Consider the following 72,089-nt stretch of genomic DNA (forward strand, 5'->3'; position numbering starts at 1 on the left):
GGTCCTGGCTTTATTTGCCAACTTTCACAATCCTGTTTAAGGTCCTAAGTCTTAAATTCATTGGTTCATAGTCCTACGCCCTCCACTTTAGACCATTTTAGACCTACAGATTAAAACTTCTTCCAACAGATTGCTTCTCGTCCTGTCCTGCTGCCTCAACATTTCTTTACCAGACAGTGTTTGAAGGCAGAGGGGCGGACACCCAGCATGCAGCCCTTTGACAGTTTCCCATCCTGGTCCTTGCACTGCACCGTCCGGCTCTGCCAGCCATTATCGCAAGTCCTGGAGCACATCATCCATGCTCCTGTTACCCACTGGGGCCCTGGGTGTGGGGTTGAGGTACTAGGAGCTGAAGTTGGCCCTGGCACCAGAGTAGAGGGAACAAAGGAAGATGTAGTGGTGCGAGTGGTGGTGGAAGTGGTGGTTCTTGTCGTTGTGGATGTTGCTGTGGTGCTCTGGGAAGAGGTCAACTTCAGAACAGATGGCTGCTGCGGAGCTGTCCACCGAGGCATGAAGAAGCTATAACGGACATCCAGGGGCTTTTTGGCGTCTGTAGCTAGAATCTGGACCACCAAAGGTTCTCGAAGAGCTGCGGGGCCCATGCTGTGAAGCCACTCATCCCGCTGGCTCCAGCCGCTGTAGTTAAGCAAAGAACCGTTGAGAGGGATGATCGTCTCTGAGGTGGAGATCATGAACTTGCCATTCAGGAGGTAGTCGCCGTTGGGCCGTCGGAGGGCCAGGTATGCTGTGTAGCGGGTCTGGTCCTTGGCCTTGTGCTGACGAACCTTGATGTGAGTAGAACCAGCGGGGATCTTCACTACATCAGTGTAGCCTTTGCTATTTGGTAGGAGAAGAAGTAGAGGAGGGGGTCAGATCTGTGCCTGATGTATGACGCTCTCAATCATCACTTGATCTATGTACAGTAAAATAGATAACAGAACTATCCAATAGCACAGAGTCAACTTTTTACAAAAGAGCTGCACCATTTTTTGGATCTCGCATAACTTGTTAGCAAATTAGCAAGATTTTGCTAATTGTAAAAATTTCGTCATCAAAAGTCTCTTCATCTCACCTCTTTTTTGTGAAGTTTCCCACTACCCGTACACATCCCGTGCTGTCGCCTCCACATATCCCACACTTGTCAAACTGGAGCTTGGAGCCAATGATGCCGTCGCAGCCTGTGCGCACACATTTCCCTTTCACACACACCGAACTGCTGTGAGGACGACACTCCGTCCCGTCTGCCACCTGAAAACAGAGAGTACCATCTTCAATCATCCTCCTTTTCACCAAACACAGCTCCACTTTGACGCACGCCTTACTCACCCTCTGGGAAAACACAACATAGTAGCCTGTTCCTTTAGCTCTGCAAGTTAACTTGCACACATCTTTAGGGAGAACTCCTGCATACTTTGGCACCCACTCCACAAAAGTCTTCACCCCTTTAGGATCTGTCTGGGGACCGTTGCGCACATCGCATTGCTCCTGGCGGAAACTCTTATCTGCAGAGAAGTTCCATTGAGAGAAGTTTGAGCTGAAAAACATTGTATTTGTTTTGTCATAACATGACAATAATGTCTTTATTCTCACACTCACTTGATGCCGGGCATGGAGTGACGTAACAGGATCGATAGATGGCTCTCTTGCCCGTGCAGTAGCGCCCGTTGTTCCTTGGTGGCGGGTTGTTGCACAAACGCTGGGCAAACTGCACCCCTCCTCCACAAGTTCTGGAGCATGGACCCCAAGGACCCCAAGAACTCCAGCTGCCATGGTTGGATGCCTGAGAGAGGGAGCACAGGAGTGTAGAGAGGAGAAAGGGTGGTGTAGATGAAAGCCGATATCAGCGTTGGGGAAAATGACAGAAGAAGAAAGATCAGAGGGAAGAAAATAAAGAGGGAAAAATGTAGGAGATGAGAGAGAACAATTAGTGCTTATCAGACATGTTGGAAGTTGGAGTGGCTACCAGCCAAACCACGTGTTGTTGGAAAAAGCCCTTTAGAGACAGATCTGTGAACAAGAAAAATGTGATATTCATTGGAGTGTGGAAAAAGAAGGACACTCGTCATGTGATAATAACTGAAGTCTGATTGTGGCCACTCAGTAGGTCTAAAGCTCACGTGGTTCCCCTGTGGAACAGCCTGAATGAAATACTTGAGGTAGCAAACTTATTTTTGTGTTTTTCCAACCACTGGTATATGACTCATAAGTGATAAAACTGACTGCATAAGTAGTGTTTAACATTTAACGAGACAAAGTTGATTTGTTTTAATCCTCAAATTCTGCAAGCTCTCTTTGGACACATTTTTCCATTTACTTCCACTCACGAGTCTTTATTGTACTCAAACCACTTCTTTCCACCGTACAAGCCTCTTAATCTGCAATCACACTGCAAGAAATATGGAGATTAAAGACTCAAAAGTCTAAAATGGAGGGGGGAGGGGGTTTAATGTTGGAATGAGGGGTACCAAGTAAGGCAGAGAAAAGGAGGCCAGGCAGAACTTGGGCCGGATCCACACAACCAGTCCGCTGCCAAGGAGCGAGTTAGGCTGATCAAACGTCATGTGACATTTAAACATGGAGAAAATATTCTTTCCTTTTTTTTCCTTTTCCATCCTTTTTGACGTTTAATTTCTTTTCCTCTCCGGATACGCAAACAGTGTCGAGAGCCAGCCAAGAACAGATATGGTCCCTTCACTCCTTCAAGCCAACTCTAAATTAGATGTGTATGAATGAAGTTTCAAGAACTAACAGCGCAGTCAGTGGCATAAATAAAGCAGGCCACACAATGAAGCCACATAAAGGATCTCTCTCTTAAAAGCACCTCTGTGTACTGTATGATACGTTTATTCAGTTTTTTACGCAGATCTTAAAATAAGAGTTTGAGCTATAAAAAGAAATCTGTTTTGGATTCTATTCCTTTTCTTCTCCATCTCAATGTCCCCTAAGTTTCTCACATTCTGGTGACATACACCCCTCTTACCGAGTAGTGCTTCTTGCGGGTCTTGTCCACGCACTTTCCCTGCAGGCAGATGCGTCCTTTCCCACAGGGCGTTCCCTCCACTGCTGGCAGCTTCTTGGTCAGACACACCATCTGTCCCTGGCGTATCACGGCGCACCAAAGCCGAGCACATACATCCATGCCCGGGCAGACGGTGTACTCGGGGCCAAAGGCCAGGCGACACTGACGGACGGCGTCGTAGCTTTGTCCTGGGAGTTCTTCTGGGCCAAGAAGGGGCAGGCGAGGAGAGTCGAGGAGACATTCAGCTGTTGGAGCATAAAAGAAAAAGAAGACAATTTTTAACACATTAAATGCTTTCCGAATTTTAAGCAAGGGTCTAAAATGGATTTAAATGCTTACATGTACACAGAAAAATACTATCCAGTCTTACACCTGAACAGTGTAAGACCGAATTGACTTTGTGGGGATGTTTTTGAGGGAAGAAAGAAAAGCTGGACTACAAACAACTTGTTTCAGATCGTTCAGGAGCAGCGGCATCTGTCGGAAAGAACAACTCCCTTTGGTGCATTCTTTGAGCTTCGTAACTTTCTCAGATTTTCTATGAAAATCTAAAAAAGGCAACACTGCAGAAAAGGGAGAAGTCCAAGAGCAGAATGTAGTCTGTGTGAGCTTTTGTTCATTAAATGTGTGAGGAGAGCAGCAGCAGCTGATACTGTCAAGCCTGAAATGATGCTGTTGGTACATGAATTACGCCAAAAGGCATGGAACTGCTGAGAAAAATGTCAAAAGCAGTGTTTTATAGCTGTCATGACTGAAACTCCTTGATGAAACTAGAACACAAAGCATGACTTGGTTTTGGCTGCTCTGTAGCTACACTATTTAAAGAAGTGAAAAGGATTGTGAATATTAATGGATCTTTCCCTCGCAGGTAGAACTTCTCCATTCTGTATTTGTGTCCTAGTGCTTTCGTTGTTATACATTTTTTCCCACACTCACCATTGCCGTCGTCAAAGAAGTCAGTGATGGTTGCTGAGGTGCAGCGGCTCCATGGTTTGGAGGCGTCAATGGAGGTGAGAATGGAGGACATGAGGCGCTTGTCGCTGTTCACCCCAAAGCGCTCCTCGCAGAACTTGGAGTCGTCGTGGGACAGGCCAAGCAGGTGACCTGAGGCACAGGGAAACAGGTGATGTAAAGGATGGAGTGAGGAAAGATGGAGAAAAATATAGAGCAAGTAGTCAACTGAGCACTGAGTGAAAGGTTTGAATCTGAATGTAAATCGTAATATTTTAGTCTGTCATTTCTTTTGAATCAGATGAACGCTTCATAAGTTTCTTTTTTTTTTAAAAGGTGTTGACAACTGTGTGTAGAAAGATGGGGGAAAAAAGAACCAAATCTATTTTAAGATGAGTTGAGACACAACAAAATATGGAAACCTTGAACGGCCTGAAAACTTTCTGTCAGCGCAGCACAGAATGTCAGCAAGGTGAGAAATGACCAGACTTGTCTCGAATACGCACATGCAGGAAAAATGAGAAAAGAAAACATACCGAGGGCTCAGGTTATGAGGTGAATGACGTGGCATTAATCCACGAGAGAGGTGTGCTGACAGAGGTGCGTGCCCTGGCGTGATTGTGTTGTTTAATATACATGTGCATCCATGCCTACCTATCTCATGTGCGACAGTAAACGCGGCGTGAAGCCCGTCGTCCTCGATGACAGCACAGCTTCTCTCAGGGGAGCAGATAGTGCCGACGTCTGCCATGCCCAGGGTGTCGCAGGAGTGGTGGCCACAGAGGTCCTGGAGAAAGGCAACACTGCCATGTTTAAATCAACATCTACATATAAAGTGTTCACAAGGTGTGTTGCCAGATAATCGTCTGTATATCAGCTATGTATTCAAATGCGAAACTGAATGCTGATTAAAAACTTATCAGATCCTGACTTTCTACAAACGTGTCATTGTTTCAGGTCATTAAGTGCAACACCTCAGATTTAAGCTGCATCCTTTTTCTTTTTTCTCAATATGTTTTTGATCAGTATCATTGGGTGCTGATGATGTTGGAGCAAAATCTTTCAGTCTGCCTTTCAGCGAGAACACAGTATCGATCCTTGTTTTGATTCCCACACATGTCCATGTAGACGAGGCCTCGGGCTGCACAGTCGGGCCCCTCTGAGAGCACAGATCAATCAGCTAATCATACCATCACATCAGTGCACATGTTCCTGCACACGAGCCATTGTGAGTGCTTGCACACACACTGCAACAGGCTTGAATGTACATTCAGCCCACGGCTGAGCAGTGGCGTCAAGAGACAGACGTCCATGCATGTGCGCTTGAGATTGCACACACACACACATCCCAGGGAAAGGATGAATCGTCATGTTAAGTGGTGCTGACAGGCCTGCTGGGTCGTGTGTGAGAGGCTCTGTGGGGAGGGTGTTTACCCGTTCTGGGCCGATCGGGTTGGAACAAACTCCCTTGTGTGTGCACTCACACACATGATTGACTGGGTGGAACCATCTCCCACACATCAACACACACACACACTCACACACAAACTCAGACACAAACACACACAGATAACTACATCTTAGTCGCTATAGAATGCTTGCAAATACAAAATATATGTGAATCAGGACATACACATAACTTCACTGGGCACGAACAAAACGCATGCATCAACTGTACAGGAAGACTGTGCATGCTTTTGCCAGCTGACTGCTGGATACACAAGAAGCAAAGAAAGGCCGATTCTGACTGCATGGATGGCTACCGAAAGCCAAACAGAGCTGAAGTTTCTCTTAACACGTCTGTGAGCGGACAAGCACAAAAACTATAGAGGGAAGCCCTTTTTAATCTGATCAGAAAGTGAGCACATATAGAGAAGTCTGCCTTTATATTTTCTCTGTTTCTCCTTTCACTTTTCCCACACTGTTTCACCCCTCTTTAAAACTCACCCAGTATAATTTATTTATTCATTCATCTCCTCCCAGGCTCTTGTGTGAGAGCTGTTTTTGTTTCCCCCTGTCATGCATACACAGCTTTTACTGATACAGCACAATGTAACAGGAAACGTGGGTAAAATTTGGGGATCTCCTGTTAAATTGTGACAAATTAATAATACCTGACAGAACCCCAAAACTCACATCTACTTGTTTACGTCTCCCGTCTGCCAAGTCTCCGCAGAGAGTTGCTTTCATCAAAAGGCCTTGAAAGAGCAAAGATGAAGAAGATGGAGGGAGGGAAACAAAAATAAGTTCAGAATCAGACTCCTCGGGGAAAGGATGGGGTAGTGCCGGAAATTAAATAGAAGTACTGAGAGAACAAGGGGTTACAGTAATATTGGCAGAAACAACAGGAGAACAGGTGGCAAGCTAGCTGCAAAGGTCATGAGACAATCAGAGCCGTGCTTATGTGTGTGAGAGGTACAAGACCACTTGAAACTTAAGCCAACTCTGGTATTAAACAAACAGAGAGCCAGACGCAGACACACACATACACAGAAGTCCCTCGTGCCGAAAGAGGGTAGCTCACTCTGTGAGATCCACGGAAAGCCAATGAAAAGGTTTGGTTTCATTCATACAAAAGCATGCAAGCAGCTAAACTAATGATTTTAATATGCTATATCAATATCTAAACAATGTTGTACTCATACTGCTTTGATAGCATGTTGCAGACTCCTGGATCACATTCAAACTCACTAGAAAAAACACATTTGTGACACAATCTTTTCCTATAACATTTATGTAATTGTAAATACTTTGAAAGGTGACTAAAATTTTCCAATATTGGAAACTATATTGGAAACAAATGTTTCTAAGCTTTGACCATTGCCATGCCATGCCACTGGCAGTCAAATAAGCAGTGTAATCGAATGCTTGGGTTAAGGATCAACTAGTGAAAAATTTTACTCATTCTTTATCAGGCCATCATTACTCTTCTGTAACATAACCAGTGCTAACACACAATGAGGGTAGCAAATGACCAAAGCTTTAAATACTTGCTGGTAATTTTCAATGAGGATTAATCACAGAAGGCAAATCATCTCTATGTATTTCATAGCTGTTTGGTAAAGAAAAGGGACTTTAAAAAAAAAGCAATCGACATCTGAGTGGATGAGCCATCTGTCTAACACAAGCAAACTTCAACTATTCAGTTCAATGAAGTGCTTTCAATGGAAGCAGTTTATAAAATCAAACTCTTTTGGAGGCAACTGAGAGCAGAGCAAAGACTTTTTTGAGGCACTGAGTGTTGTTCTGTACTCTTGTTTCCCAGTTTAGATGCTAACCTCCTCAGGGTCTGCTGTTATTGACTGCAAGTCACATCTGAACTTCACCCACAGCTGCCAGCTTGGTTTAGTAAATGGTAAAGACATCTGTGTTTTTTTATCAGAAACTGATAAGTTGAACCCCGGCAAGATGCACGGTGAACATAACACCAATGCTTTGATGCCCCAAAAACAGTATTCGATATAGGATGTCATGTTCCATGCTGTTCGAAGAAACGTTATTTTTCTTTGAATGGGCACATGAACCAGCCAAAAGTCTGCGTTCAAAAGGAACTTTTGACCATACACTGCAAACAGTTGTCACCCATGCATCTCAGTGTGAAGAGTCAGTGTTGCTACAGGACAGACCGAGTTCTCTGTCCAGCTGCATAAATTCGACAGACGAGGGGCCAAAGTCGAGGGTTTGGGATGCAGGAGCTGTCTGCAGGTTGTCAACATATGCCAGACGAAGTAAAGGACGTGTGAAATATCAAGAGCATTTTAAACAAATAGTGGGACTGGCTGTTATGGGGGCGAGCGCTGGGAAATGTACACTTTAATGTATAGACACAGAGAGGAGAGGGTAAATGACATACAGTAACTATGTGGACAAAACAGATCACAGGTACAGGCTGTGTCTTTATCAACATGTTACTTTCTATGACATTTTTCTCCCCATTTCCTCATTTATCAGGCCATGCACAAAATGTAGCACTCTGTTCTCTGTTCTTGTAGTATCGGCAAGCCCTTCCAGTCCTTTGGTCATGAAAACAATTTGGCTTCATTCCAGTTATACATATTCTGTGTTGCTTTTTTTCTGGTTTCTCTCTGATGTAACCTCTACTATACGACTAACAATGATTAGAGTCAAATGACAGTCCCTTAGCATCAACTTGTGCACAAAAAATCAGCCCTTAAATCAGATTGTATCCTAAAACCCATTATAAGTAAAGTAAATGAAAAAGAAAAGTGATGAGCAGTGAAGACACGCACGTACGTCAGTATCTCCACAGCTCTGGACGACTTATAGTGGCGCTTTGTCTGCCGTCCGAGCTCAAAACGACACAACCATGCGTAACATTCAATGTTCCCACATGCACAGATACACACTCAGAAGTGCCCCGAGTCCCCTCAATGTGCCCGTTGTTTTGTTCCGGTGCTGGCATGTGTGGAACTGGGTGACACTGCCACACGGGTCAGCTCACAGCGAGTACGGGGTGTTGGTGTAATTAGACCCAATCACAAAGAGGCAAGTTCCCTCCAACTCTGTGCCCTTGTGCACTCCCATGTGGGAACAATGGGACGGTCACGATGAGATTTACTTCAGCGCACTACAAAAATTGGGATCCACTTCAAAGTTGCTTCAAATACTTTGCTGAAAGAAGAGCTATTTTTAAATGTAAACTACCATCCAATTATTTTACACCTCTGACATTCATAGACAGCCAAATCTTCACCATTTCCATTTAGGCTGCAAGTTATTTTCCAGAGAAAATTGTTAGCACATTCTCATGCTTTATGTATGTCAAGCTTGTGCAGAAAAGTAGGAGCCAAATTGTGTTATTTCCTTACTGGCACTCTGTCGGTGGAAACAGAAAGGCCTGCATTCTGTTTGTGCAGCTCTGGACATTTTCTGACTTTTTCTGACAGCCACTCACAAAATGATTAGTGGATAAATGTGAGAGTGGGATTCTCGTAAAGATTGGGAGGCTAAATGAACATAGTTTCATGACAACAGCATCTTTACTTCCCACATTTTTCTTTGTAGAACCTGTGGGGTAATAGGGGTGGACAAGAAACCCTGAAGAAAGAGAATCTCACAGGAATGTGGCTTTTCAAAATAAACCCCTGGAGCTGCTACCTTAGCTCTGCCTGTCAAAATGGTCAACAAAGTAGCACACAAGAATCCTGATAATGACCTTTAATAGCCAAAGAGTTCAAAGGTTGAAGGGAGGTGATGGTTTGAGATCACGACCCCAAAGCTTGACTTAATGGTTCTTCTGCATGATTTAGGTGTCTATAGGCAATTATTTTTTTCTTCAGAAATTCCACAGATAAGGATCAAGAAAGCGATGTATGATGTTAATAGTGGTTAGTAGTGTGTTACAGGGGCCATAGCTGATGATTTCCCCATCTGGTGACAGCTTAAATCCACAGCATGCCCTGCACGTTCAGTAGTAACAGTGAGATGTGTGTGATAAAAGGTCTAGAGGCAGGTTTATTCATAATGCAAACACTGAGACAGCTGAGATGTAAATTCAGTGTTTACTGACATGCTACTACAAGGCTGGTATGTGCCATTTATTGGGCACATTATTCTATGGCAAGATTTTAGACACCTTCTGAAACACTTTTATTTGGTGCTGTCCAAAACTGAGCCCTACTAGATCATTCGCACCAATGGAAAAACTGGGTGGATGTGCAACACCAAGGTAAGCATGAGTATTTTCAAAATATCCAAGCTGCAGCAGTAAGAAGGAGAAAAATCATGATACACTGCCCGTCATGTTTTACAAGGGCTTCCTGTCTCTTTTGATTCTTTCTCAGTATCTGAACTGCTGTTTCCATGCCCGCCTGACCCTTTCCAACCCAGCCAAAACCAAACACCCGAGGATCTCACTCCTCTCTGCCTGAGCTCTTTCACTAACACTCCTGCAGGTGTAGTGGCAATAGGGGTTACTAGGAGCCACAAGGTGTTTGGCACACAGAAGCTGTGCCACATGGCCAGCATGCTGACCTCAGGTATGCACTACCGGTGACCTTGCCAACTATGTTCAAGTGTGGGAGATCTGTGGTAATACCACTTGTGCATGCTTTTTTGGCCAAGCCATGACAAGACCTCGCATGACTTAAGCATTCTGCAGTCCAAGGCAAAGCTGGAGTTAACCACCATGAAGCCACACCCGAAGAAGCAAAAAATGCATGCAGATCTGCTGCTGCCCTGTGGCTTTGGACCTGGCAGTTATAGAGGAGGGAGGGAGGAGAGGGAGGGGAGAGAAAGGGATGGTGAAAGAAGCAATGGATGAGTGTGGTCTCAGTAATGGTACAGCTTCTAACAGGGTGGATATTTGTTTTTCTGACAGCTTATACAGGCTATGGACAGTTCCCAGCCCCAGCTGACAGACACTGGAAAAATAACAGGGAAAATATGTACAGATTGGACTGATGAGAGAAAGAATAAAAGAGTTGGAAAGCGAGACTGTGATGTCTACCAAATGAAATGCAGTTTCAGGGGAGTTATGGAGATATTTCTGCAACGCAACCAGCAGCTGATTGGAAATCTCCTGCCCTGGGAAGAATGTGCGTGCGTGGCGGCTGGCACGCGCGAGAGATCACACATACTCCAAGGCTGTCAGGGGACTGGGAGGGGGAGGCTGGAGACAGACGAGCCCGCCTAGAAAATCACCATGCACAGGAAATAGTTATTTTAAAAGGCTGTTTCATCGATGCCGCGTCGCATTAAGCACGCCATATATGTATGTATGCATGTATATATACACAAACATATATGAAGAAGAAAAGAAAAACGTTTTTTTTAGAGGTGGACATAAGCAGTTTGTTCAAGCTACACTTCTGATCAGCTGTAATTCAAATGGGAAGTGCTGACATGAGAAATTACGTGGACTATGACTCGCGCCATGTAAGCTATTTTCATTCCTACGTGTTTATTCGTGTTCCGTGACTCCAAGCAACTGCCACCGCGTGCACCACTGAAACAACAACAGTTTCGTCACTTCACTACCTTGGTATCACACCAGTGCGCAAACTCCATCTCCCTCCCTGCGTGAGAGGACAGGCTGAGCCGGCGCCTCGGCGAGTGCGCGAGTTGTGTAGAGCTGACAGGTGGAGGCGCGTAAAGCGAGGGGGAGTTTGTTTACCTGCCTGGTGAAGAAGATGGCCGCGTCGTGGTGGTGTTGGTGGTCGTCATCCAGAGGGTTTTGCTGGTTCTGCCACTTACAGAAGCTTTTCAGTGTCGCCGCCGCGTTCTTGGACACATCCAGCCCCTTCTCCTTCTCACTGACTGTGGTCACCTTCACCACGGAGAGCCGGATGGGGTTCTCGATGCTGGCATGACCGTACAGTTTAGAGGCAATGGAGGCCAGTGTGAGCAGGTAGTGGTTCAAGTCCTTCCCGTATTTCTTGGTCATGGTATCGTCCGCCACCAAGAGCAGCTCCACATGCCTGGCGCGGGACACTGACCTCTTGCGCCGCGCGCCTGGCTCCAGAACTGCGGCTTTGGCGAGCCGGCTCCACCATCTCCGCCCGCGGGAGTCGTGGTCATCCTCCGTAGCGAGTCCCTCCCTGTTCCGTTTCCCCTTCCCATGACCTCTGTTCCGCTTTTTCCCCAGAGCATCTCTGCGTCCTCTGCGCCCGTCGTGCGTCCCGCAGCTCTCGCGCCCTTCACTCAGTGCCTCGAAGCTGAAACTTTCGCGCGTGAACGCGTGGAGCGCGCTCTCCGCGTCCTTGTCCTGGAGGGCGCGCACGTCCTGCTCGTGTCCCTTTGCCCTAATGATAGGCGTGATGGTATAGCGTGACTGGTTCACGGCGAAGAAGCCCTCGAGACCCCCTCCGCAGAGATTGAAGACGGCCAGGGACTCCGGGTTAGAGTTCACCGTCCCGCGGTACGCGCACTCCCGCTGCATAAGCGCAGGGCTCTGCCCCATCATAGCAAGCACATACTGTGGACTGAAGTGATGCGACAGCACCGACTCATCCCGCTCCATGTCCAGCTGAAAGCGGCTCCCATCCAGGTACACCAGGTAGCCAACCTTCCCTCCTCCGTGGTAAATCCGGTCAATGGTCCGCACCACTCCGTCTGTCCTCCGGGCAGGTGTAAGAAGCGACCCGCTTGCAGGTGGAAGATAGAAACCCTGGAAAGTAGACACCCCGGCTACGAGCTCCAACTCCACGACGAAGAGCAGCAGCTGCAGCCGACACAAGAGCATGCCCCCGGACAGAGCACCAAGGAGCCTCACCATTGTTCATTCCAACCCGAAAAACATTAATGTATCCGCTAAAACAGCATCGGAGCGGCCGAACAGACAACTTTGAGTGTTTGTCCCTCCAAAATGCGCATCCTCCCGGTGTCCAGATCCCCCATGCAAAAACACACAGCAGTAACCAACAGACGAGAAAACAAAACCATTGAGGAAAAATGGGAAAGGAAAAGAGCAGCAGAGAGGAGCTGTGTGCAGGCTGGAGAGGACTGAGCTGAACTTGGAGAACAAAAACAAAGTTTGCTCTTAATAGGACCCGGAGAGAAAAAGTCCTGCCCCCTTTGCGCTCCATCACCAGTCCTCCACCCCCCTCTTCTCTGTCTCTCCCTCTCTTCCTCAAATCAGAGTTAAGTGCTGGAGGAGAGAAACCTGAACAATGCTGTCACTGAAGTGTCTCCCTTTGCCGCGGCAAAGGAAAGGGGATGCTGGTACTGTTCACGAGCCATTTCTGGTTCATAATTCAGATAAACAACCCTTCATGTCCTCACCACTTTCAGCACAGGTTTTTAAATGCTCCCAGGACCATCATCATTTATCTCAACTTGACAATGTCTCTATTAAACACCAGCATGTTCTTTTTTACACTTTTATCCCTTCACCTTCTTTAATAATTGACAGGTAAAAGTGCAACAGGGTTTGACTGGAGAGTTTCAGAAAACAAGAGAGGAATAGATAATTTATGGCTATTCCTGAATAAGAACTCTGGGAGTTCAGTGCTCCCATGTGAAGCGTTTAATGGTGTGGGTGTAAGAACATGGGGAGGAGATGGAGGAAATCTGTGAGTGTGCATACAGTAGGTGCTGTACTGCTCCACTCAGGTAAGTGTGTGTGTGTGTGTGTGTGTGCACCTCTGACTACCCTGGGAGCTGTCGTGATTATTTATTGTGCCTTCAGGGAAGTGTGTGTCGGTGCCAATGGGATGTCATGCTTGTGTGCTAAGAGGGATTTAACCGTGCAGAACTTCGCTTGAAGCTGAAGTCATCATGTCTCACTCATGGACAAACACAGACAAGTTCTCAGAAGGCGGCCGACAGCTGAGGAGAGGAGCGCTTTGAAAAAAAGTCCTCAAAGTTCCTGTTCAGTTGCTGAGTCACCCAACAGCTTTTTACCTCTGCAGACCATTCAGGAGTTTTCAGTCTGTCTGCATGCCAAGAGGTGGATGCCCCCACCCTGCAGAACTTGAGACCAGATATTATGTTTCCACTCGGCAATGCTGAACGGCTCTCCTAAAGCTCCTAATCCAAAAGCCTTTGGATGAGTGAGCAGGCAGTATGGATGCAGCAGGGAGTGGGGGCGTGAGAGTGGGTGTTCGGCGGAAGCGCAGCCAAAAAAGGGAACACGGTGTGCTGCCACCATAAGCCTTGGTACCCCCGTCAAATCCCGCCGTGGTACGGTCCACACATGACACACCCCACACTGAGGATACACTCCAGAGAAATTAGATTTTTTTTTTTGCGGGAAAAGCCTAATAATTAGATATAAATTTTGTGAAAGTGGGAGGAGTTTCATGGAGGAGGGTACTTTAGCTCATGGCCTCTGTGCTCTTAAAATCCTTGCAGCGGCCCTGCTGCACCTGAACACAGACGCTGCTGCACGGTGGCTCCAGTATCAAGCTGAACTTTGTATCCATATCACCCTTCTGTTATGCAATGCATCTCCCACCCCCACTGGCCGTCTCCTTTTTCCTTCCCATCTTCATCTCCACAACCCCCCCACAGACTGCTTCTCCTTTACACCAAACTGTCAAGTGTATTGCCTGGAGGAAGAAACCGCTCATAAAGACAGGGGCAAACCAGCACTGATGTTTGTGAAGACATCTCTAACCTGAAATATGAGAGCAGAAGCTGTGTTTTTCTTTCAAGCATGCGACATGATGCCCAGACATTTGAAATAACGAGACAGATTTCTGGTGAGAAGTGCTGCAGCTGCAAACTAGTGGCAGCCAGCCTGAGCAAAAATTGACTTTCCGCAGCATCTTTTCAAAGCAACAGCATACGGACACAACACACAGATAGGCGCACGCTTTGGCTCCCCTACACGTCCTCCTCTCCCTCCCTCTTCCTTTCTCCTCTTTGAATCACACACACTCAGCTCATTGGATCCTTTTAATCCCCATCATCTGAAATCAGGATGTATGCCAAAGCAACCATATGGACATAAACTGCTCCCCCCGTTATCCACACACACAAATTACACAGTAACCCGGATCACACGTGTAAAGCAGGCTGCTTTACAGTATTGCAAACCAAAACAAGTTGTGTTTGTGTGTGTGTCTGAACCACGCGTGCCGAGCCACGTGCGCGGGGACCGCCTCACTTCCTATGGCAGTTGAGTAGAGAGGGAATCCAATACAATTAATTGACAAGACGAGTCATTTATGTAACCAGCCGCCAAGGGCCCTCCTCCTCTCCCTTCGTCTCCATGACACCCTCTCCTCCTCTTTCTCCATCCCGTCATGGATGTTAAAACCACTAATTCCCATCAGGGTGAGAATGCGTCACACGAAGAGAACGGCAATCGGCACGTCTTCTTTAAGCAGCCAACGGGAGTGAGCGTGTGTGTATATGTCTACCAACTCCTCTTCCTCCATCTCTCTTCGTAGAAACCAGGTGTGTTCTTAGCAGCTGTTACCACGGTTCCAAGTGAGCAGGGGAAATGAGGATGTCTCTTGGGTGTAAGCTTGCCGACCACAGGTATAACTATTTTGTTGGCACACCTGCAAACACACACGTGCGCCTTCACACACAACTTGAAATGAACCCAGCCAGCACAAACCTTTTAATTTAGAAAAGTAAAACCACAGTAAGCATAAAAGAAGCCCATTTTGAAACATGAGACAGATGTATACACCTGTAAATGAGAGATGATGACACCTGGATCATCTGGAGTAAGTGACAGCCTTTCATAGGACACTCGATGGGTTTAGCAGATAAAAGGACTGATCCAGGTCTGAATGACAGCAGGTTCGAATATGAAACATGTTTTAAAAATCACACTTGCTCAAAAAATGTTTCACTTCCACCTTGACATTTACTCAAGCATTCCCAGCGTACAGTGCATTCTGTCCTAGACTCACAGTACAGCAAGCTGATACTGGTCTCGCTTTGCAACCCAAACCCCTGCAAGATGTTGAAAAACTGACCTCATGATGATGAACACGGGCAGAAAGTAAAGTGAATTATTAAAACTGGTTCTTCTCCAACAGTGTAAACCTGCACTGATGGGTAAAAACTGCTTCAAATCAGAGAGTTGACCATGATAAGAGGGAATAACAAGCATTCAGGAACATGTTAAAGAATTTGCTCTTTCTAAATCAGGACAAAGTATATTCATCAAAGTGATACTTAACATTTACTCAATGTATCCCCTCGTTTTCCATCTTTTAAAAAAATATAAATGTCCTTGTATTGCATATTACGATGGCACATTAGGGCTTTTGTTTGATTAAAAGACATTCAATTTCTGGGATTGTAGTTGCTAATTCTGAGAAAATATGTGAAAAAACATTTTTCCTTACATAAATCTGTGTCTTTTGTCTTGGAAATTCAGAGCAATATCGTCCAGATTGTCCAGCCCTGGATCTTTATTTCTCTTCCACATTAGCCCTAATACACCTCTGCAGCACTGAGGTTATTCATCTGTATTTCACTGCATGTTATAGTTTAACCCTACAGTTAAAGGTTCTCAACAAAGATCACCACAGTAATTAAAAATATTGTGGAGTTCTTTTTGTACAGAAAGCAGCAGCGATTTAGTAAATCTGTCTGAACTGGGGTTGCAGCCATATGAGATTTGCGCGGTATGATGACCGCCTCAGAAAATATCAGTTTAACTTTGTAAACCTACACAGCATTACAAAACGTATGATTATCAGTGACATTGAATGAAAATATATAAAAACAAATCTTAGCTGAACTAATTCTTCTTACAACCGAAACTGGAAACTGCTCTTTACTGGGAGTGTGTGTTTGGGTCTGACAGTCGGGGAGGAAAGATGCCCACCATCAGTTCCATTTCTTTTCCACCAACGCCTTTGTTCAGAAAATGCAAATAGTATGATTGTCAATTTTCATTCATCTGCATATCACTATAACCTTAGCGTGAACATCCTGATTCAGACAGTATAACTACATGTTTCCCAGCGTGATGAGTTTTTTTTTTTTTTCAGTAAATAATGCCTTTGACTTTTTCAAAAAGGTCTGCATGAATGCAAAACAGGAGAACTTCACTGCCAACTATTTCTAATGAAAAACTGTCATGAAAACGGATCACCGGACATTCATTTCAGTCATTTGTTACTGATGACATGTTGACATATTGGCAGTAAAAGTGGTATTTGGCTTACACAGCTTGTACATTAACTCCACTTGGTTGTCTGGATGTGAAAGGTGTTTTAAACCATTCAAGCTCTATGAAGTTGCCATCACAAAAGGGTAAACCACGTTCCAAACAAATCAGATAACTCACTTTATAACACCTCTGACTCATGTCATTTCTGCAGACATGCTAACACAAGCAGTGATCTCTCAGTCTCTCATAGAGAGAGTACAGCGGATGACTACAATGCAGGCAAACAGAAGGAACGTTAGCTTTGCTACTGGTAGCATTGTGTGTGTTGAGAGGCTGTGATGAAATGGTCCTACAGTGGACTGGATAGTGTAGTGGTATGATTGCCACCTTTTGTTTGGGAGACCTTGGTTCAAATCCCCTACATGAAAGGTACTGTAGTGGTCCTTAGGCAAGCCCCCCTTACCCTACCTGTAAGTCGCTTTGGATAAAAGTGTCTGCCAAATGTAGAAACATCTACAGTGACAAAACTTTGAAAATAAATAAGCTAGGAAATAAAATGGCTAAGATCCAGGAGTGAGTGCTATTTTTTGAAGAACAGTTCAGGTGGTCAGGAACAAGGGGGTCGGGCTGGTCTTACAGGTGGAACAAGCTGTGTCCCAGTTTAGGGCTGGATCCACTGCTGAAGCCTTAGTAGGGTTACAGAAGGCAAACCAACCAGTACGGTCCACAACAAACAAATGGTGCATTCGGACAGCCCTTTCTTAAACCTTGTAAAGATGGTTTTTTTGCAGTTAACAGGAACCTACTGCTTTTGAGTGTTTCACTGGTAAAAAAACATCTGAATGTAAACGTATGGCAAATAAGACATGATGAAATTAAAAAGATGATCCCCTATAAATACATGAAGACTGGTGAGGATTCCGCCCTTCTACTGTGATCCAGCAGCATTAAGCTCAACCCTCAGCTCTGCACACCTGACTGGCTGAGCAGCATACAGTGTCACATTATGTTGACTTCTGTCAAGTCATCTGGTCGAGTCCTGTGATCTGCTGTTTTGGCTTGTCGGTGAGAGGCAGCACAGGGCTGTAGGCCAGTACTGAGCCGTTGGTGGAGATGTGGTTGAAGGCCAGCGAGGGCTTTTTGGCAGGGGTGCAAAGGCGCTGTAAACGCTGTGGAGCCAAAAAGTTGCAGTTAGTTGGAAGTTTTATCAGTGTGGAATCCATAACTTTTATATATATATAAAAATCAGCTTATGTGCTGGTGTTACCTGTGGCAGAGTTCCAGGGGTGGTGATTAGGGCGTAGATGGCCCAGATGGGAAGCAGGGAGACGGATGAAAGGGTGAGGACCCAGCCCAGCGTGGATGCCCAGACTGGAGCCACCAATCCTTTCCCCAGATTCAGCGGATACCAACGCACCAGGGAGAATATAAAGGTAGCCTTAAGAGGACAGAAGTATATGAAAAGTATATTTGGTGAAACATTACAAAACCTACAGTTTTTATTACAGTGTTTCCCAGAGAATGAGATTATTCACATGTTAATTTACTTTTTGCTGATGCTAATATTCTACAAACTGTTAATTACATCAAAATCTGGCATAGAATAAATAACGACATTGTGTTGTCTGGTTTTTGCCTTTAGGATGTAGGAATTACTGAGTGATGTGACATACAAACCCAAATATCTTGGTGGACCACATGTCATGGGACTAGACAGACAGACAGAGGGTGGAATCTATTTGAAAGCCATACCCCTGTTAACGTACACACTGTTTTCCAGCGAGCTGACACCTCAGAGTGTGAAAGCAGGTCAACTTTGAGGTTACTCACAGTGCACACAGTCGGAGTCAAGTATCTCCAGCACAGTTTGAAGACAGGCAGGGGCCTGTAGCCGGTCATATCCTTGATGTTGGAGCTGAAGCGCTCGGCTCCTGTGGACAAACCAAGAACATGGTGAGGTTTGGTTGCAGTTTGGTCTGATATCATGGTTTGGCGGTGCCGCTTTAGTAGAAAACACAAAACAACTCAAGGGAGAGACAGAAAGCAAACCATTAAACTTGACATAAAGCTTATCTTTAGCTCACGTGCCTACAATATTATTTTTACAGCACGCATGTCTCCTCTCCTCCTCTGCTTGGACCACATAACAGAGGAGTGTTGTAGGGTCCTTACGTTTCTTGCTATAAAAGAGGTGAGAGGGTGCAGTGGAGTCCTGACCGCTGTGTTACCCAAAACCCCATCTCCTCAACTCTCCTGCGGCATTAACCCACTGCTGGGGGAGCTATAAAAACAGACTTACCGAGTATTCAGCCTATTTGTTTTCTCCTACAATTGCGCAACTATTTTCTTTTATAACATTCTGCACCTTAAATCTTACAGTTTATTGATGATATGCTCTTAGCACTAATTGCATTGTCCCGATGTATGTACATTCACTCATCTCACATTTAAACAAACAATGTTTTCTGCATGCCTTAGAGCCTCATTTCTGGCAGGGATAGGGGCTCCCTGGGGCCACAGGGCTGAGACTGAGAGGCGACGTGGCCCAGGGGCTGATTTAGGGCCCGGAGGAGACAGACAGGGGCCTGGCCAGGAGCCAGTCTCCTTGCAGCAGTGGGTAGCTGCAGCCATGTTAATATACTGTCTACTGACTGTAAGTGGAATGCAGAGGGAGGAGAGGAGGTGGACAGCTTGAGTCTGAGAGTCTATCAGGTTCTGGGAATTACATTCATTATTGATAACAACAGAATTTAATTAAATCTGAGTGGGCTGGGCAGGTAGGCCTTTTTTCCACAAAAGCAGTCACCTTTAAAATAAAATTGAATAAATAAGGAGGGAATGCAGTGAAAAGAAGAATAAATGAGAATGGAGGAATGCAAGAAAAGGCAAGAGTGAAAAAGAGAGGAGGGATGGAAAGGGAACAAGAGAATAAAACCAAGTGGGACAGAGTACAGAAAAGAAAAGAAATCAAAGGGGAAGGGAGGAGAATAAAAAGTAGAGGAAGAACTGAAATACTAAGTGATGAACATGGGACAGATGGAAAGAGAAAAGAAGTACAGAATTCGAAAAGAAAAAAAGGAGGAAATTAAGTGAAATGCCAGGTGAAGACAGAAGTTTGGAAAGGAGAGGAGAGAAGAAAATGAGTGGAAAAGATAAGGAAATTAAATGATCGCAGAATGGCAATGTGATGGAAAGTTAAGATGCAAGGAATAAGAACATTTGAGTGGGTGGGAGTGTGAAAAGGAAAGAAAAAGGAGTGAAGAGGAGAAAGGGAACAGGAAATGGCAGAGAGAGTGAAAAAAGGGAAAGAAAACAAAAGAAGAAAAGGTGAGTAGAGCTAAGATACATACCATAGACCCAGCCAATGGCCAGAGACTGGAAGATGGACAGAAGCAGCAGGCTGGCTCCACTGCAGGAGAAATGGTCATAGATCTGGAACACATACAGACCACCCTGCACCACCATGGAGACATACGTAAATACTCCTTAGATGCATATCATCACAAGCACACAGGCTACAGGATCACATACACCTCAGACACATATCTTAAGTGTGACGTACCGGTGTGACCATGACCAGTCCGATCAGGAAGCAGACAACGCACACCAACAGCAGCAGCAGCTCTCTGCGGCGGCCTCGTCGGATCAGGTGTGGGTACAGGTCAGTCACTGATGTCATCAGGGCCTCTAGACTCACAAACTGGGTGAAAGATGAGGTCGGAGCATGTGTTGTCAGCTTGATATGATGCTACAATCACTGATGCCATCAAACTACAACATGAGAGCCTGCTCGTACCTGTGTGTCCAGTCCCAGCATGATGATCATCAGGAAGAAGCAGACAGCCCAAAGCTGAGGTAGAGGCATCATGGCGACAGCTCTGGGGTAGGCGATGAAGGCAAGGCCAGGGCCTGATGATACCCACCATCACAACACAAGTATGACAACAAATACAAAGCAAATGTACCAGCAACGGAAAACTTAATTGAATAAAGCTAAATACCGGCCACTACTCAGACCAAAAAGCTTTTTCTTCCTTTTAAACTTTTTCTCTATATAAAAAGAGACGATGGGTCAGTTGTCACAAAACAAAGTTGTCCAAAGTTATTCAGAGACTCGGCTGATCTTATTTTGTTATTATGTCAATTTGTATAGGTTCAAAAAGCCAATAGCTGCTACGAAAGCTTTGAAGGATTTGTACGAAAGCCAGTTGACACGCTGTTTGGTGATAACTCAACTGATAAGTAAAAGTGGGCAATGATTGTTTTATTTAAGTAAGAGTGGCTTAGATAAAAAAAAAATTCATTTAACTTTTAAACAATATTGAGTAACTTTCTTAAAAGAGTTGGGATTTTTAGCTAACGTTACCCAGACAGGAACAAGCAGGGGTAACTATATTCAGAGGAGGACATTTGGTATGATGGGATGTACAGAAGAGAGCTGATTACAGTCATGTTACCATCTGAAAAAAACTAACAACTTTCACCTGACTGGGCCACAGAGGCTATATCCACGCCCTGTTCTTCAGCCATGAAGCCGAGCACTGAGAAGATGGCAAAACCTGCCAGGAAGCTGGTGCCGCTGTTCAGGAGGCACAGCATGAAAGAGTCCCTGAAAACACACAAACACAAATCAATCTGTGATAAGAACACTCTTTGCAAAACTAGAAACAGAAGAGGTCTCAAGAGTCAAGCACTTGGCCCTTTGTGTGTATGTGTGGGGGAGTCTGAGACTGTGGGAAACATGGCACTGAGGGCTTTTCTTTAAGGTGTGGCTGTATCAGTGTGTTTTCTCTGTCCATTCCAGCCATTCCTTCTGGAAGCCATCTGACCAGTGGGAGCTTACATCTTACATTTCTGTGAATACGGTTTGTCTGAAGTGGAGGGGAATGAGCTGCTGTGGTTGAAATTGCTTTTGTGTAGTTGTGGGTGTGTAACAAAGTGTCTCACTTATAGCAGTCATTGTTGTATTTATTGTAACTCCCCAGTGCTGTGAGGCTTCCCAAGCAGATTCCATAAGAGAAAAATATCTGGGTGCCTGCATCCATCCATACCTATGGAGAGAAAGAGTAACGGAGAGCAGGAGGGAGAAATGAAAGAAGTGATGAGTGGCGACAGGAGCCAACCGATATCCTTCATCTGTCTGCTCTTTGGCAGATAATAGATAATCCATCCAAGTTGTCTGTATTTACACAGTGAAGAGAAAACCACTATCTAATCACTATCTTTAGATTATAAAAGCTGATTTCAACGTAAACTATGTTCCATATAAGCAGCGTTGCCCCTTTAATCCAAATTTTAACACTTAATTCCAGATATGTGTCATAGCAAAGCAAAGCGTCTACAACTTCCATCTGAACATCAGTCTAATACTTCAATTCCTGTCCTAACTACTGTACTGCTGATACACCTACTCACCTGAGAGTGTGCCCACCTACCTATAGCAGCTGTCATATCTGAAAGAGCGACTAGAAGACTATCTGCATCGTCTGAAGATGTATAAAGAGTGTGTGTTTGTGTATTTGTACCTGTGGGTCTGCCAGGCGGGTGTGGTTAGGTTTGAGGTAGTAGATGATGCCCTGTGTCGCTCCGGGTAGGGTGGCACCTCGCACCAGCAGCACAAACAGCATCACATATGGGAAGGTGGCCGTCAGGTACACCACCTAAAATGTACACAACGCACGCAGGGATGTGGTCAGGAGGGCACGGAGAATGCAGGAAGGGACGTGACGATTATGTCCTCAAACAGAGTGGAATACTGAACAAGGGAGCCCTGGAAAGTCTTAAAACCTGTTGACGGATGGTGGTAGTGACACAGCAAACAAGTCTGCGAAGTTTCTGCAGTGCACAGTCCTTTATTTCATCTGCTACACCGAAGATTTATGATGGCTTCTGCCTTTATCACACCTCAGGGCTTTGTGGTTTCAGAATACATTTTGTAAAAAAAACAAAAAACAATCCACTGCCTTAAGACATAGCTTGAATTTTACACAAGTATATTGACATCTCTATTTACTTTAAGATAAATTATGATCTCAATGAATGAGAGCAACTAATTAAACAATACAAGCCTTGGCACCTGAACCTATTCTGTTGAGAACAAATTGCAAACAATTAAGAAAGCATCTCCTCTGCTGGTATTCCCTTCAGCAAGAAAAGCTTGTTCAGCAAAATGTTTCTGGAGCCGCCCTGTTCTCCGATAATAATAAATGCCAAATACATTCTGAAGGGAAGCTGCATCAAGTCACACTGAGCAGCTGAGGAACGAAGTCAGACACTGACTTACCACAGAAATGTGGTCAGTTTTCAAAACAAAAACAGCCATGCAGACTCCCAAGCCTTAATTTCACCTCAGTCCATCAGTATAACTGGCAAGACTGGGGATAGAAATCATCTGTTCAGAGGACAACAGCATAGAGGATTAAAAGAGGAGTTTTAGCAGTGTAAGGTGAGCATCCTGGTAATGAGATTACACTGAAATCTGCAAATTCTGCCCAACTGAAAATGATTTGTAAAGCTGGGCAGGAAAATTTCTGTGGGGAGGAAGCAACACAACTCTGTTAGCCAACATGGTGGCAAACTTTAGCTTGTTGATGGTCACAGTCGAGAAAATATTAGTCTGCTGTTCATCATGCTTAATATAAAGAATTTAAACTTTGCTCTGAGTTTAGCCAATCAGCACCGAACCCTGAAATAGATCCTCGTGGAAAAAAGCATGCTGCTGAACACATTAAAAAGCCGATGGTCAGCTGTTTGCTACACATACCAGCAGAAATCTCAGATCCTTGTGATCTGATACGCTGCCACAGTCTTTCACAGATTCTCCCGCCCATCTTTATTTTGCATGTAAACATTCTTGATATGGTCAAATACAGCCAGCATCCTCCGATTTTTTAAGACATCTCTTTTAAAACAATATGAGCTTTTATGTCATGTTCACAGGCTACAACACTGTATACCGCTAGACATTTCAGGACCATTTTACTGGAATAGGAAGGGACTAGAACAGCTTGTGAGCTCATGTGGTGGAAAACTGCCCTCAGTTAGAAACAGTGGGTCAGAAGGTGGAAAGCATAGATTGACACTTAAATAAGTGCGCCTCAAGAAAGACACTTACACTGCTATCAAGCTTCTTGACTACGTTTGTACGTTTTCTGCTCACCTTTCCCGTGGACTTCACTCCCTTCCAGACACAGAAGTAGCAGATGAGCCAGACGGCGGCCAGACACAGAGCCAGCTTCCAACTGACTGGACCCAGCTCGTCCAAAGTGTCTGACAGGCGGAGCACCTCCCGCCTAGAACACACGTGCAGCTGTCAATGCCAAACACCGAGTGGTATCCCAAAATACCCTGAAAATACCCTCTGAAGTTTCTCTACTCACTCCCAGAACTCCATAACAGGGGAAGTGGCGTTCTCAGGCAGGCCGCTCGCGTTCGCTGTCTGGTTGTGATGATTAAACAAGACACACGAATCTGAAAAACACGCATATTTACATATACACAACAGACTTTAGCTGTTTTTTTCCACATCTGCCTAAAACTGCACCCACAGCAGCTTCTTGCTTCATGTTTTTACTGACTTGTGTTCCATGTGTTGTTACAGTGCGACCACGGCAACTCCGCCTGGAAGCTGTAGGACAGGTAGAAGAGAGCCCAGGCCAGGATGACTATGTAGTACACGCAGCCATGCAGGATCATCACCTGACTGGCGTAGCCCAGACCTGCAGTTAGATAAGAAGATGTGTGCAGACAGATATAGGGTGTGATGAGCAAGACAAGCAAATCAAATCTGATATATGGAGAGTTGCGTAAACAGACACACACAAAAGAGCTTCAACTAGCTCCATAAAGATGCACTATTATCACTTCCAAGTCACTTGAGTTTCAGATGAAAGCATCCTTTTACAGAGACACTCGACTTGCAGCCCACACCTAGTACATCTTCATTCGGAGTGAATGATTGTCTTATGAGGTCTTGAGTGGGTTACAAAGAGGAGGCTGTCTGCCTCGACAAACAAGCGTTTGTGGTGTCTGCTAATGAAATTCAGGCCTTTAATCTGATGATGCTAGACTAAATGTGCAAACCAGGGAGAAATTTCTACAGAAGCTTCTTTGTTTGTGTAAGAGCAAGCTCACGTGGCTGATGATGCACCAGATATTCAGAATGTGGTGCAAAGAGCAGACGTTTAGATTCCTTGACAGAACATATCCATAATTGACCAATGACCAATCAAGCTGACTCAGCTGACTCTCGTACAGTATCTGCCACATGTGTAATGTAACGTGGGCATTGACTTTAACTGATATTTAACTGCTGCACCTATAAACAAAGACAGCCTTGCAGACGGATGGCTCAAAGTTCTCTATGGTGCCTTTACTGTTTGGGCAGATCAGGCTTATATCCAGAACTGTGAACAGATGGAGTCTATTCAGGTATCTATTGCAGGTCTACTTGCCATAATGCTTAAATGTACTCCTTCTACCCCAGTGTTTGATTACAAACCAGCCTCTATTGCTGAAGGGGTTTGATTATCCAGGTACACATGTGCAAGTTAAATAACTAGACAGTGTTTAAAATCTCATGAAGAACATCACACTGACCACATTCCCTTCTGTTCATTTGTGCGGGCTAATTATAGATCAAATTTATGCCCAACCATGACCTTTTTGTTTGACCAGGTAGATAAGATGCCGTCGGTGTCTCTCAGCAGTCAGAGACCATGCTGCCCTTTGCACTCTCTAACTGCAGGCACTGCAGGCACAGAGTTTACATGGATTCAGTATTGACGGGGAACACAGGATGGCTCTGAATGCTTGCGTCAGCGTGGGAAAGTAAAGGAGAAAGTGGAAGAAGGGAAAAGTCAGTGAAAAAAATGGTGAAAATGAGATGCTGCGTGACATAAAACCCCCATCAAACTACAAGCCCTTCTTACTTTTCGGGGAGGATTCATCACTCCATAAGACCTGTTGCCACTGATTTTCAGTCCTTGTCATTTGGCAAACCTCAGCCTTTCTCCCCTGTTTCCCCTCCTTAAGAATGGCTTCTTTGCCAAGTTGTCTGTTATGTATGGACACATAACTGGTTGATCCCTGGAGTTGGGTGCCTTTTTTAGGCTTGAATGATTCATAGGTCAGTGCTAAGTGATTCCACAAAAAAAAAACCAAAAAAAAACCCCACATTCCTCTGAAAATGTTCAGGAACGAGGACCGGACAGAAAATGAGTGAAAAAGCTGCCAATGTCTAAAGAAAAACTTGGAAATACCCTAAAACCTCTGGAGAACTATCACTCAAATCCCCTTTAAAACATTACAAGAAAGTCTGGCTCCTTTGAAGCAGAATATAAAGAAATGAGGGGTGGCTCAAGACTTTTGCACAGAACTGTATGCTTGACTTTTTCCAGAGCAGTAAGTTAGTCTGCTGTGTGTAAGTCAATGTTCAACAACAGCAGAGGTTTTCATCACCACCACTGAGCAAAAGCTGGCATCGAGCGCCCCCCACGCTTCACTAATGCTGACTAAAAAGAGGCAGCATGGCAGCACATCAATGTGTGCATGACAGGGTCAGAGTTTGGAGCGCTGTGTGCCGCCATGTTGTTTCTCTCTTTCACACATATGTCAATTTGGCTCTGTGACCCCCTCAACTGGCAGTTTAATGGCCACCAGTCATAATTGGGAAATCATGATGGATTGTGTCATTGGCTTTTACATTTCAGAGTAAAATCATTTGGAAATTAAATTGGCTCAAAAATGTCATTAATCATTCCATTCTAAACCACACTTTATGCAACACCACGTGGCATCAGAGAAAACGTTAGTCTAAGATAGTCTACTGAAGACAGATTACCTCCAAATAATGGGCAAATGGTCCTCCAAGCGCTGACCCCTCCCAGGCTGGTGTACTGTCCCAGCGAGGTCTCCAGGAGGAATAAAGGAATGCCACAGAGTACCAGGAACAACAGGTAGGGTACAAAGAAAACACCTGGACACAAATACAGATGTTGCTCGTGAGGACCTTCAGTAATTAACTTCAACAATTTTAAAAAGAATCATCACCTCAAACATAAGTAAACATAAAAACAACAAACATCTGCAGTGGGCATCCAGATAATGGCATCTATTTTTGGGCATGGGGACACAATTCACAGACGGAAAGTTTTCTCAAACTTATTAGATAAGACTCCCTGTCTTTACCTCCTCCGTTTTTGTAGCAAAGGTAGGGAAACCTCCAGACGTTGCCCAGTCCGATGATCTGTCCAGCCACCGCCAGGAGGAACTCAGCTTTGCTGGCCCACTGGCCTCTGGCATGCAGGCCATCTCCCATGGCTTCTTTCCCACTGGGAAGGCCTCCTTGGTGGAACTTATTGAGCGGCTGGTCAGCCTGGTGTGAAGGCAGTTGGTCGGCCATCACTGGTTCTGGCAGGGACATGCACACACCCCTGAGGAAGATAAATACAATCGGTTAGGGGCTTTAAAAACACTTAAAAAAGGAGAAAAAAAACATATAACACACTCACATGTTCACATCTGTGTCTGAATAAGAAGAAGCGCGGTGTATTTTCTGACTGTTGGTTTGGCTGCCTCACTTATCTCAGATGTGTGTCTTAATGACAACTAAAGTGGGCGCGCATCCTTTATCAGTTGTTGACAGGACGCTCGGTGTCTAAATCTGTCAATTTCAGCCCGTGCATCTGGGTGGGAAACCATTTCCGCACTCTTTCACAACAATACAAATGCAAAGCCACATTTAAAACCATCTAACTATGTTTTTAATAATTTCATACAGTCTGTATGACATGTTTGTTTTTAACTACTGACTTTTGAAATAATTTTGATATGACTTTTATCCAGTGAATATATCTATATATGAATAATTGTGTTCTTTGTTATGATAGTCTGTTTTAATGTTGTTTCATGTGGATTTTTTAAACATCAACTGCATCTTCAGCTGTGTTTTGGTGTCTATCAAATTCGCAGCCTCACAAACAGGTTCTGTCACTTTTTATTTGTAAATTCCCTGTTTTGGTCTTAGAAACGTGGTGGGGGAGATCTGCATTAGAATTTCTGGGGGAAGTCGTCCTTTTCTTGTCATTGTCGCGTGACCTCAGTTCGCTCCTCTCTTCATCCACGCCGAACCATGTGACTACGTAGTACTGACATAACGGCTACTCACCATCTTTTATAACTGACATCACTGGCTGTCCGCCAGTCAAAGTAAAACGACAGATAATAACCATGTAGCAACATGCGCACCTTTAGGTTGGAGGTCCGACTGTTCCGGTACAGTCAGGACACACATGTAACTGACATACGGTACGATGTTGGAGCGAAACTGAGCAGCAGAGGCGTGTTTAACTCATGGGATGTTCTTCTAATGCCGTCTCACATTACTTCGCTGAGATCGCATGGTGATATTCTCTTTGCACATCGTATGTATGAATAAATAACAGTGAATTCAACATGCCATTTCCTACCTCTGCGTTTCCCGTAGGTCTCCGCACCGCGACCACCCCCCTATTTGCGCGGTGAAATGGTCTATTCCAGGCATGAGCAGCTGTGTGCGCGCGGCTGCAAGCCAGTGCAAATACCCAAATTTATATAGCGGCTCTGTTTGGGGAAGCCTGAGGAATGGATGCTAACCAGCAATAAACAGGTTACAAAGTGAACCGCATGGCATCATGGGTACTGTGTGTGATTTAAATTATTATTTTTTTATATACCGTTATAAAACATTAAAACTGCCAAACATTCACCCCATTTTCGCCAACACATTATTCCCCTACACTTGTTGTCATGTTTGAGTCCCGTACCCTGTTGCCTGTGCAAAAAATAAACTTAAAAACAAACAATAAAAGTAACATTACTGTCATATTCATGATAAAATTAACTTTATGTTTCGGTATGAAGGAGAAATGAGCAGCTGAGCCTCTATTATTTAATTTGACTAGGTAGTTTAGAATAGAAGAATGAAGACTTAATTTGTAATGCACGATAACCATCAAGTCAGTCACAATTAGCGGACATGACCCTTGTCCACTGACTTTTATTATAAAATCTTTATTATCTCTAATATTCTTTAAATCTTTTGTTAAAACAGAATAAAACAAAACCAATCCAGCTACTTTTCCACGTGTTATAGCACGTGGAAGCACTTTATACTAAGAGTTTATACTAATTTATACTATGAGTGTGACTGTATGGAAACATTGTTTGACTGGATTCTAAATGCTCTTTATCCACAGACCATTAGAGTCTGGTTGTTGAAATTTGAAGGAAAACACCAGCATTCAGCTCTTTATTGTGAATTCTTGTCCAGCAAATGGTCCTAACAATTAAGGCCACCTCAAGCAGCTTGAAGCAGTTTTAATGGACTGTGTCACTGCCTGTGCTCATTTATAGCCCCAGTAAAAAAAGAAAAAGACAAAAAAAATCCAGTCTCCTGCTAACCTCCAGCTCTATGGACTTCATTCAGAAAATTGCATTCCAGTGCTAGGACATATTAGGTTACATTACCAAGTGTATAAATCACGAGGGACAATGTACTTTAACCACTGGATAAGTGCACTAATGCATACCTGGACTCAGGCTTGAAGGATTATTCAGCCACTTGGCAGGAGTTACGCATTTATTTTCGCAATGTGTAATTAATTATACCACTCAAACTTTATGAATAAGTAAGTTTTATGAAAACAAACTTTGGTTTGAAGTTCAAAGGCTCAGTTTTATCCAATTTTAACTTAAAGGAAATTAAACTGCTCCCAAACTAATCATCCAGTTTTATCTGTACTCATTTATAAAGCATTTTTATTTCCTGAACCTAAGGAATGGATGCTAACCAGCAATGAACAGGTTAAAAAATTAACCGCTATGCATGATGTGCAATGTGTCGTTGTTTTTAAAAAAAATAAAAAATGAGATCCTCCCACCTCAACCTGCATATATGGTTTTATTGGTTTCCTGGTTGGGTTCTCCACTCTGTAAACATATTCTCTGCAGTTATAAATGTGTTTAATTTAACACTACAGTCAAGATTTTTACACTCTCTTGTTTTACTCAATCTTAAGTGTAAGAAGTGCAAAGTTTGAAGAAATTCACTTTGCAAACAGTAACTGCTTAATATATCATAAGATTAGCCTTTATGCAGATGATGTCTGCATTACATACAATCTTGTTTTTTTAAATCAGCTTATCCTGAATCTTATGAACAAATAAAATGACAATGGAACACAAAATCTTCTCCTTCTCTACAAGCACAGACCTAAGATTTCTCCCACACTAACGTGTTCCCTCTCATTTTAACTGTCCAACTTGTTGCTCTCCAAAGGCAGAAGTCCAGAGAAGAGGTATATCTTTTCAGTTCTGTTTTAGTCCCTGTTCATAAATGTCTAGTTTGAGTCATAATCCCTTGATTGTTGCTGCACATGGTTCATTCAAGAACAACAAATGCAAGACACCTTGTGCGGTTTATCATTTCTGGCACACATTTATGGTTACGTTGATAAAGGTTTAAGATTAGATACGAACGTCTCATCATGATATCAAAGGCACACGTTACAGGAGAAGCAAACAAAGAACAAGTCAGATTTTATCCTTTTAAAGCCCCTTTAAATACATACAAAAATGATTGTATATGTTTAGAAAAATACACTTTCAGAACAGCAAACGTCACAGACACATATGATTAAACACATATGAATATTACATCCTTGGATCCAAATCCAAACCTCCAAACTGGGAGAAGTGGTAACTCTACGGAGCACAACTCAAGCCGACTTCATCTAGTCTCTAAAATAAATGCAGACAATTTGTAGCATTCACTGAAAGAATAAGCAATTAACTTTAAAGAATTTCAACAACAGGTACTTGGAGTCACCTCTGTGTGTAACATCACTTTAATGACCTCTGTTGAGTCATTCTTAGTTCTTAGTAATTAATTCTTAGTAAAATAAATCTAAACTATATTGATTTTGCTCCACTTAAAAGTATTCAACCTTATAAATCAGTGTACTTTCAGCTTGAGTTGTGAAAAGTTCCAAAAGCACACAATCCACAATAGAACCTTTTAAGGGGAACCCTGACATCCATCAAGCTAAAGAGAGGATTTACTGTATTGTGAAAAGAGTATAATACCGATGTACAGTTCAAGTCTGCATTTAAGTACGGATGCTAATTTATGTGACACTTTATTTCAGTCTTGTTCATTAGTTGGGGACATTCCACAATCAAGAAGTCAAGGGTTAATAGTCAGGAAGCAGTAAAAAGTACTGTGATTATATACAATGCACAGATTTCACAGCTACAAGTGCGTTTCTCCACATGCGACCTCTCCAAATGCAAATGCTTTACTTCCCAGGGGTCAAATAAAAAGCCAACAGTAAGAGTCTGTCAATACAGCCACTATTGTTCTGCCCTGAAAAACCTGTAACCTCAGTAAATGTGCTGCCATGGCATGTAACTCAGACCAGGCATAGCCATGCACAGTTACTTGATGATTTATGGCTACTTTTTATTGGTGTCTGGTACCCAGGGCAGTGGGTTACTGATATACAGTGGCAGGCATTGTGAAACTACCCTAGCTTGCTTCTGCACCGTGTGACAACTGAAAGTTTTCAAAACAGGAAGAGTCACGCACAGCTTGAAGAGTTACAGAAGTGCAGGAGTGATTGAGTCACAGAATAGATGTTAAAAGCCTACTGATGGTTTACAAATCCCAGAACGGTTTTGGCCGGTTTTATCTGTGATATGTTCAGAGAATATAAACCAAGCAGAGCTCTTAGATCCAAGGACTCAGGTCAGCTGGTCCAGTCCAGAGTCCAGACTAAACACGGAGAAGCAGCATTTAGCTGTTCTGCTGCAAACAAGTGGAACAAACTGCCAGTGGACATTAAACTGTCACCAGGTTAAAAAATTTCTTTTTTCATGTGTCTATGCATGAAATCTGCATTAATTTATCTAGACTGTTGCCTGTTTTAAATCATTTTAATTATTTAATTGGTTTCTCTTTATGTTGTTTTATGTATTTTTAATGCTTCTTCCACTCCCCGCTGCAATGCTTTTATTTTATGTAAAGCACTTTGAGTTGTTTTGTACATGAAATGTGCTACAAATAAACTTGGCTAAACTTGATGTCCTGTTTAGTCATTTTCCAAGAAAACAATCCGTGCACTTATATGAACCAACTTACTGTACAAAATGCACACATAGCACAAACAAAAGGCTTCAGTACACACAAACACACAGATCAAAAAGCTCAAATTAAGTTCTAGTGCTATATATGGAAGCTCCAAGTTCAAATTTTAGATGAAGCTGCAGTAGCCAGAGTTATCCACTTATATAAATCATACACTACCTTAATATGTCTATCAAAGTTTCAGTTGTGGACATGCAACAGCGGCGTGTCTAAATTTGAGGAGCACTGATCATCCGATAAGCAAAAGGTGTCATGCTCACAACCGAGTCTGCAGTGACATCCTCTGATGTAGCTCGAACAGGAAAGATACTCAAGACATGTCAACTTCCGCAGTGAGGGCCAATCTGGCTTTCTGCCATGAGCCAACAGGCCTGTACAAACACTCTTAGAGGAGAGGTCATTGTGGATACAGAGAAATATTGCGGGGTGTGATTCAAAATGCTGATGAAACTGGACTTACTCAAGAGAGATGAAGCATCTTCAAGAATAGAAAGAGGAGTTAGCACATTAGCTTTTATTATCAGGGCAAAAAATAGCTACACAAGAATGCAATGAGTAATAAAAATTTCAGTACAGCAGCTCAGGATCAGATAATAATGTGGTGGGTTTGGTAAGTTTGATAAAGTATTTACTGTTTGACTTGTACAAACTGCAAGAACCACAAAATTGCAGTGTTTTTATTATAGGGTTAAATCTTGATTTATGTGTCTGCAAGGGTCCACGTGATGTATATTTTTACCAACAGCGTCAACTCCTCCTAAACATCCACCTGTTTTAAAAGCTGTGTTAGAGCCAACTGTAGGCACTACCAAGTCCCAGCTGTGCAGTTCGTGATCTACTTGACGGAGTTTCTTCTGTTTTAGCAATGCTAATGGTTGACCACCCAAGGCCATCCATTTAATTCCAGTCTTCAAACTATCAGATCGAAAGATGAACGTAACTTAATATTCTGGGGGGGGGGGGGGGGGGATCTTTCCTGGACATTTTATGTGAATGTTTTGAGGGGACGGTTCATTACATGAGTTTTTCACCCACAGCGGGCAGTCATGTGATTTGTTAGGCTGCTCTAGAGATTAGTGGAGCTTTTTTGTAGTCCCTTTTGACGCAGTAAACCAAGGTGTCGGTCACACTCAGGAGTGCTTGATTCATGAACCACTCAAAAAAAAATCAATGACAGGAGACAGAAGGGGTGATGATGGATCATCGAGGCATAGGCCCTTTGTCCTGAAGACTTCAAAGTATTTCAGCATCCAGTGAGTCAAACCAAATCCCATTCAAAATGTAGGAGCCACAAAAAAATGTTGTTGCTGAGTAATAACTCCAAATGAATAAAGTCATCGAAAAACCACAACATGGATAGGCTCACAGGGTTTAGATGCTGTCCTGGGATCATTCAACTTGAATAAAACCCCTGTTCATGAGCCAGCAGACATTTAGCTTAGCTTAGCTGCTCAGATGCTGAGGTTTTTGGGATATTTGTTTCGTGTAAATATACAAAAACAAAAACTTAAGGACAGACAGTAACAGTAGACACACAAGAGTCCAATAGGCACACTTTCCGAAATGTCGATTTCTGGCTTTTATGATTGAGCAAACACATCTTTCACTCGTCTCAGAGAGCCTGAAAGCTATAATAAATATTAATATTTATGCTTGTACTCAACATGAACCCTTTTATTCTGGTTTACCATTGAACTTATGAGATGCATTCTTGGAATTCCCAGAGTCTCGAAAGGTCAAACAATTTCCCATCAACCGAAAACATTCTCAGCAGCAAGTTATTGTGATCACACGTTACTATTCAGTCAAAAAGTAGATGAAATCACTGAGATAATGACAATGTCAACATGTTGTTGAAATTTGATTCTCAGCAGAGCATCACTTGTCTACAGAATGAACTTACCTCTGTTTGTAGACTTGGATTCTCACTGAGCCCTGGAGGTCGTGCCTTAATGAGCTGGATTAATAACGACCCTGTTTGTCCCGATCATCTCAGAGAAAAGTGAGTCTGAGCATGTCTCACCCTCTTCCATCCAGCCTTTGCCCTTGTTTCAGTCGAATATGGGAGAGCTAAGCAGAACCCAGATTCCTCTTGTTCACTGAACCTAAAGCTAAGGGCTGGAAGATCAAATCACGGGACTTGTTTGAGTCTGGATGGTGGACTCATGAGGTCTACTTTTTCTTTATATGGCTTCAACCTTGAAGCAAAACGAACAGTAGGCTTTCTGTGTAATTTCTACTGTTACAGCCAGAAAGCTCAGTTCACCACTGTGGTAACAATTTCATAATATACTATTCAAGTTATTAGCTTAGAGTGTGATGTGTTGAAACTTGAAAGGGAAAGAGAAAATAGATCCATCAGTGAAAATCAAGCCTTTAGCCAGCAAGTCATCTGTACAGTAATTAAACCATCTGATCTGTCTGAGTCTCCCAGACCTTCACACTCTGGCCTGAGGTTGCAGGGAGGAATGCAGCCACGGATTATCTTAAAACTTCCACTAATAAGCCCCTTGTCAACCACACCTGACGGTGAACAGAAAGACCTGTTTTTCATTTTTGTGAAGACATGAAGAAGAACTCTGTGGGAATCAAACTTTGAAGGTAAACTAATAAATCAACTGGATGGAGGCTTCTATTTTCAGCTTAGTGGAGCAATAATTTGATTAATTCTCAGTGACTTATACCCCACATACTTCCATTGCTGTGCACATGACAAAGTCGTGGGGTACCTGCAAAGTAATTATATCATTACAGGCCACCGCTTCCATTCTAACTTGATTAGATTATTTCATTACTGTATGCTTTGTTGACTTGGCAGCTCAGGTTGGCGAGATTTTCATGGATGCAGCCTCCGGTGCTAACACTCAATTTAATCAAATACTGATTGTTTAAAAGGTAACTAGAGCTGGTTGGAACTGAGAGATGCCGCAAACAACCGATTTCACAACAAAAGAGGATAAAGTGCCATAAACCATGAAAGCATGGGTGAAAAACTTAGACAACAGCTGCTGCACTGGACAATCTTCATTATCTTACGCACATTATCTTAGTCTGACTCAGTCCAAAAGCAGATCTTTGACTGTTGTGTTTTCCATAGTACAAATAAGGCTTTGGGGCTTTGTAAGGTAATAGCAGGTTTACCTCTTAGCTTTCAGTGTCACAAAGGTGTTTTTTTTCACTTGTGGATACATCTGCAGGCAGTTATGCCACACACCTTACACAGCTGAAACCCAGTGACCCATGGTTTCGGCTGCAAAACTGTGATGTTTGTAACCATGGATTCATCCTTTTTGTCAAGGATTGCAGCTGGATATGCAATTGTTGATTTGTTCACATTAATAATGCAAACTCGTGACAGGCTATCTGGTGCCAAAGCCACCCTCTTTACACACAAATGCATACATAACGTGACTCAAGCCTCGTACTGTTTTGCTCAGTACTTTGTCTACTGGTGCTCTGAAGTAAAGAGGTATCTCGTGTATTTCAGGTTCACTCACATCCAGCCTGTAATTCTGGTTTTACGTTTTACTTAGGTTCTTACTTAGGGCCATCATTCTTTGCTGTTAGGTCCGTCTGCCTCTCCCTCTTTTATCCACCCAGCCATCTTCACACTATCACTTGTACCATAGATACCCATTGGCTACATCACTGTTATTCCTAACTGACACCACAGAAAGTCTGTTTATCATGCTAATAACTCACCAGAATGGTAAACAAACTAAAAGCACTGATGACTAAAGCTAACTACAATAGATGACTTTGACACATGCTTCCCATTAGATGGCACAGAGGCAGCCCACCTCCTACAGCTAGTATTATTACATTTTTAAACAGGCAAGGCTCACAAACGCACAGCTAGCCCCCACCCATGTCACTGGTTTCATTTATTCTCTTTAATTTTCCTGCCAACAGCCCATCAAAGGGGGCAGACTGCTTAACACAAGCTAAAGTCCCACCACACGGTGATGACAGAAAGCTGCATTTGCCAAATCCAAGAAGCTGCCTCAGCACTGTGGTTAAATCACAAGAAATGCTTGGAAACATCCGCGGTCACCTTTGGCAGTCATTACAAAGTCCTCGCAGCTAAACAGGGTCTGAAAATAAAACTTACGTAACTGCTGTGACACAAATTATATCAGTCTGCTTTAACACAAAGAGGTGAAGCAGGTCTTTAGGTGAATACATGACTTAATGTCATATATATTCATATGTAGCAACCATGTTGTTGGGCAAACAGAGTGGTTGCTGTGTGTGTCTGCACACTTGATTTTCAACATTCCAATCATTCATCTTTATCAACTCCATAATCATCTTAACTTTTGCTGGTAATTTGACCCCTAATAGCTTCATATGAGTGTGGGGTTGTAGTCATGGAGCAGACGGAAGTTGCACAACCGGCACAATAGAAGGTTCAAAACATAGAGTAAACAGAGGCTGCACATTATCTAAAAGCTTTGTGTCAAAGATCATCATCTCAAGAGGATGTGTAGGCACACAAAATAATGTGGAGATAATTGTATGAAGGACCAGCATGCCACTGTACTCATCATGACTCAGCAGTTTGCATAAACCAGGCTGTGTCACAAGTCTCGCATCAAAAATAGATTAGCTTTAATTTATGATAAACATAAGGATCATTTACTTTAATTGTCACACCGAGATTGTTAATCATGGCTGCGATGCTTTGTCAAAACATTTAATTTCTTTTTTCTCAGGTGAGAAACAGGCGTAAAGAGTCACGAACATGATTTATAACAACTGTGTTAGTAGGAAGACAATAAATACACTTCAAAGTGTAAGCAGATGGAACTAGTTTTGTGGTTCAATTCTTCGGTTCTTAAGTGAGTCACTAACATGATTTATAACCAACACAGTTATAATTTCCTCATCTTTTGAAATCCTAGACATTTTTAACAAACACAGTTTTAGACTTAATATCGACACTCACAGACAGGTGCACGCTTGTATCTTGCACCTGCCAGTAGTAACCCGACACGGCTCTCTTTGTAGTCCTCTCAGGCTTTGCACAAAAGGCAGTCAGAGGAAGAGAAGCAATAAAAACCTACACACAGGTCATGTGGGACGAGCAGGTAAGCTCCAAACATTCACGTGAGCTGCATTTTCATTTGTTTCTTAACACTGATTTTGGTCCAGAGGCTAACTTTAGCTGATAATAGGTGTTTCACTTGACTCACCTTTTAGGCTTGCAGGCTCCTTGTGACACTTCAACTCAAGTCCTGTGTTGATAGACAAATAAACTGAGGCTACGCAGGACATCATAGGTATACTGAACAGAGGAGGAGGAGCTACTGTCAAGAAGCTGGTGAGGCGATTGACTGTTCCCAAAGGATGATCAAATGCTTTTTTTCCCGTCCCTCAGACATACATATCAGAAAAACTACTTCTATAAGCTTCGATTCATTATTTTTACCTCACCACAATGTTTTACAGAACTTCTACAGCACATTTAGTCTGTCCATGACTGATAAAGATGTTTTCAGAGGCCTTTATCAGCTTCCTTGTTTTTTTTCATTTAAACAAATCTGTGATGGTGTTTCCTCAAGTTAACAGAAAAATCCAACAGCACGTTACCTTCTAAACTTACTTGCTCCTGTGAATTAACTCTTTTTACTAAGTTAATTGTCACTGAAATTCTGAATACTAACTGGTCGTTAGCTGGTCGTGAGTCACCTCATTTACATTTTACAGAATCGGGCCGAGATGAGAAAATGGGGATAACTTGCTCAATGTGATCTAATAGACTTCACTTGTGTACAGTGAAGACATAGAAGTGAAGACACCCTCGTGAAACATCACCTGAATATCAAATGATTCAAGATTATATCATCTCTCAAAAGCTGCATTATTTTACAATGACGGCTACATTTTTTCCCCCTGTGGTCTTCAATTAAAACTACAGCGTGAACTTTAATATGAACAGACCAGAACCCACTCAGGCTTGGACCCATGGGCTGGTGATTTAAGGAAGCGAGGTTGATAACATTAACATTTAAGAAATACATTTACATCATTAGACATGAGTTCCTGATTGAGCCATAGTGCCACAAAGAAGAGCTGCAGTGGCTCTCTCCCTAAAAGGACCCAGATTTGATGCAAAGCAAACTATCCCAATATGTGTTCTGTGTGCCGCACATGCTATTTAGCTCTAAAGTTGCAAACTGTGTCGCAAAGATTAGCTCAAGATATTTATTTTCTTTACCTTTCTATTATGCGTCTCTTCACCTTTCTTACTTCCTTCCTCACACAGGATCAAATTCCCTGGTGCTCAACTGTGCAAAAATATGATTATACTGAATCATTTTTTTCTTTCTTTCTAAACTGTACACAAGCATATGTCCAGGTAATAAATGTTGAACTTTTGGTGTGGAAATGTTTCCTGGAATCATTTGAATAGACTGTATCATTAAAATAAATGTGCTCAGACAAGCGTAGACTTATAAAGGATTTGCTTTCAACAAAAAACATGCACACTGAAATCTTGTTAAAAGCATCATAAGTACTGCCTCTTAAACTTCCTTATCAATTGCAACTGTATTCCCTCAAAAACAAAAGGAACCAAATTATTAAAAAAAACCCTGTGTTGAGCAGTTTTTTTAAGCTCAGTGAAGGTCTTGGCCCGGTTTTTTCCTGGTATATTTCCTCAGTTTTGTCTCGCCTCGTCCTTGTCCTGGTTTCATTCCATGGGTGGGGAGATCCACTCTGCGCCAGCTTACATCAGCCACGACTCCGCTCACCTGGTGCAGATGCATGCGGTGTTTGATCAACTTTTTGTTTCCTTCATTCTTTGTTGCGTCTTTGCTTGAGCTTAAAACTTTCATTGTCGACACTCATTGATCTGATCTATATTTCTATGCCATGTGATTCTATCCTCTATAGCTCCCATTATATCATGACGGGATCATTACTTGTGTGATAGCCACATGTAACTGGTTCAAACAGGTGAGGGAGGTTCTCGTATGTACTTGAGGAACTACTGATGATGACACCACCGGCATGTTTCCACAAACACCCACATTACCATACTGGATGTATTTTATTGCCCTCTTTCACTCTTGTTTTCTTGATGTTGTAACATATATTCTTACTTTTAATTAAGTGTCCTCTTATTGAATTTAGTCTATGAGCCGTGACTTTGTTTGTAGGTAGATACAGACACTTCAAAGTGTAAGCAGATGGAGCTAGTTTTGTGGTTAAATTATTCGGTGCTTAACTGAGGATGTGCAGTAGGGTAGCATAAGGACCAATAAAATATCCAAGAGGATAAGGAACCCGGCCATGACTTGAGTTTAAGCAGTGATATCTCAGTCAGTAAGCTCAAATAGACTTTTAATGATTGTTAAATCCAAGGATAAAACAGAAATACAAATACATTGGCCTCCTGTTTAGCCTCACTTAAAGCTTAAAAGTGAAGAGATAGCCAAGTCTGGGTATGAATTCACCACTACCCAACAGTAGTTCACTTAATAGTGCTTCTGCAAAATGTAGCGAATTCCAGAGTGGCCTGTTGGCAGAAAGCACCATACATGCCATGGGTGCTGTTTTTTGGTCTTTATCACTAAATTGGGGGATATGTTTTATGTCTTCACTCTTTAAGTCATATCAGCCATGGGTCGTATTGGTAATGCATTGCTGTGTTTAAAACTGATTGTGCTGGCAGTAGCTACACTGCAGCAGTGCTCGGGCCACACCCCAGGTGTGCAGAGTAGTGCGCATTTGGTAACCATCTAAGACTTAGTTCCCCATTAAAATGTGCTTTTGTTTGTGTGACCTTTATACAGAGCTTTAGGCACTGTGTTTACTTCTTTGGGGTTGGCCAGGGTTTAGTTTACTTCGTACACACTACAAACACATTAGTTTGTTTCTCTGTTTAGACATTTACGTCTTGCATTTTGGTTTGGTTGGAAAGTGTGATGAATGAGTCCTTTTCTACTTTCACCAAAACTTTTAGTGGTACAAAACTCTCGACTGAAGTCTAGTTTTGTTCTGATAATTTTTTCAAGGCAAGGCACTCTTTACATTTTATTTTTCTAAAATGTTGTTGAAACCGCTCTTTAAAGAATATTCTAATCACAGCTTTGCACCTAGATTCCTTTTGTTCTTTTTGTTGGAGGGACAAGGTATTAGAGCTGGGGTATTATTGAGATATTTTACTGAAACAGTCATAAGAATGCTAGAGAAAAAGTTAAGGGCAAGTGACCTCCACTACAGACCTCCAAGTCTGTATGTAACCAGGCAAACTTGCACCAAAGGTAATGTTCTGCTGTGTGGCACTCAGCAGGAAAACCTGCCATTTCAGGACAGGCAAGATATGTCACAGCTCATGTTTAGTTAAATCTTGTTTTCAGGTCATTTGTTAAGTTTTCAGGTTTTTGTCATGTTTTTAGATTCAGTTCTTGTCATGTTTCTCCCCTGCCATCAGCTTCACTCACATCACCTGTTTCATTGTCATCAGCTGCACGTCATTCACTAATCACTCCCTCCACAGCATTGAGTCTCCTGGTTTCCTTTCACTCATCGCAGATTCCTCACCTACCCTTCATGTCTTGTTCACAGAAGCTAAGTCTGGTTTCCTGCCTCATAGTCTTGCCATAGTCTTATTTCAAAGTTATTTATTCATAGTCTGGTCTCGTTTTCATAGTCTTGTTTATCGTTAATTCACAGTTTAAGTATTTTTGAATCCGACTCTGCCGCGCTTTATGTTTTTGCCTTGCTCCCTGTTTTGTGTTTGTTTTTTGGAATAAACCTTTTTGTATTGAAAGAGCTGCATCTGGGTCCTATCTCACCACCGATCCTGACAAGATAGAACCATGATGAACTCTGTACTGCAGCATGTCATGGAGTAATGGCTCAAAATACTGTTTAAAAAGACTGGTCGTGCAGGCAGTGAAAAGAGGGAGCTAGTCGGAGCTACGCACAACATTCCACACTGTTTACGAAGACACCCACAGTAGCCTTCGCGGCTGGTTCTCTGTTATTTATTGGCCTGTCATCTCACACTATTGTGTTTATGATCTCCATGCAGCTTTATAATTTCAGCACACACAGGTTGTTGAAGCTCATGTATACACAAGTTTGTTAAACAACTGTGTGTCACTACATTATTCTTATTGTGAGGTAAAGATGGACTGATCTTAGGGTTGTGGTGGTCTTGGCAGCACACGCAGTATTTGAACACGATCATCAAGTGTTGGCGAACTAACCGTCTGTTTGGCTTTTCTAAGCTGGTGTGGGATGTGTGCAAACTGCGTCCCACACAGTGTGTACGTGACTCTAAAACCCCAATTAAGCCTGTATCTCTTTCACCTCGGTGGTTTTCTGAGAACACCAGAGGACGAGATACTAGTTGATAGAAGCCAAAGCAGTGTTTTGTTAGGAGTTCACGGCCCCATCAAAACAGCTCTAATAATCAGCTTTCACTGTGCACTCTGCCTCTGTATGTGGTTATGCAGCGTGAATGACTCTGATCTGGTGTTTTATTTAGTTTTACATTGATGGTTATTTTCAGAATGTCATAAATTTGACATCAAACTTCTCTGGTTTTGGCCATGGGGACCTTACTTGTTTAATTGAAAAGCACAATAAAGGCTGAAAACATCACCACATATTGCTCCTGATCAGTCTCCAGATCAAGTCTTTTTCTCATTTTCTAGTTTTACGTCCTCTTGATCACATTACAAACACTCTATACAGGCACTTTGCAATCTTCAGTCATTTCTGTTTTGCCTTTGATATTGTTTTGTGTGCTGATGGCAGCATTTTCAAGTGGTCTCTTTATTTGGTAAAAAACACTGGAAACCCTCAGTCATTTCATTTCAGTTTTTCAGTATGACAAGACATCTCATCATCAATAATGTAATAATATAAATTTGGTTATTTTGTGTTTTTATCTGCAGATATTCTAAATTCTGTGCTTACAGGACATTGGGGACCATTTATTTGGGGGCCGTTTAAAGTTTGGGAGTCATATAAATACATTCCACTCTGAACCAAGGTGGTGGACTGACTGACTGGCATGAAAATGCCTGAAATTACACTGCATGCATGGCTGAAACTGGCAAAGCAACCGACAATCATTTTCAGCTGTTTTCAGCTCCGCTTCTGAAATACTTCTACTGGAGCTTGGTGCCACAACAGAGATGGAACAGAACGATGTTTCAACACCCAAAAGCACACCTAAAAACTCTGTGTGCCACTTCCTACAATAGGAGTTCCGCTCTGCCTCTTCTTCCTGTAACCTCCCCATATCTCTGCGTCGCTCCTGTCTGGCCACACTGTGTGACCTCTTCTCAGAGTTATTATCTTGTGTAGTCTGGGTATTTTGTCTCACCAAAAAATTATTTGGAACATTCCAGAAGGGAACAAGAGGTTAGATTTTTGTGCAACACAGACACTTAGTCTTGAGGAAAGAATTTTCAAAATTTGAGCAGAGATCTTTAAGTTTTCACATGACGATAGTTTCTTCCACGAGTTCTTCGGCTGGAATTACCTGTCACCTAAGTAATGGAGAATTGTGCTAATCTGCTTACAATGTGATACTTGAAACTGTAATTTGAGGTTGTGTTAGACTGTATTATTAAAAAGCTGTTATTCTGAACACCCACTCTGTGTTAGTAGCAAAAACATATTTTTTCTTATTTTTTTCTAATTGGGCAGAGGGGCTTGAATGAGGATGGACGGATGGCCTAATAGGCACAACTTTGTGGTCGCAGAGCCATGCATAAGGGGAAAATATGCCGAGAAAGAGCGCTGATTAATAAAAAGCCAAAGAGCGGACCAAAAAAAAAGGGAAAATGCGGCAATTATTGTGCGCTTTTAATAGTTTGTACAGCAGTAACAAAAGGTTTCCTTGTCAAATATATAATGTCTGTTTAAAAGTAAATGATTTCTACACTTGGAACTTAAAGTTATAGATAATTTTCTGGTAAAGCTCAAAGAAATTATACAGTATCAACAGGTCAAGTGCAGAGTGTAGTGAGCAACACAGTCAGTGCAGATCTGAGGTGAGTGTGCCACTTTGGTATGCTTTAATAATGTTGCTCACCAGGTTTGTCTAAATATAGAAAGGATAATTACAGTGAAATAAAAAACATTTAAATTTCAGTCTGGTCATTGGTGTTGGTAATAAAGGCGCTAGAGTATAATGGCATTATTTTTTTCTTTTTACTTTTCCCATCGTTGCAACACCGTTTCCCTTACTGAGAATGTGAAGTGGCGCATTACTGTTTGGTTGAATGAAAGCTTGGTTATCAGTTTGGCCACACATCAGCTGCCTGGAGAGAGCAGGGGTGGGGATGATGACACTATTGCAAATGCTATGATTATTGTCTCGGTGGGTGGCTCATGCCCTGCTCTTGCTGTCTCACTGCACGCGCTGACTGCCAAACACAACAAGACAGCGACAATGGTGGTGAGCCAGGGGAATTCAAAGGTAGCATCCTCAAACTGGAAGTACCGCTATTACATACTCTAACGACACTCACATCAACACATGCTAAAATGGCAGGCTTCGATCAGTTAATATAAACATCTTTGACGTTAAAGATGTTATAGAAAGTAATAGCGTATAGAACATGAAAAATAACGTCACAGTTACTTTGCTGAGTAACTAATTCCTCTTACAATGAGGTAACTGAGTTACTAACTAAATTATTTTTTGGTAGAAGTAATTTGTAACTGTAACTAATTACTTTCTAAAAGTAAGATGACCAATACGGCTCATACCTGTTAACACTTGACTTATATACATGCCATGTTTAGCAGTAAATTATAAAGAATGATATCAGTGAGGGTGCTGATGAGTAACTGATATGTATGCAGCAATACAAGGAATACATGCAATGTAATCAGACTTGACTGGACTTGGGTTCCGGCCTTTTTTTTGCTGTTGAGTGTTAAAAAAGAGAGCTGGCTCGATGGCTCTGGACTGTTTGATCGGTGTAAAATCACAGAAATCAGGACCAAAATCCATATGAACGGCTGTTGTGCTATAAACTGTATCAACAGATTCAGAAAGAAGTTCTTTTTTCTGTGTCTTATTTATTTATTTTTTTTAAGTATTTAGAATCCTGAGAAAATTACGGTAGAGTATGCAAGAAGGTATTTAGGATCGGAGTCTTTCCATTCGAGAGGAAAAAGAATTGTAACAACATGGTTTTTGGTCCATATTTTGGATGAGTATTAGATGTCAGCTAGTCAAGACAAATTCTTCAATGTAGCACTTTAATATGCTTTCAATATTTTCCCGGTGTAGAAAGGAGGAACATATAAACATCAGAATACCTGATTTCTCTGGTAGGTCGCAGAGATCCCAGTTTAGTCCGAAGGCCTTTAATTTACGATACTATTCACTTGTTATACTGCCATGGAAAGACGACAACTCATCCACATTCCTCTCCATAGTTTCACAGTAAATTGCTCTTTGTTTTCTGTTTTCACTTTGTCAAATTGTGATAAAAAAAGGGTGGATGAGAAGAAGAGACACAAGACAATGAAATCCCCCCCAAAAGCCCGTGTCTGCTCCACTGTCGGCTGTAATTTCTCTATTATTAAAGTGAGATACAGTCGTCTTTGGTGTAATTATACACCCCCCCCCCCCCCCCAGGCATCTTTGCCCCGAGCGTTTACTACAGACTGACATGCTGTCACATTTCTCTTTTATCTCAGGGTTTGGTCTGACAGTGTCAGCCATACAGCCATACTTAAAAAGTGGCAAACACAGACCTCAGGGCATCGGGAGATAAAGTAAAACCTGCATGCCTGCAAACAAACGTCAAACAAACACGATGACAGAGTGGATCAAGCGAAGACGACAGAACAAAATGCGGTGTATGACATTAGGGCACATTTTTGAAAGATATAGGTATATCTTCTGCCTCTGACTCCACAGATTAAGGTGTTGTCATGATAGCTGTTCAGGTTCTAAACCACGCAACACAATTCTCACAAGTTCTCACGCGTAAACCGGGTGAGAAATAATTTGCTCATGGTGAAATATTTGCAAGCAATCATCTGAAGAAATACGAGCTGAGATTCTTTTGTCACAGCCTCCGCCTTTCAACAAGCAATTATTTATTAAGGATGGTGGGGGAGAGGAATCTGACAGCATGTGGGGTGCCTGAGAGGAGTAGATCCTTCTCTCGTAATGACAGATTTGGATTCCCGAGCAGTAAACAAAAGGAAAAAAACAACTGCAGTCCTTCTGCCAGAACACGACTCCACAGTGTTAACATTCTTCTGGAAAAATCTGCGGATCGTAAGAGGAGCTGAGGGGAGAGGGGCGGGTGGTGGTGTAATGGACTGAGGCATGTGTTTATGGTTTTTGAGATGACTTTTTAAAGCCTTGTGTGAATTTAATCCCTTGCATATTTTACTAACTTTGTAGTGTTTTCCAGAGAAAAATCAGGATTTGTCACCCCCAATGCGTCCATAGTGCGTCAATGCAGCAAAGAGTCAGAGAAGACGTTACAGATAGCTGAAGGGAGGGCCCACTCTTTTGGTCCAAATCTAGGCACAAAACCTCAAAATCCTCTGCTGGGGCTTTAATTAAAGAACCTCTTTGTGGTTTCTGGCCTCCTGCCTCAATCTGAGCGACAGTTGTGACTCATGAAACGATTCACAGAGTGCTTCTTCTCAAAAGAAATGTTGTCACCTCCTGCCTTTTGTCAATATTCTAAAGCTTTTCACTGCAGCAATGACATCTCACTGCATGAAAGAAAGAAAAAAGAACGAGTCAGGCATACAACGTGACATCAAGAGTGCAATGGAAACACCTGAGCAAATACACTATTACTTAAAGGATCAATCCTAATCACCACAGGGTAAAATCATTCAGTCTGGAGGTAATGCACGAGTAATTGTTATAAGCTGAGGCTAGGAAAGGCTTTGAGATTGAGTTGCCCAAGTGCAGCTTTTCTTTACTGCACTGAGGGGAGGTTATTTTGGTGACTTGGGCAACCCCCCTTTGAGTTACAGCTGATTCACAGCTTCTGGTCATAGCGTTTCCATTCAACACTGGAACGAATTCTAAACTTATATGTTCCTGTTAATAATCTAAATCCTAAAAGATAGAGAAATAGGGTCTACATTTAAAATCAGTGGAATCGTCCTTTAAAGATTCCCACAAACCCACTGCTTTAAAGGGGACATATAATGGAAATATCACTTTTTTTCTGTGCTTGAGATGATATATTTAGGTGTCTGAAGTTACTGCCAACTCAAAAACTGGCAATTGGTTTTACATCTGAAAACGTGTCACAGGCCTCTTTTTTCGTCCTCTTCTCCTTGCTTTCACATCAGACTACGCAGCATTCTCTATATTTTGGACTTTACCAAGTCACGTTTATGAAGTCAAGTTTACTGACTTAGTATTTCATGACAGAAGTTAATGTTTTTTGAAAGGGAGTCTGTTTGAAATGGCGCTGTTTTACAGCCTGTGCCCAGGGGCATCTGAAGCATTACCCTTTAATGCTGTTAGATAACTTCATCCAGCTTTTATCTTGGTTTACAGTGACATCATCAAATCTATATATTATACAGTATACAGTTGTGGATCGTTGCAAATATATGGATTGCCTTTAAGATTAAAACAGTAAGTTATGTCTTCGTAACACATAAGAGTAGAAAATATGCTTTTAGCATATATGAGTTATCATAATGTAATCAAGTTTTTTTAATTTGTGCGTGTCCTTCACACAACTGAGGTATGGTCCTTTCTGTTCAGTCTGCCTCAAGGCATAAAGGAAAACTTTATAACATTCTACCACAACACATAATATTGATTAAACGACATGGACAGAGCACACATCATTTTCCTGAAAATAACTCATGAAGACACAAGGGGAAGGAACTCTTTCACATACCTAAACTAATGGAGATAGACTTTTGAGATGTGGACCTTTCTCTCATACACACACACACACTTTCAGAGACTTTGACAGGCAGCCACATCCGTGTTGAGTTAATGCTCGGGCCTACAGGTCATCACAGCACAGAGCTAGATTTACAGTCACCCGTTGTGTTCCCTTCCAGGTTTTTCATTACTGTCCCCTGGTGATGAATTATCTCCAGACACAATAAGCTCCTGCTGTCCCCTGACGTGTTTCTCACAACAAAGTGAAGGTTCTTCACAAGGCCAGGAAAACTAGAACTTTTGGGAATTCAATGTTCAGTTTATATTTGGCAGCATCGTTCTCAGATTCGTCTTTCGGATTCCTCTTTGATGCCGTCCCCATAAATGTATCAAAGAGGGGTGAAAAGTGTCCAAAGTCAGATGCTGTTCCTTTGTTTATCACCGTGCTGAATGTGCCACCCAAAAGGAATGAACGCCTCAGGGGAATTACCTCAACCCATATAGCTCGCTCACTGACCTTCAACTTGTCCCCAAGTTTCATATAAGATTGTTATCTTTTTTTTCTTATCATGAAGTTAAGGGCTTCTTTTCTATCCAAGCTCTTAATAGCCAATCTAACAGCATTCCTCAACATTTGCACATCGTAAAATCAAAAAAGGCTTTCCTTTTGAATCTATGGTTCCCTTGTGCTCGCCTACATGAGAAGGGTTTGCCTCCAACTGGAGCGTCTCATCACAGAGGTCATGTTGTGATTAGAGGCTTAGAACATTTGAAATCATAGATGATTATTTGGTGTTTTTAAGTATCACCCTACAAAGCCACTGCACAGCTACTTTAAACAGGAACGTTTTCTTTATTTAGAGCCTGAAACAAGCTACTCTGTCTATATGTTGCAGCCTGTGCTTTTTTCCATATGCTGACATAAAAAGAAAGAACAGAGGGGTAGAGGCAGGAGAAAAATGACAAAATGTTTGGATGTAAGGAGATCTGTCTGGAATGCTGCATGAAAGAATGCATGACCCTGAACTGTGGAGGCAAACTCTGCCCTGCATCTCGCCCCCACCCAAAAGCACATGAACAGTGGAGACAGAGAGCTAGACAGTGGTGGGAGATGGTGGATACATACCCCACAAAAATGCTGCTTAACCCTGGCAGAAGCGGGCACAGCTTCCATACCTGCCCGCCAAACATCCAAAGACTCCTCAAGTTATCAGCATTTAGAGGTTGTGGTGTAACGTTATACGATTAAAATAAAGAATTCTTCCTTGTGGATATGTGAGGTACAATAGCATGAAAATGCCTAAAGGAACTTTAACTTTTAGAAAAACAAACAAACACTAACTTAAACTGATATCTGCCTCATTTTGGCTTTAAATTCTAGATTCTGAGTCTGAATCTCATCTGTGTCATAAAGTACATCTATTTCAGTAAAAACCAATGTCTTACTTTTTAAACAAGCAGTTTTTAAAGAGTCACTTAAACCAAATTACAAAAAACAACTCCACACTCTATCCCTGACAGTGGAAACATGATAGTTTTGGTCTCTCATTAATCTTTTTTAAAATGTCTTCACAGAGATTTTTTCATCTCACTGCCATCCAAAAAATCCATTAGGTCAGTTCAAATTAATCAGTTCCCTCTTTGTAGTGATAGTTGGAAAAATAAACTTCTTTTTACCAACAAGAAACCTTCAGTAAAGGTTCAGGATGCTTCGACTAATAACTAATAAATTCCTGATCTTGTTATTTTTTTAGCAGATCTACTTTGTATGAATAAAACATATATATGAAATATTACAGTCTGCTTTTAATGTATTTGTCACAGAAAATCTTTGGAGGTTTGCACTGAGGGAGCCGAGTCAAAGTTTGGGATTTGCTGATGTAAAGAGGAAAGTTCAAGAGAAGTTTTAGTCAGTCCAGTTGCTCCCACTGAGGGTTTTGTCTCTAATGTCCTGGCGCTCCTTTCCTCTGGGAGGATGTTTGACAGGAAGTGGAACTGGCCTGAATCCCTTGCGGAGTTCAGGCAGCCACTTCCTGTACCAACCCATGCCAAAACCATGCCAGCTTACGGCTCAGTCCAGACCACCGTGAGAAAAACATTCTTAAACATTCCCTGAGAGAGACTAAGACTGGGCCTTTCTGTTACCTGATGGGACAAAAAAAGACAGAAAATCATCTCTTCAAATCAAAAACATGCTGTCCATGGTATGTGTGTTAGATGAAAAGCATTTGGAGAACTTTATAGAGGCAGACTGCAAGCCAGGTGAGGAAGTGAAGTCTTCAACTGGGAGTTTAAAAGGAAAAGTGATAGTGTTGGAGCAAAGGGAGACAGATGAAAGATCACAAGGAAAAACAGAAAACTGGAAAACCGAGTGGTTGAGGAGGAGGAAGACAGGAGGTTTGGCGGAAAGGGTTTCCCTGATGAAGCATAGCTGACGGTGCGAACCTTCAGAGCTCTCATGACAGGCCTCACCACATCAACCCGTTGACATTATTTTTCAGCCGTCCGTGCCTGGGCCCACACACACACTCCCGACCTGCTGCACCGCTCTGCTCTGCGCCACCACAGCGTGTGATCTATGATTCAAAGGCACACACAAGGCGGAACACATGCACGAGATGTTTACTCATGCTCCTCCAAACAGGTACACACACATATGCGTGCTCACGCACAGTCTTGTTACCATGTTCGGTGGCTGTTGACTCAGCTTCTTTTTGGGCTTAAGTGTCACCTGGAGCAGCCAAATGATTCATGTGCAGTTCTAAACATGTGCGTGAAGGTGCGTGTGTGTGCATCCACACAGTTATGCTTGTTGTTGCCATTATCTTGGTTTACAGGTCACATAAGCTCAGTTCCCCTCTCCAGAATGAACTGAAAAACACACTGACTTGCTAGTTTTCTTTGGGTCAACTTGCTGTTTATGAGGGAACCACACAGCATCAGAAACAGAAACGCCTTTTTATGGCTTGTCACTTCATATTTAGCCATCAAGATGCTTGTACACTCCCAGAATGTTCAGATATAAATTCACACTGATGAACTTCTAAATTACTTTACCTCCCACAACTAAAGAATATATCTTATAGTTTCATGATGAATATGGTTTTCAAACAGACACTTTAATTTGAAGGTACTTTTACAACACTCTCATTACCTTCTCGTTACGCCTTATGAAAGAGTGTTCATCTGCACCACAGCTTACCAGGTATCTATCACTAGTTATTATGTTTAGGACACAAGTCACGCACTGTCATACTTATGTTTTTGTCATGTCATGTTTCGTGTTTTAGTTTAGCCATGTTATGCCACTTTTTTCCTGCCCTGCCATCAGCTCCACTCACTTCACCTGTGTTTCTTCCCTCAGCTGCATTCAATCACTAATCACCCTCCTCAGTATTTAGTCTCCAAGTCTGTTCATGCTCATTGCCAGATCCTCACCCTAACTGATGTTTTCCCAAGTTGGCGCGCATGTTTGTCTTTGTCAAGTTTCGTTCATAGTCATAGTCAGGTTTTGGTTTTATTCAAGTTTCAAATTTTTTTGTAGTCTGGCTCAGCCACGCTTTTTGTTGGATTATTTAAATAAATCAAGTTTACCTCCTTCACCACCACGCTGCACTCGTTCTGACATGCACTAGTTGTCCCAACGCTAAACAACATGATCATTTCAGCCTCTAGTGGCTGCTCATTAGCAAGTAAATCTGAGTAAATGGTTTTGAGATCCAAATGCGCAAACCGAGTGGGACCCTGTAGATGCGCCCGTGGTCCTAAACATACAACCTTTTGGGTCAGCAGGATATTGCAGATGTGTGGATTATAAGGCTCAGAGTCAGTTAAAAAGTTTAATCTCGCAGCAAGGAGACAGGTCTGCGCAACATATCACAAAGCTGACACAGGATTGTCAGTTCTAAAATGATACTTCTGCTATTTATGCTTTCTACTACAAATTCATTAGCCACACAAGGTCATGAGACAATCCTGTCGTTCCCTCTTATCACTATCTTTGTTAGATGAGTACAGTGTAGCTAATATCATTTCTTTGTTCAGTAAATCAAGGTTCATATAGAAGCTGGAACTAGCAAAAGTAGGAGGCCTTCTTCAGCATCCAAGGTTAAACAAACAAGATAGGATGAGGCCTGCTTTTACATCTGCTGTTCTGTTTCCTTTTGAGACAGGGTCAGTTTTTTTTAGTCTGTGCTCCACATTTACAACTTGCTACTTTAGCTGGCAGTTGAATAGCATCTAATAATGCTAAAATCAAGTCTTTGTGGTTTACTGATTTGCCTGTGGATGTCACCACACCTCTGTTCTTTCCATTGATGTGCAAACACATGTACATTTGAGAAAGCATACTGACTGTCAGTGTAAATGTTAACCTTTTTGTTCCCTAATTTGCAAGCTTCAGTTAGAGATACCAATTTAGCTGCTTGAGCACATGGTAATGGTCGTTTTAAGAGACCTTCAGTTTCTGTTACTACAGCAAATCCTGTAGCGTTTGTGTCATCAGGGTTTTTCCTGCGTGACCCGTCTCCAAACATAGATATTTCTGCATTTTCAATAGGTGTGATAGTTATTTCTAATATGCAATCATGAGGCTCTCCATCTTGTAGAGTTGGCAGCAGTGAGGATGGATTAAGTGTAGCACATCTTTCTATAGCGAGATGTGGCTGTGAAAGGAGAACAGTCATGCAGGAGAGATGTCTGATATTTTGTTCTGTAACAATATCACAGCCACAGCATGAGGTACCTTAAGTGTTAATGGGTCAAATAACAACATAGTTGCTGATGCCTGCACTGCCATAGGTGCTGCTACTACTGCTTGAACACAACCTTTTGGTGTGGACTTAGCCCCATGTGCTTGAGTTAACACTGAACAAATGGTTTTGAAGAACAGCTGAACTGACCAGTAGTTGTTTTATCCTTACAAATGCCTTGTCAGCTTCTAGTGTCCACACTAAGGGATCTGTAGCAGCCAAAGGGGCGTCATAGATCAATGCAGACATGGGGGCTGTAAGGGGGGAGTAGTCAGATATCCAACTCCTGCAAAAGTTGATCATTCCCAGAAAAGAAATCATCTGTCGCTTATTTCTTGATTTTAGTGCTTGTGAGATTGCTGTCTTTTTGTCTTCATCTAAGTGTCTGCCCTCCTGCAAGAGATGGTAGCCTATGTACTTAGCAGTGGTTTTCCACAGTTGTAGCTTGTCTTTACTGACCGTGTTCAGCTACGCAAGGCAAGATTGCTAAGGTATCATCCACATATAACAATATCTGGCTGTCATTTGGAGGATTGAACTTGACCTGGCTGACATTACTTCTGAGAAAATAGTTGGTGATTCACAATATCCTTGTGGAAGCCTGGCAAAAGTGTACCTTTTCATTTTGTAGGTAAAAGCAAACCAAAATTGACCATGTGGATGCACAGGTGCTGAGAAGAAGGCATTACTAATATCTACAACAGAGACGTACTTGTTCTTTGGTGACAAATCATTTAACAGAGGGTGTGGATTTGGTACTGTGGGGGCACGTGGTACAACAGCTCAGTTAACTGCCTGCAGATCTTGCACCATCCTCCATTCAGTGGAGGATTAATTCCCAGTTTGCTTCACAATAAGTATTCCCCATTTTCTATCCCTTCAGTAGCCAACCAGTTTGTATGGAGTACATCCGAACAACTGGTCTTAGCAAAATCTGTTCTCAAAACAGGCCTCCACATTACTCTTGTTCTCCTTTCTTCTTTGTCTGGTATGTAGTTTTTCTGAATGGAAACTGATCCAGTTGCATGCATATTTAAACATGCACAGTCTGCATGGTCACGTATATTTAGGCTACATGAGGTCAGCTGATGGATGGACCTTCGTGGACTTGTGAGACTTGTGGAGTTTATCGTCACACAGGCCTTGGGATCAAGCAGACACAGAAGACTTAAATTGCCTTCAACACAGATGGTGTAAGGAGGTCAGAGGGGAGTGGAGCGGGGTGAACACCCGGCTCTGATATTCCTGTATTCATTTTGACCTCTGATCTTTAAGTTGGCTTCCTTTGTTCTACTAGTGTACAACTTTGTTACAGAATAAAAATATTTGATTAGGGCAAGGAAAACATCATCGTAAGGTGTTAAAAGAAGCTTCTGAAACTGCGATCCTTAGGCTATACTCAGGGAGCGACACATGCTAGTCACTGGAAACTCAACACGAAGAGAAGCACTGATTGGAAAAATACTGCAATGTCCATTACACATATTTTCAATTCAACTCTAAAAGCTCAAGGCTAGAGATCTTATACCATATTCAGAGGCAACAATTAAACCATCTGTCTCCTCTGTCTTTGGTTCAATGAGATAGTTTCCCAATCAAAATATTTTTTTAAATTGTGGGTTTTGGTGGTGCACCTAAAAGAAAGAGTTAGGTGCACTGCTGCAACAAATGTAAATAGTTTTGGAACCGTGCGTCCAAAAGTGACACTTAAAGTGGCAGTCATGACTGGACAAGCTGCATCTTGCTTGGTCTTAGATTTAAGCCATGAAAATGTGTGGTCAAGATCAGTGTTTCTGGTGCTTTAAGCTGCCTTAACAAAACTACATGACATCAATCATACTTCTGTTGCCAGGACTGGATAAAGTATGGAAACAAAATAAATATGTCTGCAGATAGGTTTGACTTAAGCATTTCATTATGTTTCATATGTGACGTATTTTCCATTGCGGATCCCTCATGACTCACTCGTGTATCTCAGTGACTGAACAATCTATGCAGGAGGTAAGATAAAGAATAATGTCTTTGAAATAGAGCGACAAGAAAACAAGTGACTTTGAGGTCCCATGGAATGCTTTTTGGCAGTGTTAAAAAGATCTATTATCACCTTAAACATCATCCAAAGCTAAAAAAGAGAGCAAAGAAAATGTTGGTTCTCAGGGTTGACCCTTTTCAGCTTCCTCAAAGACCCAGAAATCTTGATTGGTTTGTTTTTCCTGGCCAGCAACACAGATGCTGAAAGTTGAGGCTGTTCGAACAATAAAATGGCACGAGTCTTGCAAGCGCTAAGTAAAGTGCTTCAAATGTCTGCGTTGTGTTGGCATTAGACTTGGGATTACGATTTTATTACAAACATCTTACACTGACACACTGACTAAAAAGGCAGCTAACGGTACTTTGTGTTGATACATCTATATAAGACAACTGAACGTATCCATTTGTTGTTTCCACAACTGCTCAGAAACAGAAGTTACAAACACAATGAGGTCCTGAGCATATTTAGACATCCAGCTGTGACGGTTCATTATGTTCACTTTGATATTCGGGATCCAATTCTGTCTCAAACACGTACGACTGGATTCTCAAAGTTTGCTTTTGTTTATGTGTTATAGCTTCCTAGCTGGCAAGTGTAGTAGTGTGTGTTCATGAGACACCGTTGATGAAATGATAAGATCCTTAAAGACAAATGCTAAAAGTACCTTCTACGTCAGCTGAAAATAGCAGAAAATGACATCTGTATTTATTCTATTTATCAGCTGTAGAAAAACTAATTTTCAACTGATGTCTCTTACCCTGCAAATATTGTGTATCTAAAATACAATTCTTATGATGTTTCTGAATGCAAAGTGGTTTTAACAACAGTTAACGGGTCTGCAGCTGCACTGCATGCACCGGCAACATACATCACCTGATGGGCCACGAGAACAGTCAGCCCCCACGGAGACGCGCACAGACTGTTCATCAATTGTGTTATCAAAAGACAAGATGGTTAGGGGGGAACTTTTGTCTGAAATCTGCAGGGGATTTATCTTGTTTCACTGCCCACTGTTGTTATTATGGATGAAAAGTGCTGGTGTGTGATGAAGTGTGCGTGCTTAAACTTTAACCTCAGCTGGTCTTTGTGTATAGAACTCAGCAGACTGTTGGGCTGGAGGGCTGATAGACAGAAAGATAAAGGGGCCTGGTGTAATGAAACACAGATGCACTTACACTTGATGAAATGTATCGCATGAAGAAGATTATGACGTATGTGTGCTAGAAAATGACACTGGCGGTGAAATACGGAATTAACTAGCGCAACACAAACTTAAATTTATCACAGTCTGTCTCCCTTTGAAAGGTTGTTACTAAACTTTAACCACATAAAGTGTCCTGTTGTGTGTGGTGTACATATAACAAAGAAAACAAAGCTTTTTTTTCTTGGTTGCCATGGGAGTGAGAGAGGGAATGTTAAGCGGCTGTATTTCCCACTGCCTGGAACACATACAAAAGCAGCAAGTTCAACATATTGAAAACTAGTGAGTAATCATACATTAACACACTAAATGAGGTCACATGCATGTGCAGAGTCTTTAAAGGAAACAGTTATGTCTGTGTATGTTGGACTATAAAGGTGAACAATACTTAAGGGAAAGAGATGTGCACACTGAGAAACAAAAATGACTTCCTTACTTTTCTGTCAGTGCCCCAATAAGACACGGGGCCACACATGTACATTAACATATACAAACACACACCAGTGGTATATACAGTATAATGCTTGACTTGGCAAGGCCATCGTAGAGAAAGAACTGTGACGGAATAACATAGGGGAATAATCAGGGAGCTCTGCCCAGGAAGAGCTACCCATCTCTGGACGACAGAACCAGCGAGGCCTGGGTGGAGGTCCAGAGGGTGTGAGGTGAGGAAACGGAAAGCTTGGAAGGGAGGCTCCCTCCTCTGAATGTTCCTTTTAGCTCCAGCCAGGGTGATCTTTCTAGGGTCTCACACACACACACAGATAGAAATGCGCATACTGTACGCATCATTCTTCACCCCTGGTGACAGGAGCAGCTTCCTCTTTCACACACACAACAAGCCAATATCAATACGCCCACATTGTTTGATCTGCGTTAGGTCTGCGAGGGGAGTCATGGAAGCTCGGGCTCTTTAGTCGTTCAGTGGAATAAAGAAGCTGTGCGCACGTCATCCCTCATGAAAAATGACTCCCCTTGCTCCAGAGCTCCTGAAATCATCAAGTTCGTTTTTTTTTACATTTCATCTCAACCTTTGAATGTAAATAAACGCATAACCTGACCTGAGAACGTAATGTGAACAAAACCATTTGGAGAAAGAGACCGCTTAGTCACAGAATTGGTGTAGAGTTACTTCTAAAATAATATGCCATTCGACATCAGTATTTCTAAAGGTTGGCAGGGCTCATCCATGTGATATGGAGAACCAGAACCACTCTCAAGCTGACATTTCACCCTAACACTGTGTCAATAAACGCTACGCTGCACCTACATACTTTAAAAGCTTAATCACAGAGCAGATGACAATGAAAAATGAAGGTGTTTTTGGAAGATTGTTCCAAAACTTCCACAGTCCAACTCCGTAGAAAAAAAACCTGCCATGTGGTTCTGATTTTGTCTTCTGGGAAGTTGCTGAAAAATATGTCGTGGAGGGTGTTCACTTGTCCTGACTGCTGGATGGCCTTAGATGACAAAAAATGTCTCTGCTTAAGGTGCCAGAAAGGATGATTACGTCCAAGCAGATGTCACTAAAACTAGTATACCTGTTCGGTTTATTTAAGAAAATTTAAGATTTAAAAAGGGATGTCGATGGGTTTAGCTTGATAAATAAACTCTTACACGAGTCGTAAGATTTCATTCTTCAGAACATTCACACTTGTTAAAGACTTTTTGTGGCTCAGTACCAAACAGCACACACAAGAGAGAAAGAGTCATTAAACTTAGAGGGCTGTCAGTTGTTTTCTACGCAGCTTCACTAGGAACACAAGTACTGTGTAGAAGTGGTTTCATTTGCAACACGTGTCTGCAAAGCTCTGATTTTTTTTATTTAAATAATGCAAGTATTTCGTGATACAGAGACCAGAGCAATAACTGTACAATAAAGTAATAAAAGAAACAAGATTACATTTATTACATTGAAGCTATAAAGCCTTCTAGTAATCTGCTGATCAATAATTGTCAAAAGTATGAACAAAAACTGTCTTTTTTACTGAGACAAAAGTCCTGAAAATTCACACAAACTGCATCATTTTTATCAAATTTTTAAAAGAAATATTATAACCCTCGTAAGTTTGCTGGTTTCAAAATATGGTTATATGTCCAAATACACAAGCTTCCACCAGCACAATAGCCAATGTGTTCTTGTTGCCAGAAGGTGCATAAGCTGTTGTTGAAGAGGGCCTGGATGTAACTTTAGAAAAAGCAGCGTAAATCATTCACTTTTTGTGCTATTGTTTATCATACTTAGATTAGACTTGGTGAGGCATCAGGCTGTGGTCTGATTTCCAGCTAACAGCTAAAACACCATAGTCATGTACAGACGTACAAAACACATGCCTGATTTGGCAACAATATGTACTTTCTCCACTCGGGACAATGATGACAAAAAAATGTAAATTGGGGATGATGATGATGTACATGCAGCAGTCCCATTCTGTTCCTTAAAACAAAACTGCCTAAGATAAATAAAGTGAAGAGCCAAAGTGGGCTAACTGCGAGACTCAATATGACCATGAAACGTCTTTGTGTCATATACTGAGCTAAATATAAAAGCACGGATGTGAAAATGTAACAATAGTAATAATATTTTTTTAAAAGTAATGTGGTGTACAAAGGGAGTAATGCAACTCTACACTCATACCTCTGCGTTTCTCCAACACGCAGATACACACAGAAAATAGCCTCAGACAACACACTCAAATGCCAGTACATGGAAATACACAAGGTTTGTATGCATTTGCATGCAAACATATCAATGATTTTTGCTGAGTTTTCTGCTTATAGCTGCAACAATACAGTATGTACAATGACTGAATTCATCTTAACTAGCTTAAAAGCTGGCATTGAACATCTGTTGTGAAAACGGCCGCAATTTCGAACTTCCAGAGACCACGCAACAGCAGGGTCAGCTGTGAATGTTTCAAACAAGGATGGCAAAGACTCTGGAACATGGCATCATTGGATGTAATTTTCTTCATGTGCAAAGTCCATGTTTTGGTACAGAGAGACAGCTGGAGAAAGCCTGTGTTACTATATCCAGCTACAGGCCAGAACATGTAAGGGAATCTCTTTCTGCAGCAAAGTTTACAGTTTAAAGAGCAAAGTTTAAAGAGCAAAGATTACATTTAAACAATGACCATTTAGGGAACCATAGTGACAACTCACTGCACTATATAAGTTGGTATGTATGTTGGTGTATTAGATTTCACAGTGATGTTGCTACACTAACAGCTACAGTATTCGAGGTCAGAGAGTAAAATGATGTAGACCGGAGGTCAGTGAGGACGGTCAGGTTGACAACTGATGGATTCATCTTAAAATGATAGAATCGTAACATAAGGGTTTTGAATTGTTGGTCTCACATTTCATAACAACTCTGATTAACCGGCAACAGATCGGCTGGAGTCTTTCAGAAATAAACATAAAAATGCCCCCCGTTCCAACTTTTTGAGAATTTCCCCAAGTTTTTTTCCTCTCCGCTCCAAATCGGACTCGCAAACTGCACCACATCTGTCAAGGAGGAGACAAAATGTTTTCCAGATGACATTCAGCTGGCAGGTTGTCTGTCCTCTCGCGCGTTCTCCATTTGCCTCGCCACGTCAGAAACAAAGGACGTAGTCAATCTATATCTGTCACCAGCCTCTGTCTTTGTTCTGCTCTCCATCTGCCTGCCTGAAACATCCGGCACCGATTACCCTTGTGTCTCTTCTTCATTTTATCCAGTCAAAACATTTTTTTGCCAACTTCATGTCCCTGTCAGCTCTCCTGTCTGTTTTCCACGATGACTGACATTCATTAGCAGCACTGCGTGTTGTTGAGTGTCATATGAAAAAACTGTAGTGAGAATTGTTGATTCGCCTGTGTAAACTCAATTCTACCTTTACATTGTGATACACTGATACATAAATGTAGAGTTAAATCTTTAATCAGATCGTGTGAGTTAAACTTTCATCACTTTCGTAAGATCAATGAAAGAACTGATCTGATAGCCACAAACAAATGGCCACTGGTGTAAGGTAGCACCTCTCTGTGCTATTGTCTCCCTCAGCCAGCTGGCATTCCTGCTCTACTATGTTTGCATGTTGTTAAGAGGTAGTTTGACACATCCCTTTCTTCTCTTTCTATGCTTCGTCTTGGTTTTAACATCTGATCCTCTGACCTTATGCTGAAGTTTCAGCTGGGTTGCGTGCTGTACAGAAGACCTGTACAGACCAGAAAGAGGGCAAACATTTCACTTCAAAATGTCTTTCAGATTGTTAATTGTGACTTTAGCTAATTTGTATTTACAAAAACTTTAAAAAATGCTTCTGAAATGTTACACATTAAAACGAAATGTGATTTAAAGTGCTGGGAATTAGTAGGACTATCTTGTTTGGCACTAAAATCTACTTAGATTCCAGAAATACAGCTGAATAATAAGACAAAGGAGTTGTACCGTTGAAAAGGTGCAGTTGTGCAGCACCACGTTCGCGTCTCAAATCCACCTTCGGTTTGTCTGGCTGTCTTCTGACTGTCTTTGCAGAAATTTAAATGGGGTGACGAGGTGTCTGGAAGTCTGTGAGAGCGCCGACCATTTACATTTAATAGGAGGGAGTCTGACAGGAGTAACGATGCTGATCTTAGCTGCAGAGCTATGGGAGAGTTTATTGTCTCCCACCAAGATACGATCTTTGAGAACCTCCCTGCAACGTTAGTCGCCTGGTTGCAATGATAACCCTTTCACTGACCCCTGCATGTTGTTCATGAGATACACTGTCTGGCCTATAAACTACAAAGTTTCGAAGGAATAATAGTTGCTCAGTCTGGGAACAAATCCAGAATTAACGTAAGAGTCCTATACAAATGTAAACTTTGTGTATATAAATCTTAATGGTAGAAGGCATTAAAACAGTCAACAGTTTGTCAGAGACAGGCTTTAAATCAGAGATAATAACTGTCATTGCCACACATAAAATCCCTCCTATTTGCATATATATAAAGACTTTGAAATATACCAGATATATTTTATCTGTAAGAGCCCTGAAAACACTTTTCCTAACAAGTGTCGTACGATGAATGATGGGCTCACATTTGGGCTAGAAGAATATGCAAGCCAAGTGGAAAAGTTATCTTCATTAAGTGCTTAAAGCATAGAGAGCAGGATGTCTATTTAGTTCTGGCTGTGGAGCATTTATGTGTGCTCTTCCCATTGGTTTGAAGTAGACAAGGTGAAGTTTGAAGAAAGGTCGCGTCGCAGGAGCCAGCTCTCAAAAACTGATCAGGAGTGACAACATTTGAAGTGCAGTTTCTGGGGTGTAGGACCCACACAGCTCGGGTAAAGCAGAGAGGCTGATCTTAAGTGCTTACTGTCTATCCTAATCAACCACTTTCCCCAAAACTAGTAATTTAGCAATTCCTATTTGGGCAAAAAGAAACTTTTAAGTAAAAAACTCTAACCTTTTCTAAAATTAGATTACATTAATGTAAATTCTATAACTCATGCAGGCAGCCACGAGTTCCTCACCTGACTCATCTTTACCCTGCAATCCGCTTCGCCATTGTTACCCTATTTATGTCTCTCCCCAATTAGACATCTGGAAACAATCTGAACTCGGCGTGTTCCTGTGTGTGTGTTTGCATCCTGAGGTGCTGACGGAGGAGTTTTCAGTGAGGGCAGACAGGGTTGAAGAGGAGCTCAGCAGCTCCAGGATGAGTCAGAATGGTTACTCTGGTCGTGTTTGAATACAATAATGAAAGAGGGTTACGTGACTTTTATAGTTAGTGATTGATTAAAGGTGATTTACACTGGTTTTCCCATAATAGCCTCCACTTCTTGAGGTGCGTGCACACTAGTTCACAGTGCACTTGATTAATCACACACAAACACATTCTTTTCTTTTTTCACTGCATTAGCGTGTGGCAACGTTAGCAGCACGAGCCAAACCAGCGTTCTCACAACTGGGAATGTGTAAGCACTGCTTCAGCAGCGAGGGCCAGGGGACGAGGTCAGTGGTTGCAGCTGTTCGGATGTCCTCATCCTTTAAGAAACCATGACCTCACCATGAGCGTTAGTTCCGCCTCGCTTCAAGAATGAACTCTGAACTTCGCGGTTTAACACGCAGTCGTCCTGAGAGATGTGTTTCAAGTTATGGCCTTCTTTTATTTGAATGCTGTTTCGCTGGCACTGGAAGGCCTGGACAAGCTCTTAATGGTGTGTTGAATTATTTAAATTGTGTCAATGAGTTGGACCACTTGCTTCTCTTGCTCTGCCAGATGAATGGTTCCAATCCTCCATGTTAAATGGGCCTAAAAATGTTAGTGAATTCTTTCTTTACCAGTAGCCTGGTCTGTAGAGCTTTTACAATTTCTTATCATAGGTCTTCTCCATTGCATATCGTTAAAGACACGCACACAATCCTTAGAGTTCACAAGCATTACCTCAATCATTCCTCCTTTCCTTTCTCTTCCTCTGCCTAGTGATACCGTCCAGGAGCTGCTCTCTGTTTTTCATCATCCCTTTAATGGCTTCTGACGCTGCGCAGCCTCCAGGATAATGTTCCGACCCCATTAATACCTCCCACCCCACCGGATGAACGGCAGAAATATATAAACACACCCGTCCGGATCATTTATCAATACCACACCAAGTCGTAATGCATAAACATTCTAATTAAATTAAGCACGCTAAATTTTCCCTTCTTACAGCATTGAAATTCAATACATATTTTGGAAAATGTTACATCTTCACACGAGGATGTTTCTCATGGCTGGATAGGTCCATTGAGTCCTCTCCAGCACTGTGCCAACCCTTGACTCTGGCTATTTATTTTATGTCAAGAGGGAATTCCTTTTAGGGATTTGGCCTCTCTTCTTAAAAAAAAAAACATTTTTGGACTGCAGGTCAAAAGTCAGTTCTGTGCTTTAGACGTTGGCTATCTGCAGTTGAGCGCTATGAGGAGCCCTCTGAAAAGGGTAACAACATGATACTGATACAGATAAGCATGTGGGCGATGTTAAATTTGATAATGGGATCCTCAGAGTGGACTGAGAAGATAATTTTCTTGCAGCCAGCTGGCCGCTAAAAGGTTGTGTGTCTCTGTCACTATGTCTTGCTGAAGGGTGTGCGGGATCAGCATCTGCTGGCCTGATTTAGTTGAGAGAAAAAAAGCCCTTCCTGTTTTTGCGTCTGGGTCTCACGGTCAATGACCCCGCTGGTCATAGGTCGACAAAGTGAGAGCAATGTCTGGCTGAATTACAATACAGTAGAGTGTGGGGGCTGGGGGGTGGGGGGTGACAGAGGACGTTTGTAGCATGTACTTGAACAGAGATATTACTCTGTTGCATCTGTTAACACTAGCTTTAAGTGTGTATGGTTGATGAAAGGAAATCAGCAAACTGTGTCACTCGTTCCTGTGAAACGGCCTCTGACACACTGACAGACTGACACTCGGTTATAAAACTCACCAAACCACGAGCTCCGCCACACTCTGCTCACAGATAAATCATTGCGAGAGGCGGAATAGCTGACTGTCCAGCCATTGGAGAAGTGGGTCAGCACCCTGGGGCGGTGACCAGTTTGCCAGCATACCACAGTTAACAAAACAGCCTGAAATCCTATTTGTTCAATCTTGCTGTAAATTTAAACGAAAAAATCGCCCAAAAGTGTGATGCAAGAATACTCTAAGAGAAGGAAATTGCAATTTATAGAGCCCATATGAAAAGTAAATCCCAGCACATCTTCAAAAAGGATCTGTGACAGCCATTAACCTCGAACACATAAGCATACCATCTTCAGCTAAACAGGTTTGGAGCTGCTGTCGGCTGTTATGACTGTTAGCTGTATTCAGCATTGTCCTCCGGCCTTAAATTAGCAGCCGTTTGACTGAAAACACTCCACACACACAATTTCTGACTCAGGTGGTAGCATGCTCATAATCATGACCCAGAACTGTAATCACTTTCTTCTTACATACAGCTCAAACCAAACATCATGGTTCATGTCAGCAAGACAGTTAACATAAACAAAACTGCTGCCTGAATATGCACACGTCTGTATCAGCTTTGACGTGCCACAGCATTTCAGCTGAGTGTCTCTTACACACTTAAACATGTCAGAATTAATCTCTGGATCTAGCAAGCAGCATTGCAACTCCTTAGCCAAAACGGGATGTCAAATAATGGTAACCTAAAGGGTTTTTTCATAAAACAGGTTCCAGACAGGAGATTCTTGATGCAGCATTACAGCCCACAGGGCAAATATCAACTTAATTGTCCTTGAAACAGATTAAAACATTTGAGTGTCAGTTCAGGACCCAAATACAGAACTTAAATTAGAGTTTTAAATTCAAAAGGAAAGCTTTAGTTCCAAGCTGCCAAAGCAATACACGAGTCAAAGCATGCAGTTCTGTCACTGTAGCAAACTTAAGGAGAAACCAACTTAGGAAATCAGGCCAAAAACTAATCAAGATGCATAATGAAAAAAGACAGACAATGACACATGTGACAGGGAGGAAAGCAGACCTCTGAGAAAAGGAGAGAAGGGAAACAGCTGACCAACCACACAAGGGCTGGGAAATTCATATGAACGTGAAAAGAACAAAGATGAGGAGTAAAACAAAATGTGAAACACAATGTAAGCCCTCAATACTTCTAAGTATTGGGCTTTTATAGCCTCCAAGGCTGGAAGTTTCTTTTTAGCATCACTTACTTTCCATCCTTTTGTTGCCCCATCCAAACTACTTGAGCAGTATCACCGTCATCAAATTTAAGATGAACAAATAGTTTTGACAAAAAGGAAAATGTCTAAAATTTCAACATTTGATATGCTTTCAATGTTCTATTGTGAGCAGGCGTTGTACCTTTGACTCTGCTGAGATGTGGCCAAGTCTTCTATATGTTTTGATCTTGTGAGATGTCGTTATTCCTTTGTATTAGCATCCAGGCATTCATCGTGATGTCACACCAGTAAGCGTTCAGATTTATTGTGCTACCAATGTCAAAGCAAATCACTGCTCCACAGACTTTTGTCCAATTTTCCATCAGTCTTGAATACATTTTTTAAAAATCCAGTCAATAGACACGCTAGACATGCATGTCAGCGTTGCTAAATGTGCACGCTGTATATCTTTTTACCACACGTATACACCTCTTTCACTGCTAGATCTGAGCGTGCTATCTGCTGTAAAACCTTTTATCTGATACAGACCTCCATACAGCAATGTAATTACATCGTAATCTCTTAGTGCTGCCAAACAAACTGAGGTGACTCACTACATCATATTGTGTTAATAAAGGAGACTCCACAAGCAGCATGCAAATTACCACAGCCCAACCATCAATAAACAGTACAATTTCAGCCAGGGATCTTATTTGAGGAAGTAGGAATCTCCTGCTGAATTTTATAGGAAGATGCATTGACTACAGGTGAGAGTGATGACACAAGCGTGCGATATGTGCACCTTTAGGAGCTTAAAACTAAATCATTGAGTAGCCTAAGCGTACATTGAGTATAAATAGATCATACATCCTGTTTCTGAATGTATATTTTTGCACAAAGACTGAAAAAGCAGTGCATGTTTAGTCTGGTGTACAGTTAAGTTCAACATGCTTGTCAGAGAGGCAGAAGACATACAGTATGTCCACACACACACAAAGCCACACACAGTGCAGGTGGAAAAACTGAGAATTCACCACACGTTGTTCAAACTTATTCAAATGCCAGGAAAAAGAAAACAGAATGTTATGGAACATGTCATCCATCACAGAGTTAAATCCATCATCTGGGCATACTCAGACCTGGAGTGAGCTGCTTTAAAAACAGCAGGAGTTTGTATTGCTTCTGCACAGGATTTAATTCAGGATTAGAGTAACCCCTCCTGTGAAAACTGTAGCTCAAAATGATGTTTCAGATCACCCTGTTAATGATTTGCTGCCTCATTGTCTCATGACTGATTTATCCCGATCTGTCTGCTTGCGTCTCCTCTTCCTTCCTCCATTATTTGCTCTTACATTCCCCTCTTTTTCCCTCTCATCTGCCTTTTAAGAGTTTGTCTGAATGTTCCAAGGCTGGAATGTGTTTTTGTGACCCACATTCTTTAACAGAACGCGTGCACAATGAGCAGATAGGGCAACGCAGCTGACTTGGCCACGTACTGCCCAGTGTACTCTCCTTCCACCTTTCTCCTTGCTTTTATCCTTCTGACCCCATCTTTTCCAACACCATATTCCTGTCAATTTTCCTGTGCAGCAGGAAATCTAATCAAGGAGGGAGTGTCCTCACAGACTGTTGAGGGTGAGAGGTTAGTTGCAGCTGGCAGTGCAAGAGTAAAACTTCATAAGATGGAATGCGTTCAGAAGAAAAAAGATGTGGATGTGCAGACATGTGGGACGCTATGTTTAATTAAATTAATTTCAAGTCAGTGAACCATTTTGAGCAACATTCCCTGATAATTTCTGCTTTTTCTCTCCAAACTCAAAGTAATTTTCTTGTGAAACACCAGATCAGTCGACTCAGTGAAACAAACACTCACAGCTTAAAGGGAAAAAAGAGGTTAGGGGGCCTCTTTTCTTTTGAGTTCAAGTTGTGGTGGTTATTTAGGCCTTCAGCAAAGGAACTGGGGGCTGTTTGTATGGCTAAATGATCAGAACTCCTTGATCCCTAACAGAAAAGGGGCAGCTTTCTTTCCTAGCCTCTGGGATGCAACACTGCCAAAAGCAACAGAAGCTGATGACAAAACCCTACTTTTCTAGGGATTCATTTCAGTGTTGCAGGAGCAAAATCTCAAATATGTAGCTATTCCCAAGAAAAATACAAACTACCTATCAGGAGAGACAGACACAAGCGATCTACCGAGGGAGCTGAAGCCAAAAAGCTGACAGCAGTGATCATCTAACCATCAATATGAAGAAAAAAAATGCAGTGTAAATATTTAAAAGGCTACAAAATGCCCTTCAAGAGGCAATATAATCCAAATGTTGTTTGTTGTTGCTTAATGCCAACCAATCCTCTACCACGACCAAGCTAGTAAAGGCAGAAAAATATTAAAAAATAAGTGACGTAGACTTAAAATGTCCTCCTATGTCTAACTGATTTATGTTACCAAATGTCTTAGACAGAAATAAATCTAATGTATGTACAAAAGTCCAGATTTAAAAAAGAAAAACAGAAAGGGACTAAAACTTGGAGTGTGCCGCTTTGTTTTTAACTGTGGTTTTTGTTCTTCTATGCAAGTGCTGTGAGTGCTCCAACTTTGTGCAAAACTAAACTCCATTTATTGTGAGCTGATGAAGCTAAACTTTAGGTTAGCAGTCTGTGTGATCAACTTAAAACATGTCCTGCTTGGTGAGCACAATGATATTACAGCCAACAGAAGATGAGAGCAAAACTGCTTAAGTTAGACCAGGTCTTAACAAAAAGGCCCTGCTTGGGCGCAGATTACGAAAGTTCACAAATTTGTTGGGCAGAAATGACCACGGCCAAGCACACAAAAGCCCGTTTGTAGGAGCAGCGGATCACTCAGACACTGGTGTTGCTTGTAAGTGTGTTTGATCTCTGTAAGAGCTTGTTGTTGTGCTTGCTGTTAACGAACTGCTGGGGCTCTGCTGCCAGAACAAAATACTTCATGCTTGTTAAGCTGTTCACCGTGTTTGACCTTTCCTCTTGTTGTAGCAATAAAAAGCATTTTCAAAAGGAGAAACCGGACAGTATAAAGATGTAAGAAGGGACTAATTAAAAAAACAGAACTGACAATATGTAAAGAGGGGATGATGAGTCTGGTAAGTCTACTCTGGGACGTCACATTGTCAGCATGTTACCAACAAAGGTCAAAGCTCTCGTCGCAGAATTTTCCTAAACTGTCAATTGAGGAGAAAAGATTAAACAAGATCTTAAAGCATTTCAGAATATGTGCATCTAATGTATGTGTACATTTATAAAAAGGTCTATCTGTGTCCATCTTATTTGACTCTTATGCATTTCTCTGCCCCCCCTCTACTTCCCATTCAGGCCCAGACATGATCTGTCTGTCTGTCAGCAAAGCCCCATTAATTCCTGTGAGATACTCATCCACGCACACTCACTTTGTCTCCCAAAAACTCACACACACAGAAAAAAAACAAACACTTCTGTCAGCGCCTTTCATTCAGGTTTACAAGTTTTCTGGCAGATATAGATTTTAAATTCCTTGAGACACGTCCAACTCAAACAAACTTTAATAGGAAATCAAGTATTAAAAATCACATCGTGGCTGAGTTTACAATCCATTTGATGCTTCAGCTCCTCCCTTAAATCATTTTAAGTCCTTTTGTTTTAGTGAACAGGCTCAGCTGCTGTGTTCGGCCATGGCTACATCCATCCAATCTGAACTATGTCTCCTGGTTCTATGTTCAATCCGGCCGACTCTGATCAAAACAAAGTGCTGAGCAAGACAGAGTCATTGAGGTCAGCTCACATAGTGTGAAAAGGTGCTGCCAGAAACTGTATATCTCCCCTAAGCAGGAGTCCGGCGTAAGAACTAGGTTAGATGTTTTCATTGAGTGATGGAAAATAGAAGGAGAATAGTACAAGAGAAGAACAGGAAAAGAAGAAAAAAAAGCACACATGGACCTCTTTCCGTTGGCTCCACAGTCTGTGCTCCTAATCTGTTCTCCAGGAACGGCAAAGGGAAAGACAAAATCAGATGTGGGGGAGAGAGGAAAAGAGACTGGAGGGTCATGAAGGCCCCTGGGCTTTTGATAGCGCTGCTGAAGACATAGCCTATGTCATTATAAACTGACGTCTGTCTGAGAGCACGGTTACTACATATGCTGTATGACATGGAAGCCCAGGGGACACTGGAGATACTGTAACTGGCAGAACAGTGGCCACGGTGTCCATAATTTGAAATATTTTGTCCTTGTGCACTTGCACACCTGTCTTTAGTTAACCGGTTGCCCCACACCTGTATTCCATTAGTTCATTATGCTATCCTGTATATGCATACACTTCTCTGTTTTCTTTGTTCCTTTGCCAGATTATGTCTGCACTTCTTATGAGTCCTTATGAGTCATGCCTGCTCCTGGTTTTTGCTTTTTTCTGTCTGCCACCTGTCTGCTTCACTTTCCTCGCTGCCTCCAATCTAATCCAATCTTAACCAAAAGGATGAAAAAAACAAACAAACTTCAGTCTTCTATTAATCCTGTCTTTAGTATGACATAAATTTGGACTTGCCACCTGGTACTTTGGGTGCTTTTGCTACGAGTCACAAAACCAGCAATATTTCCACTAACAGGTGGCCTCCCTGACTTTCTCATTGATGAGAAACATAAAATGTAGTGCACATACAAACAAGCCAACAGAACCATTTACACACACACTCCCATATATAAAGTTTATAGACTGCGGCTATGGCAGGCACCAGGTGATGTGTGTGTGTGTGTGTGGGGGGAAACACCAGACTAATCCTGTGGGACCAGCTGTCAGTCTCAATGCTTCACATGCGTGATGTCAGACTGTAGCTATACCTCTGATTTGGGCTGGGAAAATGTGTGTTTTCTGCTGTGGGATTTGAGAATACCCCTCATCAGTTCGTCTGCTGGCTGGAGGGAAACGGCTTTTCATAGTGGGGCGAGTCTGAAGACACAACAAAGCTTCAAACTGAGAACTTGCTGACAGTACTTTTGGGTTCAGCCTGTTTGCTCCTGTGTATGCAAGGTTGTCTGTAGTTCTCCATCAATCTTCTATACATAAATTCACTGCAAAAGAAATCTCAAAAATCAACAATCTTTCGAGCAAAAACCTGGTGTCTGGAACACCCAGATAACCTTATACCACATGGCGGTAAACGCCTTCAATTCCCAGACGATCACTGATCTTTACAGCAGTCTGCACCCTGTTTTCACTGTAACTAAACAAAAATACTGAAAAACAGTTAGCCTGGCTTTGTTCCAAGTCAGTTTGTGCATGATAGTTCCGCTGAGAGAACTAGCTAATGTTTCTCAGCTTATGATGTAGACAGTAGGTATGCGGATGATGATTAGCTAATAATCTGGGCGGGGGGGCCTTTACACATGGGCTTCCTCTCACACTAATGCGTGATTCTAGATAAACTGTAGGTGTGAACGCAAGCGTGGTTGCTTTGTCCTCTCTGTCTTTAGCCAGTCAGCGATGTGGTCCAACACGTAACTCACTGAGTTATGCAATGACCCTGATGAGCCTCCAACAGACGTGGATTCTATCTTTTTGCTAGCTGATGTAGAAAATAGTTTTATAGTAGGGGTGCACCGATCGAGTTTTCAATGTTTCCCTCCTCCACCACACCTGATTCAAATGATCAGCTCGTCATCAAGCTCTGCAGTGGCCTGATCAGGAGCCATTCATTTGAATCACATGTGGTGGAGGAAACATCGAAAACATGCATTCCCCTAGACAGAGGGAAAACGTACGAGTTATCCTGTAACAGATGTCAATAAAGTCCTGCTAACATCCTGCTGAGAATGTTGAGGTGGGAACCAGTTGAGATTGCTTGTAAATGTCGTCTAGGGGACATCCCTTGTTAGATTGTTACAGACACAATGCCAAAGCCTGCTCAAACATAACTGGCCAACAAGGAGACACTCAAAAGCTTTCGGTACCAAACACCTAATTTTTTGTGCTGATAGATTTAGCATATTAATACGCAGATATCTCGTTACGGAAAGATATCTTTTATACAAAAAGCATGAATATAATGGACTGGAGACTGAGTTGCTCCCACTTCATCTGTTTCATACTGTATTTTGTTGAGCCTCACTCTTATATGGAAACCTTGAGTGTTTGACTGACAGCAACAGCATTAATCAGCAGAAAAAAAATCAAGTAACTTGAATTAAATATTTTAAACCTCTTGGCCAGTGTGATGGATCCCCTGGAGGCCACGGCCAGCTTAGAGCTAACTTCTGTGTTAGTGAAAAGAGTTTGGGGGATTCCATGGGCTGGCTTACTTTACATTATCCCCGCTGCAGCTGCACTCCGACTGATCCCCAGTAGACATTCAAACCAAAAAAAAACTAGTGTCTCCAAGCACCTTGGCACAATCCAAACCATTTTTTTCCTGAATTTGTCTAATTTAGCGAGATTTTTACACTCTTAGGGCTTTACTTACTAACTGAACATGAATCTCACCTCTATCACTGTTTTCTACATCCTTTATTTCAGTCTCCATTGCTTCCGATTTGTTTTCGGCTCCAGACCACTAAGCCATATGTCTATTCTGCTGGCTGTTGAGCTGCAAATCCACAACAATGTGGGTGAGTTCAAATTCCATCCTTGCATCTTCCAGCTTTCCCAGCATACTGAACAGTATATTTTTTTCCTTGCTGGCAGAAGTACATAGAAAACATCAAAAACAAATACTGTTTTATATACATTGTACATGTTGTTTATTTTGCATGTCTGGAGAGGAGATGAGGCTATGACATTGTTTTTGACTGTAATTTATCAAGCATACTACTGTAAACTGGTAATGCAGAAGTTCAAGGATTGAGTTTCCTGCCTCCTCCCTTCTTCTTCATGTATCTCCATCAGATCGCTAGAATGGGAGCAGGGGTCTCTGTCCGAGACACTGAACCTGCAGCTGGATAAATATCGCTGCCGTGGTCCGCAGGGTGTGAGTAGGAGTGATCTTGCTTTTGACTGATGGCTCCTCTGTTAGCGGATCCCTTAATCAGCATGGAGGCTGAGTCACTCGCTTGCGTAGGACACAATGTCAGTGTCCTCATTAGCTGCACCCACGCTGCTTTAAACACGAAAGAAAAAGAAGCCAACTGCATCATGTCTGAATAAGCAACTCAAGTTTTCTGGCAGAGTGTTGTTGGTGGCGCTCACACTGAGTTGGTCTTTAAGTGACATGGATTGCTGTTGACTGTGCTAGTGTTTTGAGGTGGTTCAGCATGGAAAACTGTCTGAACCAAGTTGGAGAAAATACTTTTCAAGAAGCTTTTTATTACATTTAGGATGCTGGAATACCAACAACGCAAAGCAAGCAATTGTATTGGGTCTCAAAACACAACAACAAGGTTCAATCTGTATGTTCACATGCAAATTTCAATTGAGCTACAATTATAGCCTAAGTCGGCCATTTCACTGCAATACTCTCCCTGTCACAGATGAGAAGCGTGGAAGGGAAATGAGAGCCAAGTCAATCAGGGAATTAGACACCTTCACAGCTCTGCACACTTCATACATGCTGTTCTTTATGTTGATTTATTTCTTAATGAGAGACATGCCATCCCTTTTATTCTCAGTTGTTACCATGCTCGACTACCTTGGCTTCTTCCGTCTCTTTTGGGTCAAATTTCAGGGCAGGAACTGTGGAGCATCCACAGAGCACCAAGTCCATTTTAAGTCCAGTTGAATGAATACATGAAGGAGTAATTTAACTTCAACTTGGATTATCTGGGTGTTAGTCTCACCACAAGATAATCAGTTTAGTGCGGTTTAAGTCAGACTAATATCTTTACTAAAAATTACAATTAAAATAATATTTAGCCATGCAGTCACTTGTGTATTGTGCATTTAAACAAATCAGACTAAGTATAATTTCTGCTGCCTGCATACTGCATACTTCAGTATGGTACATCAAATTAATGTGAGACATCTGAGTTTCACCAAAAAGCTTTCACAGCAGGATAAATCCATTTAATTTCCACTGACAGTCTGTGTGGAGACACTTCCCGAAAAGCCAGCCCTCCAGGTCCATCATTAGGCTAACCTGGGATCTTCCAACTGAGTAAACTACACAAATCTTCACATTTTAAACCACCTATTTGGCTTTGAGTGACTCACCCTACTGTTACTGTTTTCACTTTTTCCTCCCAGAACCAGCCTGTCCTTTGCCTTGCTTGTAACGGGAAACCGGTGTAAATTCACTCAGCGTTTCCACAACCAGACCCAATACATTTGTTCTAGGCAGATAGGCTCCTTTTGTGCAGCTGAAAAACATCAGGAATATTCCTGAGGTGTGACAGTGTCACATCTATTAATTCCACTTCAGCTTATGTGAAAATGAGCGCTCAAGGTGACTTGCAGTTTTGCTTGTATGTGAGCATTTTCTGCTAATTTTTACACTGTTTTAACAGCTTGACTCCTGTGGCCTATAGTAACAGACAGGTAGCCGAGGAATGTAGTGTTTATAAGATGCTCTGAAAGCCAAGAGTTGGCGCATTTGACAGTCAGCTACTGCTGCATTGCATGTGTGTGAATAGGCTCGCAAACACACTCGATGACAACCGGAAATGTGGAGTTTCTACTCAGTCGAGACTATAGAGTGAACAGAGTAGGCATTACAAATTAAGGTCAAGAAGAAAAGAACAAAGAAGTGTCCTTTTGCTTCCCCATTCAAAGGAATGTGCTCGGTCTTAGCAACTGCATACAGTGTTTATACTAATTTGAATGAATATAATTTCCTTTTTGCACTCAAGACGTCTGAGCGGACATCTGTGTGGCCGACTTTGATCAGACAACATACCCTCAAAAATAAAGAGAATATCATAAACTTAGTTCAGATATTATAGCTCAACCAGGGACTTTGGGAATATCTCAAAGCA

At 42.2% G+C, this 72,089-nt stretch overlaps 2 protein-coding genes across 5 annotated transcripts in view; both read right to left on the bottom strand.

Annotated features, from left to right (window-relative positions):
* Window positions 1–12,440, bottom strand: part of adamts5 (ADAM metallopeptidase with thrombospondin type 1 motif, 5 (aggrecanase-2)) — a 13,928-nt gene extending 1,488 nt beyond the window's left edge. The window contains exons 1-8 of the mRNA XM_072365871.1: window positions 11,106–12,440; window positions 4,625–4,757; window positions 3,956–4,123; window positions 2,981–3,264; window positions 1,597–1,780; window positions 1,327–1,502; window positions 1,073–1,248; window positions 1–837 (exon numbers count right to left, since the gene is read on the bottom strand). The exon at window positions 1–837 is cut by the window's left edge and continues 1,488 nt beyond it. Of these exons, the coding sequence (XP_072221972.1) occupies window positions 156–837; window positions 1,073–1,248; window positions 1,327–1,502; window positions 1,597–1,780; window positions 2,981–3,264; window positions 3,956–4,123; window positions 4,625–4,757; window positions 11,106–12,206 (2,904 nt within the window). The 5' untranslated portion in view covers window positions 12,207–12,440 and the 3' untranslated portion in view covers window positions 1–155. The remainder of the gene's footprint in view (window positions 838–1,072; window positions 1,249–1,326; window positions 1,503–1,596; window positions 1,781–2,980; window positions 3,265–3,955; window positions 4,124–4,624; window positions 4,758–11,105) is intronic.
* A 2,549-nt stretch (window positions 12,441–14,989) lies between these two features.
* Window positions 14,990–36,938, bottom strand: LOC140270735 (sodium- and chloride-dependent GABA transporter 2-like). Of its 4 annotated transcripts, none has more exons than XM_072366174.1 (15): window positions 36,894–36,938; window positions 26,703–26,947; window positions 26,356–26,490; window positions 24,092–24,232; window positions 23,894–23,984; window positions 23,674–23,806; window positions 22,040–22,174; window positions 21,462–21,565; window positions 20,999–21,123; window positions 20,311–20,423; window positions 20,077–20,214; window positions 19,865–19,967; window positions 18,345–18,445; window positions 17,782–17,952; window positions 14,990–17,683 (listed from the first exon to the last, which is right to left on the bottom strand). In XM_072366174.1, the coding sequence occupies exons 2-15, from the start codon at window positions 26,935–26,937 to the stop codon at window positions 17,534–17,536; spliced, it is 1,875 nt and encodes a 624-aa protein (XP_072222275.1). In that variant the 5' UTR covers window positions 26,938–26,947; window positions 36,894–36,938; the 3' UTR covers window positions 14,990–17,533. The 4 variants fall into 4 exon arrangements, with proteins under 4 accessions (XP_072222275.1, XP_072222144.1, XP_072222067.1 ...); XM_072366043.1 differs by lacking the exon at window positions 36,894–36,938 and adding an exon at window positions 31,858–31,966; XM_072365966.1 differs by lacking the exon at window positions 36,894–36,938 and adding an exon at window positions 27,983–28,108.
* Window positions 36,939–72,089: the final 35,151 nt, after the last annotated feature.

This window comes from Leuresthes tenuis, unplaced genomic scaffold (assembly GCF_036924035.1).
Source record: "Leuresthes tenuis unplaced genomic scaffold, fLeuTen1.0.hap1 SCAF_1, whole genome shotgun sequence".
NCBI lineage: Eukaryota > Metazoa > Chordata > Actinopteri > Atheriniformes > Atherinopsidae > Leuresthes > Leuresthes tenuis.

What these genes read in the sequence shown, in the direction of transcription:
- LOC140270735 (XM_072365966.1), bottom strand. Translation starts at nt 28,056, where the DNA reads ATGCCTGGAATAGACCATTTCACCGCGCAAATAGGGGGGTGGTCGCGG. An exon ending in CCTGTTATGGAGTTCTGGGA is followed by an intron (nt 23,807 to 23,893) that starts GTGAGTAGAGAA and finishes CGTGTGTTCTAG; the next exon opens with GCGGGAGGTGCTCCGCCTGT. An exon ending in CCCGCCTGGCAGACCCACAG is followed by an intron (nt 21,566 to 22,039) that starts GTACAAATACAC and finishes TTCTCTCCATAG; the next exon opens with GTATGGATGGATGCAGGCAC.